Source organism: Rhodamnia argentea, chromosome 7 (assembly GCF_020921035.1).
Source record: "Rhodamnia argentea isolate NSW1041297 chromosome 7, ASM2092103v1, whole genome shotgun sequence".
NCBI lineage: Eukaryota > Viridiplantae > Streptophyta > Magnoliopsida > Myrtales > Myrtaceae > Rhodamnia > Rhodamnia argentea.
In genome coordinates this window covers 7,240,724-7,301,671 of record NC_063156.1, presented here as the reverse complement: position 1 = coordinate 7,301,671, position 60,948 = coordinate 7,240,724, and the positions used below count along the sequence as shown (strand labels likewise).

Here is a 60,948-nt window from a genome sequence, read left to right as displayed (position 1 = left end):
TTTTCCTATGGACATTGAAATTCCAGGACGTCACATGAATAATCAAGAAAAGTTAAAAAAAAAAAGTTTTAAATCAATTGCATTGGTATCAATATAATTTTAAATTTTTTAATTGGACCAATTTGATGTGGCACCCTTATTCAGGTACCACATGCAGAGCCGTGACGCGCCAGGCCATCACGTCTAATCCTTTTTGTTAATCTTGTTCAATTAGCAAGCGTTGAAAGGATTTCCAAATACAATTATAAAAACAAGACCAAAGTTTGATACTTAGATAAAACACACGCATATAGCACTAGATTAAGGCCACATGGTCTAAGCACCCCTACATAGTTCGGTTAACTATATTTACATAACACTGGGACTTTGGAAGCTCCCTACCCAACTACTATCTCCAAAATGCCGTGGTACTAGCGTCCGTTCTTCGCGGTCTTGACAAAAACAGCTTCATGTGACCTTGATCCGTCCCCAACCTAAGCTGCAGGCGCAGCCTGCCCTCCACCGAAGCCCCTCCATCAGCGTTACCGTCGCCTCCATCGTCAGTTGCCACCATCAAAGAGGTCGAAGGGAGTAGGCCCTTCCCTTTGGCCGTCGATCACCACAAACACGGACACCAAGCGGTACTCGACCGGAGCCAAACCAACCCCGACGTCGACCGTGAGGGTGGCAATCACCCGGGTGAAGGATATTCCTTCCTCATTTGGAATCTCAAAGTCCTGCTTCTCCGTCTCGAGCGAGAGTGGCAGGCCGTAACGAGAGCCCCGGGGGAATAGGAATAGAGGCCATCATGTCAGTCTAAAAATATAATATTACCACATGTGTACGATAGCTTAGCAAGCAAATAATACACTCTAACACTCACTTGATTCATCGTATCGCTCGAGACCACTTATACTCCCTATTATCAGTCAAACGAGAATAATACTAGGGATTCAATCCACAACAAGGAACACATATGCAATCAGAGAATGCAATGCACGAACGTATGCACTTCCGCAACTCATGTGCACTCGGTTTGCTCATATTTCATCGTCGAATGGTATAGCGTTCTTTTGCCCGGCCTCACTGCCGTCCTTCATGGCAAACTCCTATGCCCATGGAATCCCCTCATTCCGAGGTTTCGCATATCCACGCCGTCCTCCCGGCGCCACAACCGGGGTATCCCCAACTCCCACGAGGTTCGATTGATCTCACATTTCATTCGTGGCCACTCCCCGGTCGCCTATGCAAATGTATGCGATGCTAGATAATGCCACAAATCCAATTACAAATCATATCGCACATATTGGTTTCAAGCACAAACTTTTCATGCCCAACCGAACCATAGCTCAAATCATGAGGATGCATATACCTCTCGGCTCCCTCTCTATATGTTCGATTAGGCATTCTCGCGAGTCTATGCTATCACCGCTACATGCATTATGGTCATTTCTACGTCCGAGTACACACTCAGTCCAATTTGGACCCAGTTTCACCGTTCGTCCATCACTGCCAGGCCTCGGTTCCTCATGCCGTCCCACCCTCAAAGTCACAGACTACAACACAAAACGCACACCAACTATCATGCAATGAATGAACCAGACCCGGTTGTCTAGCTTAGCCTCGATTATTTCACATATAGGTCCGACCCTCAACCCTTGATAGTTTTCCTATTTTTCGGGTTTGCTTGTTTCCTTTGTTGCAGCAACCCTTGTGTACAAATGGCAGAATAATGGCAGCCGATCTGTCATGAAAAAATAAGAGAGTTTTCGCCCGAGGACGTAGGCACATCGCCGAACCTCGTAATTCTTGTGTTCTTCTTTGTGATTGCTTTACCAAAACTCATCAGACTTGAAAGGAAGTGATTACGTAAAAGACGTCGGAGGATGAGGAATCGCGAAGAATTTATTCTCATTTAAGTGCTTTAATAATACGCATCCAAGACTATCTTATAAGAATTCAAAAATGGGAGGAATTGCCAATGGAAATTGAAGAATGAAAAATGTAGTATCTTTTTGGCACACTTTCCACCACTGCCTTCGGTAGAGTTTATGCTAGAAGTGCTCTGAACGTTTGATTTACAGCTGCAAAAGAAGGAAGTTATCAAATAATCAATCATCCGAGGGCAGAAGTTTTACCGAAAGATTAGCAGGTCATTGATCCCAGAGTTGAAGGAAACACCAATGGATTCATTAAGAAGAGAAAAGAAAGTATACTCAGTTTGAAATAATATTCAATCTGCTTAGACTAGCAACGGGCTCCTTATAACTATGGTGGGGGAAAAGTATACTAGAAGTGCCATAACTTGTGTACGGCGTTCACTTGAGTGTCATAACTTTCAAAATGTTCACCTTAAGTGCCATTACTTTTAAAAATCGTTCACTTGAGTGCTACTTCGGAGCAAAATCGTTCACTCGAGTGCTACAGTAACTTTTCCGGCATGTCACGTCAGCTTTTCGGTATCTACAGTAACTTTCCCGTGCGTGCTACAGTAACTTTCCCGGCGTACCACGTCAGTTTTTCTTGTTGCCACGTCAACATGGCACTCAAGTGAACGATTTTTGAAAGTTATGGCACTTAAGTGAACATTTTGAAAGTTATGACACTCAAATGAACGCCGTACAAAAGATATGGCACTTCTAGTGTACTTTTTCCCTATGGGACTGTGTACAAGTTTAAGTTTTGCTTTGTCCCTTGCTGGACAACAGAAAGAGTTCAAAGGCCTCTTTCTTGAAGATTTATTCCCTTGCTAAGCTAAACATTTCATCTGAGAAATCCATCTTTGCAGATTATGAACTATTAAGAAGCTTTACCATGGAGGTGCATGCTCTTGAGACGCAGAATCACTCCCAGAATCTATGAAAAGTTCGACAGGTGTTGGGGAAAGTTCAGTAGGCATAGTTGGCTGAAGTTTCCTGATAGACGTATGAGGAAGCCATGAGTGAAACTTCGAACTTTCTGAATCTCCATTATTCGGTGGTGAAAACATGAACTTGTCCGTTGCTTTCCAAATTTCTGCAGGAGTCTCTGGTAAGGTTCCGCAAGCTTTAAGGAAATTAGCCTGCAAGATAGATCTGAGCTAATAGGAAGTCATCGAAATGGACGGACCAGAAGTAGCCAACCACTCCGATTAACCAAAACTCTACTTTTGCTACAACGAAATCTGAAAGCATAAACTACCTTAGTCAAACTCCTCATACATGTGACCTCTAAGCAGAAGGTTGTTGTCGCCAAGATAATCAAGCCTTCCATCCTCTAAACTCGTAGAACGTATACATGACTGACAGTTTATATCTTGGCATCTTGAGGCTTTGATCAATATCAAGAACAGGAATTGACAAAATGGGAGGAAAAAGAAACGAACTGAGAGGCTCTCCAGTATTACTGGAGGTTCCTTAAAGCCTATAAAAGTATTGTCAAGTAAGTTTTTAACTTATGCAAAGCAGAGAGCCTTCATCCTTGGTTCCTCTTGAGTCTTAATTATTGGAGCACGAGTACAAAATTCCTCAAAGCGCACGATTCAGTTAACCATTCAGTCACTTCATAACAAAATTAAAGAGGGCCATAGTTTCCTCCCTCCAATTTTCCCCAACAAATTATCCTGTGAGGCCGTCTTTATTCAGAGAATACACTCATACCTCTATAGGAGATATGTTTGAAAATTACTTATAGGTGTATGCCGAGTGACACGGTCCGGGAGAATGGAATCGCTCAAGAGGTTTTCTGTACGAAGGACCGTGACCTTTGAAGGTAGAATACCCTAGAGAATTCTAGAAGATCCAGAGGCGAGTGATATGGGAATTTCTCGTCCCTGTATTTATCGTGAGTAATTGGTAGTTGGGGAGATATAATCTCCACCGTTAGATCTAGGAGGGATCTACGGATGACATCTCACGAGAACTTATATATAAGGGGGACCTCCTCCCCTCATTGTAGCATCTCATTCTCACGAGTTATAGAATTCCAGAGCTTCTCTCTCTAGAAATCTTGTGAGTTGGAGCGGGTAAGGCTAACTTAGGGAGCGAAGTTCCTAAGGCTGCACGGGTTGAGAAAGGATCGAGCTTTGAATCGATCGGCCCGTGACACCAAGCACGTCATTCACCTGGGGATGAAAAAAATGAAATTAAGAGATGGATTTCAGAAGAGGGCAAAAAGGAAAATGCAATACTGAAAGCCCTATATATGCTAGACTATAGATCCTAACCGCAACTATTTTTACGCATAGCAGATCCAATCATCTGAAACAAAGTCAAGAAACGAACCAATCTTTTAAGGTGGTCTAGCAAGCAAACACCTAAACTTCAACTAAAAATAACATTGACAAAGCAAGCAAACACCTAAACTTCAACTAAAAATAACGTTGACAATCGATTCTGAGACATTAACGCCTCCTGCAAAAGACCAAAACGGCACGAAAGTCGAAACTCAGTGTCTTTGTGAATGCTTCAACCATAGCAGCTCAAGACTGGGGTCAGTCTCTTAGTTAGAATTAGCGGCTTGCAAGATAGAAACAGGTGAGTACATTAGGGCATGACGCAACAGAACAGAAGAAATGGGTTTATGTAAAATCCAAGCACAAAAAACAAAAAAAGGTAGCTCTTGCTGCAAGAAGAAATGGAAGAGTGTAAAGAACCTGGAGCAGGGAGTAGTGTGTTGATTTCATCCTTGCTATGCATATTGCTGCAAATGAGGGTTTCACAAATATCCAATTCAGTGGATGTGTCTATGATATCCTTTATGTGCGGCACTTTTTCCCTGAAGTCCGTTTGTAGTGCCCCTCCGTGTCTCTCCGTCTCCACTAAAGAGTCAAACCGGAGTTCAGAAAGTTCATCGAAATGGAAAACTAAGATCTACATGAGAAACTATGTCAGCCGCAGTGGTTGAAAAGGATTTACCTGAAATCCAAGCACAAAAGAAAAAGAAAAAGAAAAATGGGCGTCTCTTGCTGCAAGAAGAAATGGAAGAGTGTAAAGAACCTGGAGGAGAGAGTAGTAGGTCCATAGCATCGTCGTCATTCATATGTGTGCAAAAAAGGTCTTCGTAAATCTGCATATCCGTGCATGTGGGTATTATCTTCTTTATGCGCTCCGCTTTTTGACTCCTTCATCAGTAGTGCGACTCTGTTTTTCTCCATCAGTTCAGAAAGTTCATGGAAATGGAAAACCAAGATCTACATGAGAAACTATGTCAGGTGCACTGAGTGGAAAGGGTTTACGTGAAATCCAAGCACAACAACAACAGAAAAAAGGGAAAAAAAGAAATGGGTATTTCTTGCTGCAAGAGCTCTCACGACTGAACCAAGAAAAATGGAAGCGATCGTGTAAAGAACCTGCAATGAGCGCTTCGTATTATCTCCAGTTCAGGGGAAAGTGGGTAATCTCTCCTACTGGTGCCCCTCTGTTCTTTTCCTTCGTTCTTCTTTCTCCGTGGAAAAGATTCAACCAAAACGACCCAGGGCTACACTCTCTCGTTTTTCGAATTCAAATTTCTGAAGAAAGAGGATTGAAAATGGCTCAGAGGCGAGTGACGGAGGGTGGAGACTCTGCTTCTCGCATGAAGAAGTGCGTGCTTCGGAACTCACTCCTAACTTCCACAACGGTCACACGGTCAGCGAATCCCGTAAATTACCGTCTTGTCCTCGTTCGATATCCCCATTATCCCCAATGCGATGGGCCGAGCCAGCTTCACCCAGCATAAGGTTCCTCGTTTATTCTGTAGTCACTAATTAAGTAACCCCATTCGACCCCCAAATAATAATAATAATAATAATAATAATAATAATAATAATAATAATACTAATACTAATACTAATACTAAGGGGAAAATTAAATATATGCTTCAAGAAAATCCACATTGAATGGAAACCATTGTTGAATTTTTCTTTTTCTTTTTGCCTTGATTAAATGAATAATGTACGTAAATGAGCAACTTATACGATATATAAAATTAGATTTTTTATGATGTGCTGGATACTGCATGAACAGGTTGGGGAAACCTTATTGAGGCCATACCCTTTAGGCATCTTGCATGCCGTCTTTTTTTTTTTTTTTTTTTAACACGCGCTTGTATTTTAGGTATGGCCAACCGCTTGTTTTATGTTGAGCTTCCGCATACGCCCACTATTATATGTATTATCACATTGAAACAGAGCATGTAGTTAGTAAGCAAGGGGCTAGAAATCAAGATTACAACACTGAGCCTTAGCATGCTATTCTATGAAATGGTACTTGCATCTATCACAAACTCGCGCCTGTCTAGGCAACGAGAACTCCTTAAAGGACTCACTGTGTGAACAAAAAAGGATGTCTGATATCAGCATGGCTCATTGGCAAGCGACACCATTCCGAGCGACGGTCCCCAAAAAGCAAAGCAATTCATTCATATAGTAGACACAGAAGCACAAGAGAAAAATCAAACCCAAACAGTTAGTTTTTCCTTACGATGCCGGAAACTCTGGCCACAAGGATCGGCTAGTATACTATAACACGTCAGACTCGAAAAGTTTTGAATAACGGAAAACTTGTTTAGCCTTCCATAGAAACTACATGCTTTATTCCCTCCACCCCAACCCCCACCCCCCACAAAGACCCTGGACTGTACCATCATGAGTCGTATCAGTTCTTCCAGTGCCATCCTCAACACTTTCTCCTTTGTTTTGAGACGCTGTTGCTGTTGCTGCTGCCAAATTCGGGTTGACACACGGTCCTTTGGAATTTTATTTTGCTCAATGTATTAAGTAATCTTAAATGCTTAACCTGGTTCATTAACTTTCAGTTTGCTCAATCTAGTTACTCAACTTTCCATATCAAAGTCAAATTAGTCTTTCGGTACTATTTGCAAGGTTTTCATAATTATACTATTGCTCAAATTATAGGATAACTTTCCATTTCAACCCATTTCCTAAATCAACAAAACAAATGCTATCTTCTTGTCAGATTTTATTTTTTGCTTCTTTATATATGTTACAATAGATCCATATAAGTATAATAACTTAGGATCTCTATAATTGTAAAAGTAGCTTCATTTTAATGTCGAACGCAGGGCTATTTTAATTTCCTAATTAGCATATTTAACTAACTCTAATGAAGAAAACATGAAACACAAAAGCTTGAGCATTTTATCTATCTAATAGATTAGGAACTAGATTTCAATTAATATCAGTACGATTATCTATTGATTTTTTTTTTGTCAAAGATTTATCTATAGATGTTATTCTTATGAAAACACGTAACTCCTAAAATAATAGAAATATTAGTCCGATATAACTCTAAATGAGGTTTTACTTTCACTGTTGTAAAGCTCATAAGTTGAAATATACTTAAAAGGGAACTGTAATAATATGTGTAAGGACCAAAAGGTAAAAATATCAGAAAAAGAGCCAGCATATCTTTTATTGATGTAGGAAATGAATTGTAATAAAAAGATATATTAAAATTCGGGCTTCAATGCAGTTATGAAATATTCTGAATAGCACCCAAGAAGTAATTTGACTTTGTTATGAAAAGTTGATGGATTAGATTGAATAAATTGACAACTTAGGGACCAGCTTGGACATCTGTAATGTTCAAGGACTTCATTGAATTAATAAAAGACAGAGATGGGCATTGTATGCACATTGCAAGAGTGTCATACATCAAACGTAAAGTCAGAGAAAATGTTGGAGGAAAAAATTCAAGGCATATGCGAAATCAGATTCTACAAAGCTAATCAGTAGCATGCCAATGTTGACTGCAAAGGACTCGGGCCCGCGATGGGGAAAGTTGGGTGCAGTAACGTGTGCAACTTGGTTTCATCTTCTAATAACCAATAAGAGCGCTCTTTATAAACCCCGAAACAGAGTGAGGGAGCCAACGCTGAAACATTACTGGAGTTGACTGGTCCGTCAACGAGGGAGAAGAAGACAAAAAAAAAATGGTGGTGAAGGTGTTCGGGCCTGATTACGGAAACCCCAAGCGGGTGCTGGTGTGCTTGATTGAGAAGGGCGTCGAGTTCGAGACCGTCCCTCTCGATCTCTTCAAGGGCGAGAACAGAGCCCCTGAATTCCTCAAGCTCCAGGCGTGTCCCCTGTTCTTGAATCTCCCGTCTCGTTTCGATCGAACTCGAGTCTATATCGTCTCTTTCTTTCTTTATGGGTACTTGGCATTTTAAGCAGTTTGTCTGATTGATTCTGATTCGGATCGTGTGTATGTGTGTCTGTAGCCCTTCGGATCAGTCCCTGTGATTCAAGATGGAGACTATACTCTGTTCGGTAATGCTCTCAACTTTCAGATTTTCCCATCGCACTCCGGTGCTTGAACATAAACATGTGGATGTACGGATGATTTTTGGGCATGCTTCTGTAGTTGCCCGTGTAAGGAGAATAGATTCACTAGTGGAGATCGTCGGCTGAGGGTTTGGTTTCTGAAGTCTGAGAAGTTGTGCAATGAGTAGATACCAGAGGAAGTTGAAAAGTCAGAGTCCATTTCAGTTTACATTAGCTACTTTCCTGACCGATGTTGAGGAAGAAAGATCAATTCATAGACTTATAGTCATAAAAACATTCTGCTGCTTCTACACTGTTACTGTCGGTCTAATGTGGTTAGTGTAAGACTGCTAGTAAATTCAAAATCTCCGTGCAGGTCTCTTTTAGGTTGCATTCTAGATTATGGTGCGTTTCATGTGTGGGGATCAAGATTTGTCTGTCTACTTCCTATTTTATTGATACAGAATCGCGGGCCATAGCAAGATATTATGCCGAGAAATACAAGCACCAAGGGACCGACCTGCTGGGGAAGACGATAGAGGAAAGGGGGCTCGTCGAGCAGTGGCTTGAAGTCGAGGCCCATAGCTACAACCCGCCGATCAATGACCTCGCCCACGAAATCGTCGTGGGCCCATTAAGGGGACTTACCCCGGATCCGAAGCTGATCAAAGAGAACGAGGAGAAGCTCGGTAAGGTGCTGGACATCTACGAGGAGAGGCTGTCGAAGAGCAAGTACCTGGCGGGGGATTTTTTTAGCCTCGCCGACCTGAGCCACCTCCCGATGACGCAGTACTTGGTGGGGAAAATGGAAAAGGAGTACTTGATAAGGGACCGGAAGAATGTAAGTGCGTGGTGGGATGATATCTCGAGCAGGCCTTCCTGGAAGAAGGTCGTCGAGCTCTGGCCCGGTCTGTATTAGGACCATCTTGTAAGGCGTGCCGGATGCACCCGGGCCCTCGGTCCATGCCAAAGGAGGAGTCACCTTCCGCGGACTAGCGTGTCTCTCTGTGCCTAATTAATATGTTACTACTCCAACCCAGTCGGCAGATCTGGGGGATCGAATAAGCTTTTGTTGAGTCTGGTTTGCAAAGATTGGGTGTCAAGTGGGATCACTTCAGTAAATTTAGCATGTTGTTTGTTGACCTTTCTCGTGTTGTATTCTTCTCAGGTCTAGAACTAAGCACTCCCTGGACAGGTCTCGGTGGTGTTGGGCCATGTTCGCGGCTAATTAGCACCAAGCTAGTGGCTTTGGCGAAATAAGAAATTAGCCACCTGCTCATAACCTCTCAAGGATCTTTTAGGACGTAAGAAGAGTGTTCCAACAATAAAGTGAATTAAAATAATTAGAAATTAAAAATATACAGGCCAAAGTTGTTTGGATAGACTAAATTGGCACAAACATAAAAAATCTGGGACTCAATTGATAAAAAAAAGAGATTATGACTGAATTGATATAATTATAATAAATTAATGATTTTTTATTATTATAATTTTCTCTATGAATGATCGCACCCAACGTATAACGGTCAATTGCCCCTTTCTTCCTCATTTTCCTCTTAAGGTTAGGTGATTAATAGCTCGCTCAATTGAAATTCGGAGGTGCATAGGAAGTTGACAAAGAACACCATGTGGTAAATGATGCAAGGACACATCAAATGTGAATTCTCGATTGGCCAGACAAATCTTCATCTACTCCCTTGAATATTTCTACTAAAAATAGACCAATTATTAGGATCTATGGCTTGCGTACATGGGCCAATTTGGCCCGTCACCAACTACCCAATTCGAGCAAATTTGGCAATTGCCTTTCTAGGAGCAGGCAAGGCAATACGAACGGATGAGCACGATGCTTCTTGCCATTTCCGCTGACGATTATTGGCAACTTTAGGCCGACAGAAGCAACGTAAATTGAACGTTGAGCCTAGGTCCGACATTGATTTAGCGTAGAAGGTACCGACAAAAGACGCATCTTTGAAATTTCGAATTGCCCGATATAAGCAAGGGAAAATCTTGCAAAGAAATTCAAGGCATGGAAATAAATGCAAAGTTCGGACTACGAGGCTGACCGATTAGCTAACCTTGGATCCTTGAGATTGCGTTTGGATGTCCAGATTTCTAGTCGGGATAGACCGAATATGATACAATGTAAAATCTAGGGGTTTTGTTCTATCATGTTCACTGTTTGGTAAATCACAATAATAAAATCATATATTCTCATATCTTAAATGAATCCGAAAATGCAAAATGGACATGGTAAGGATTTCTCCTAATATCACTACCAAAGAAATTGCAAATACACAAACAAAGATAACTTCCATTGGTCAATTCGTAATTATTGTACGATCTACATGCTAAACATGTTCAACAATGATGAGAAATGTAATCGGGCATGTTCAGCAATGATGAGAAATGTAACCGTGCTACACCAACATTGATGAGGTAGACCAGCTAGTGAACGCCAAATCTAGTAATAGAATGAAAACATGATTATTCACCTTCGGGGTTTTGAAAAGTATAGTACTTTGATGCTCTCGTCACTTTTGCGAAACTTTAACATGAACCATGGAGCTACATAAAAGAGGAGTTTCGACTCTTTTGCCGCTTTCATGGACTTTTGACGTGGCCTAAATAGCTACGGAGCGAAGGAACTCCAACCTGTCTCCTTGTTTTCGTTAAACTTTGACGTGAATAAAGAATTACAGTGGGGTGGTATAATTTCAACATAAACCGTAGATATGGAAAGGGAAGAGACAAAGTGAATTAGAAAGATCCATTTGAAGTTTGAATTTGTTCATTTAAAATGGAGGGCCTTCTGCTTATAACCTCTCAAGGATCTTTTATGACGTAAGAAGAGTATTCCAATAATAAAGTGAATTAAAAATAATTAGAAATTAAAGATTTATTAAAATATTATTAAAAATTGCACTTAGCTCCGTCAAGCCAAAGTTAGATTGCTAGACTGAATTAGCATAAATTAAAAAAGTTTAGAACTCAATTGATTAAAAAAAAATTATGACTGGATTGACACAATTACAATAAATTTAGGACCTTAATCTTTTTTTTTTTATAATTTTCTCGATGAATGATTGCATCAGGTCAATTGCCTCTTTCTTCGTCATCTTCCTCTTAAGGTTAGGTGATTAATAGCTCGCTCAATTGGAGGTGCATAGAAAGTTGACAAAGAACACCATGTGGTAAATGATGCAAGGACACCTCAAATGTGAATTTTCAATTGGTCCAATATGTCATTTTCTTAAAGGAAAATTATGCAAGCATAATGAATTTCAAGATCCTACCGTCAAGATGTATCACAAAGCATGCACATTGCAAGAGTGTAATATATCAAACATACAATGTTGCAAAGAAATTCAAGGCAAACGTGAAATCGGATCATTCAAAGCTAATCAGTAGCATACCACCATCGATCGATTATCCAACCTCAGATCCGAAATTGGGTCGTGATTAGCGAGTTGGCCCGTGACGGTAACGTGTGCAGCTTGGTTTCATCTTCCGATTAGAGAACTGTTTATACCCGGACATAGAGTGAGGTAGTCAATGCTGATAGATTTTCGGAATTGATTGGTCCGTCGACAAGAGTGAAGGTGTTCGGGCCAGATTTTGCAGCCCGGGAAGCAAGTGCGGATATGATCGTGAACAAACTCGTCAATTCATTGAGTTAATTTGACTTTTATCAAACAAGTATGCGATTGTAAAATCTTCCTTTCATATGAAAACTTAGGCTCCGCTTATTTCGCAAAAAATAAAAGATTGAAAAATGTTTCTCAAAATGATCGATTGTATCGCTTGAAGTATTAGTCAAAGGTGTACAGACCCATCCGGATGCAAGAGTCAAGATGGCTCATCATATCTAGAATAGAATGAGTCATATTTGCTCATGATGTGAATCGAATTTGTGATCTTGTCAAAAAGAAAAAAAAATTATAGATGTTTTGTTGCGATTGAGTGTTGAAAAAAAAGTTGCAAAACGAAAGAAATCATACAACAAGCCGTTATGCTATAAAAGCCCCTCATCTTGTCAAGCACAATGAACGACTCTATTATCGAATTTTTGCAATCCATCTCGGACACCCGACTCCCTCAAACTTAGTCACCGAAACGACTGTCGTGATCTAAAGGAGAAGAGGTTCATCCAAAGAGAAAATCGGTGTCGGAACAAGCAGTTGCAGCATGGCAAAAATTTCTGCCCCCCGTAACCTAGTTTGAATGGTGGAGACCTTGAAGGTGTTTGTGATTAACCCCAACAAAAAAGCTCATCGACCTGACTCAAAATGCTGATCAATTCGTGATGCAAGTTTCTGAAGAGTAGGAAGCAAGAAATTTGAGTGAAACTTAGTGAATGTGACCTGCATTGCAGGGTGACACAATCATGGTTTACTTTTTCCGAATTAGGTTTGACAAATCGAATATGAAATTGTTTAGGTGAATGGATAGTCACGTAAGCAAAACTGTCGTTTTGCTTCTAAATTACTGTAGCCTCCTAGAGCGCTTCCATTTGTTACTGTCTTTTTCCTTTGTCTTGACAATGCTACTTTCGTTTGACTTTTGCTCCGCCTTCAACTGGCGGCTGCGGTGCTTTGATTTCTCATGTGATGGTGACCTACGGTCTCTGAAGAAGGCCGACGTACTCACCGTCAGTAGATTTGACTTGACAAAGAATTGCTGCTCAACTGAATTTGAGGAATTTCAACCGGTGTACATGCGAAACCCAAAACTGAAAATATCTGGTGACAAGAACCAGGCCGTACCTACGAGACCATAGCATGCCGATGCTGCAAGCCACCTCGCCAGATGTAATTGGACATGGCGATTTCCTAAATCCACCATTGAGTGTTGCTGATCCGGAGTGAATTTGCAAGATGGTTGATATCCCCTTGCCCGATAATCTCTCCTCCACCGCATAATGCTTTTGAATATTCAAAATCAAGTTGGCCCCATACAAGGCTTGCCCTTTTCTTGGACCCTTTGGATTTCCAAAATTCAAAAGCATGATGAGTTGAAAGAGAGATTATTGGCGAAGGAGAGCTCGGCCATCTTGCAAATTCCCAATCAGCAGAAGAGAAAAGAATCTCGGAATGGAAAGACTCAAGCCCTCATCGTGCTGGTACGAAACTCCTCATCGTAGTTAATTGCATCGATTTGTACTAGCTTGTAAGTGCGGGAAGAGCAGTCGAAGCCAAACCCGTAAACCGACTTATCCGGCTGAAGCTCGGGGCGCTCTTGGCAACTTCATGATCTCTTTAGTAAGAGGATTAATCGGGAGCTCGGGATTATTCTTCGCGTTCATCGAGTGCCCGAAAAAGAGGAAGCCATTGCACGCACCTTGTAGTTTGTAGCCTATCGGGTCCGGAAATTTTGCAATTTGGATCATCCTCATTAGCGCTTCCTCCTCTTGTATCTTGAGGAGATGGATCTCGTATCCGTTATACATACAGTATACAAGCATTGGTTCTTTTGGGCAGTGCAATGAGTTGCGGAAATAGGAATCATCGATGGCTTTTTGCTAGCGTTTACAGACGCACCGGCATCGCAGCGCCGATCGGCCCGAGAGCCTGGAGAGGATAAAATGCATAATCATACGATGCACAACACATCAACTTTGGAATTTTATTTTGCTCAATGTGTTAACTAATCTGAAATGCTTAATCTGGTTCATTAACTTTCAGTTTGCTCGATCTAGTTACTCAACTTTCCATATCAAAGTCAAATTAGTCTTTCGGTACTATTCGCAAGGTTTTCATAATTATACTATTGGTCAAATTTTAGGATAACTTTCCATTTCAACCCATTTCCTAAATCAACAAAACATATGCTATCTTCTTGTTACCTTCTATTTTTTTACTTCTTTATATATGTTACGATAGATCCATAAAAGTATAATAACTTATGATCTCTATAATTGTAAAAGTAGCTTCATTTTAATGTCGAACGAAGGGCTATTTTAATTTCCTAATTAGCATATTTAACTAACTCTAATGAAGAAAACATGAAACACAAAAGCTTGAACATTTTATCTATCTAAAAGATTAGGAACTAGATTTCAATTAATATCGGTACGATTATCTATTGATTTTTTTTTGTCAAAGATTTATCTATAGATGTTATTCTTATGAAAACATATAATTCCTAAAATAATAGAAATATTAATCCGATATAGCTCTTATGAAAACACGTAATTACTTTCACTGTTGTAAAGCTCATAAGTTAAAAATATACTTAAAAGGGAACTGTAATAATATGTGTAAGGACCAAAAGGTAAAAATATCAGAAAAAGAGCCAGCATATCTTTTATTGACGTAGGAAATGGATTGTAATAAAAAGATATATTAAAATCCGGGTATCAATGCAGTTATAAAATATTGTGAATAGCATCGAAGAAGTAATTTGACTTTGTTATGAAAAGTTAGTGGATTAGATTGAACAAATTGACAACTTAGGGACTAGCTTGAACATCTGTAATGTTCAAGGACTTTACTGAATTAATAAAAGGCAGAGATGGGCATTGTGTGCACATTGCAAGAGTGTAATACATCAAACATAAAGTCAGAGAAAATGTTGGAGGAAAAAATTCAAGGCATATGCGAAATCAGATTTTACAAAGCTAATTAGTAGCATGCCAATGTTGACTACAAAGGACTCGGGACCGCGATGGGGAAAGTTGGGTGCAGTAACGTTTGCAACTTGGTTTCATCTTCTAATAACCAATAAGAGCGCTCTTTATAAACCCCGAAACAGAGTGAGGGAGCCAACGCTGAAACATTACTGGAGTTGACTGGTCCGTCAACGAGGGAGAAGAAGAGAAAAAAAAATGGTGGTGAAGGTGTTCGGGCCTGATTACGGAAACCCCAAGCGGGTGCTGGTGTGCCTGATTGAGAAGGGCGTCGAGTTCGAGACCGTCCCTCTCGATATCTTAAAGGGCGAGAACAGAGCCCCTGAATTCCTCAAGCTCCAGGCGTGTCCCCTGTTCTTGAATCTCCCGTCTCGTTTCGATCGAACTCGAGTCTATATCGTCTCTTTCTTTCTTTGTGGGTACTTGACATTTTAAGCAGTTTGTCTGATTGATTCTGATTCGGATCGTGTGTATGTGTGTCTTTAGCCCTTCGGATCAGTCCCTGTGATTCAAGATGGAGACTATACTCTGTTCGGTAATTCTCTCAACTTTCAGATTTTCTCATCGCACTCCAGTGCTTAAACCAAAACATGTGGATGTACGGATGATTTTTCGGCATGCTTCTGTAGTTGCCTGTGTAAGGAGAATAGATTCACTAGTGGAGATCGTCGGCTAAGGGTTTGGTTTCTAAAGTCTGAGAAGTTGTGCAATGAGCAGCTACCAGTGGAAGTTGAAAAGTTCGAGTCCATTTCAGTTTACATTAGCTACTTTCCTGACCGATGTTGAGGAAGAAAGATCAATTCATCGACTCATAGTCATAAAAACATTCCGCTGCTTCTACACTGTTACTGTCGGTCTAATGTGATGAGTGTAAGACTGCTAGTAAATTCAAAATCTCGGTGCAGGTCTCTTTTAGGTTGCATTCTAGATTATGGTGCGTTTCATGTGTGGGGATCAAGATTTGTCTGTCTACCTCCTATTTTATTGATACAGAATCGCGGGCCATAGCAAGATATTATGCCGAGAAATACAAGCACCAAGGGACTGACCTGCTGGGGAAGACGATAGAGGAAAGGGGGCTCGTCGAGCAGTGGCTCGAAGTTGAGGCCCAGAGCTACAACCCACCGATCAATGACCTCATCCTTAAAATTGTTTTCGGCCCATTAAGGGGACTTACCCCGGATCCGAAGCTGATCGAAGAGAGCGAGGAGAAGCTCGGTAAGGTGCTGGACATCTACGAGGAGAGGCTGTCGAAGAGCAAGTACCTGGCGGGGGATTTTTTCAGCCTCGCCGACCTGAGCCACCTCCCGTTGACGCAGTACTTGGTGGGGAAAGTGGAAAAGGAGTACTTGATAAGGGACCGGAAGAATGCAAGTGCGTGGTGGGATGATATCTCGAGCAGGCCTTCCTGGAAGAAGGTCGTCGAGCTCTGGCCTGGTCTGTATTAGGACAGTCTTGTGAGGCGTGCCGGATGCACCCGGGCCCTTGGTCCATGCCGAAGGAGGAGTCACTTTCTGCGGACTAGCGAGTCTCTCTGTGCCTAATTAGTATGTTACTACTCGTACCCAGTCGGCAAATCCGGGGATCGGATAAGCTTTTGTCGACTTTGGTTTGCAAAGATCGTGTGTCAAGTGGGATCACTTCAGTAAATTTAGCCTGTTGTTTGTTGACCTTTCTCATGTTGTATCCTTCTCGGGTCTAGAACTAAGCACTCCCTGGACAGGTCCCGGTGGTGTCCGGCCATGTTCGCGGCTAATTAGTACCAAGCCAGTGGCTTTGGTGAAATCAGAAATTAGGCACTTGCTTATAACCTCTCAAGGATCTTTTACGATGTAAGAAGAGTGTTCCAATAATAAAGTGAATTAAAAATAATTAGAAATTAAATATATATTAAAATATTATTAAAAATTGCCACTTAGCTTTTACAGGTTAAAGTTGGTTCGATAGACTAAATTAGCACAAATACAAAAAATTTGGAACTCAATTAATTTTAAAAAAAGATTATGACTGAATTGATATAATTATAATAAATTTAAGGTTTTTTTAATTATAATATTATCGATGAATGATCGCATCCAATGTATAACGGTCAATTGCCCCTTTCTTCCTCATTTTCCTCTTAAGGTTAGGTGATTAAGAGCTCGCTCAATTGGAATTCGGAGGTGCATAGGAAGTTGATGCAAGGACACCACGTGGTAGGACACCACGTGGTAAATGATGCAAGGACACATCAAATGTGAATTCTCGATTGGCCAGACAAATCTTCATCTACTCCCTTGAATATATCGACTAAAAATAGACCAATTATTAGGATCTATGGCTTGCGTACATGGGCCAATTTGGCCCGTCACCTACTTACCCAATTCGAGCAAATTTGGCAATTGCCTTTCTAGGAGCAGGCAAGGCAATGCGAACGGATGAGCACGATGCTTCTTGCCATTTCTGCTGACGATTATTGGCAACTTTAGGCCGAAAGAAGCAACGTAAATTGACCGTTGAGCCTAGGTCCGACATTGATTTAGCGCAGAAGGTACCGACAAAAGACGGATCTTTGAAATTTTGAGTTGCCCGATATAAGCAAGGGAAAATCTTGCAAAGAAATTCAAAGGCATGGAAATAAATGCAAAGTTCAGACTGCGAGGCTGACCGATTAGCTAACCTTGGATCCTTGAGGTTGCATTTGGATGTTCGGATTTCTAGCCATGATAGACCGAATATGACAATGTAAATTCCAGGGGTTTTGTTCCATCATATTCATTGTTTGGTGAATTACAATAATAAAATCATATATTCTCATATCTTAATATCTCCATTGTTTGTTACGAATAGCTCATCGATGTAAATAAATCTGAAAATGCAAAACGGACATGGTAAGGATTTCTCTTGATATCACTACTAAAGAAATCGCAAATACACAAATGGAGATAACTTCCATCAGTCAATTCGTAATTATTGTATGATCTACATGCTAAACATGTTCAGCAATGATGAGAAATGTAATCGGGCTACACCATCATTGATGAGGTAGACCAGCCGATGAATGCCAAATCTAGTAATAGAAAGAAAACATGATTATTCACGTTTGGGGTTTTGAAAAGTATAGTACTTTGACGCCCTCGTCACTTTTGCGAAACTTCAACATGAACCATGGAGCTACATAAAAGAGGAGTTTCAACAGCGGTGGTCGGCGGGCGGCGATCGTCGGGTTCAATTTAGCCAATGAAGATAAACTACACAATTATCAGAAGATCCGGTCGACCATACAATCAAATCTTCTTGACAATAGTGTGGTTTTGAGTTACTTATATTAGGAAATAATCCCTCGTAGCAATTTGATCAAAAACCAATTTGCTTTCCTTTCTTATGTCTATTCCGAAGTTCCAAACCTGTGATTTGCTGTCAATATTTTTATGGGATTTAGATTGAAAGTTAAGGGAATGTCTAGGTCTTCATATAAGAATGCTCAAAAGTTCTTCGGTAATTTGCTGTCGGTGTTCTTGTGACTTAGATTGAAAGTCAAGGGAATGTCTAGGTCTTCAAATAAAATGCATAATTATACTATTGCTCAAATTACTGGATAACTTTCCATTTCAACCCATTTCCTAAATCAACAAAACAGATACTAGCTTCTCGTTACCTTTTTATTTTTTACTTCTTTATATATGTTACGATAGATCCATATAAGTATAATAACTTATGATCTCTATAATTGTAAAAGTAGCTTCATTTTAATGTCGAACGCAGGGCTATTTTAATTTCCTAATTAGCATATTTAACTAACTCTAATGAAGAAAACATGAAACACAAAAGCTTAAACATTTTATCTGTCTAAAAGATTAGGAACTAGATTTCAATTAATATCAGTACGATTATCTATTGATTTTTTTTTTTGTCAAAGATTTATCTATAGATGTTATTCTTATGAAAACACATAATTCCTAAAATAATAGAAATATTAATCCGATATAACTCTAAATGAGGTTTTACTTTCACTGTTGTAAAGCTCATAAGTTAAAATATACTTAAAAAGGGAATTGTAATAATATGTGTAAGGACCAAAAGGTAAAAATATAAGAAAAAGGGCCATCAAATCTTTGATTGGCGTAGGAAATGAATTGTAATAAAAAGATATATTAAAATCCGGGCATCAACGCAGTTATGAAATATTGTGAATAGCACTAAAGAAGTAATTTGACTTTGTTATGAAAAGTTGATGGATGAGATTGAACAAATTGACGACTTAGGGCCCAGCTTGAACATCTGTAATGTTCAAGGACTTCATTGAATTAATAAAAGGCAGAGATGGGCATTGTATGCACATTGCAAGAGTAGTACATCAAACATAAAGTCAGAGAAAATGTTGGAGGCAAAAATTCAAGGCATATGCGAAATCAGATTCTACAAAGCTAATTAGTAGCATGCCAATGTTGACTACAAAGGACTCGGGGCCGCGATGGGGAAAGTTGGTTGCAGTAACGTGTGCAACTTGGCTTCATCTTCTAATAAATAATAAGAGCGTTCTTTATAAACCCCGAAACAGAGGGAGGGAGCCAACGCTGAAACATTACTGGAGTTGACTGGTCCATCAACGAGGGAGAAGAAGAGGAAAAAAAATGGTGGTGAAGGTGTTCGGGCCTGATTGCGGAAACCCCAAGCGGGTGCTGGTGTGCCTGATTGAGAAGGGCGTCGAGTTCGAGACCGTCCCTCTCGATCTCTTCAAGGGCGAGAACAGAGCCCCTGAATTCCTCAAGCTCCAGGCGTGTCCCCTGTTCTTGAATCTCCCGTCTCTTTTCGATCGAACTCGAGTCTATATCGTCTCTTTCTTTCTTTGTGGGTGCTTGGCATTTCAAGTAGTTTGTCTGATTGATTCTGATTCGGATCGTGTGTATGTGTGTGTGTAGCCCTTCGGATCAGTCCCTGTGATTCAAGATGGAGACTATACTCTGTTCGGTAATTCTCTCAACTTTCAGATTTTCTCGTCGCACTCCGGTGCTTGAACCAAAACATGTGGAAGTACGGATGATTTTTCGGCATGCTTCTGTAGTTGCCTGTGTGAGGAGAATAGATTCACCAGTGGAGATCGTCGGCTAAGGGTTTGGTTTCTAAAGTCTGAGAAGTTGTGCAATGAGCAGCTACCAGTGGAAGTTGAAAAGTTCGAGTCCATTTCAGTTTACATTAGCTACTTTCCTGACCGATGTTGAGGAAGAAAGATCAATTCATAGACTCATAGTCATAAAAACATTCCGCTGCTTCTACACTGTTACTGTCGGTCTAATGTGATGAGTGTAAGACTGCTAGTAAATTCAAAATCTCGGTGCAGGTCTCTTTTAGGTTGCATTCTAGATTATGGTGCGTTTCATGTGTGGGGATCAAGATTTGTCTGTCTACTTCCTATTTTGTTGGTACAGAATCGCGGGCCATAGCAAGATATTATGCCGAGAAATACAAGCACCAAGGGACCGACCTGCTGGGGAGGACGATAGAGGAAAGGGGGCTCGTCGAGCAGTGGCTCGAAGTCGAGGCCCAGAGCTACAACCCGCCGATCAATGACCTCGCCCGCAAAATCGTTGTGGGCCCATTAAGGGGACTTACCCCAGATCCGAAGCTGATTAAAGAGAACGAGGAGAAGCTCGGTAAGGTGCTGGACGTCTACGAGGAGAGGCTGTCGAAGAGCAAGTACCTGGCGGGGGATTTTTTCAGCCTCGCCGACCTGAGCCACCTCCCGATGACGCAGTACTTGGTGGGGAAAATGGAAAAGGAGTACTTGATAAGGGACCGAAAGAATGTAAGTGCGTGGTGGAATGATATGTCGAGCAGGCCTTCTTGGAAGAAGGTCGTCGAGCTCTGGCCCGGTCTATATTAGGACCGTCTTGTAAGGCGTGCCGGATGCACCCAGGCCCTTGGTCCATGCCGAAGGAGGAGTCACTTTCCGTGGACTAGTGAGTCTCTCTGTGCCTAATTAGTATGTTACTACTCGAACCCGGTCGGCGAATCTAGAGGATCGAATAAGCTTTTGTCGGGCCATGCTCACGGCTAATTAGCACCAAGCCAGTTGCTTTGGCGAAATCAGAAATTGGCCACCTGCTTATAACCTCTCAAGGATCTTTTACGACATAAGAAGAGTGTTCCAACAATAAAGTGAATTAAAAATAATTAGAAATTAAAGATATATTAAAATATCATTAAAAATTTCGCTTAGCTCATATAGGCCAAAGTTGGTTAGATAGATTAAATTGGCACAAATACAAAAAATATGGAACTCAATTGATAAAAAAAGAAAGAGATTATAATTGAATTGATATAATTATAATAAATTTAGAGTTTTTTTTATTATTATAATTTTCTCTATGAATGATCGCATCCAATGTATAACGGTCAATTGCTTCTTTCTTCCTCATTTTCCTCTTAAGGTTAGATGATTAATAGCTCGCTCAATTGGAATTTGGAGGTGCATAGGAAGTGGACAAAGAACACCACGTGGTCAATGATGCAAGGACACATCAAATGTGAATTTTTGATTGGCCAGTGTTGACACCTAAAACAATCCAAGAAGGCTTGTGACAAGCACGTGAGGAGGCGACAATCGGCTACGGGAAAGAACATTGAGGCAAGGTGCGTGCCGATCAAAAAGGTGCTACGTGTCGGGGTAAGTTACGGCGCCATTTTCTTCCAGAGCAAGAAAAGCGCGCGGAGGAGGGCCACGATCGAAGCAATTGCTAAAAGATTGGCGGTAATCCCCACGAGGTAAAAAGAAAAGGCGCGAAGAATGGGAAACCGTCATCTATGTGGCTTATGGAAAAGGGCAAAGCGTGGGGCCAAGGGAAGAAACCGCTCGGCGGTTATCAAAGAGCCTGCCTATAAATACCTCGCAGAGGCAAGAGACACACACACAACAAACACAAAAACACCTATCTTTTCAACTTGCTCTTAGCCTTTAGCCTAGCCTAGCTATAGTTTTAGATTCCCGTCGTTGATTCAATTTCGGCGAGTTTCTTATCCAGAGTTAGGTGTCGTCGATTAAATTCCGACGTCCGCTTACTAGGTTCGGCATCGTCGATTCAATTCCGGTGTTGCACCCTTCATCCATCTTATCCGATGCCGTCGATTCAATTCCGGTATTGTGTCCTATAATCCCCCGTCCAGTCTTGTTGATTGAATTCCAGCATTGTGTCCTACATCATTGCCTCGATCCTGTCGATTTAATTCCAGAATCGTGTCGAAATTTGCTACATACCTCTACTAGTGCACATATTGGACTGTCGAAGTTGTTGAAAGTCCGTAACGCACCTCTTGTGTTAATCTACTGCATTTGACATTCTCTGTCCAAAATCGACCCAGAACTCCTTTTCGGAAAACGAACGGATTAAGTTCGATAAAAGATTCTCGCGTTAACAACCCTTTTTGGGCTATAGTCATTTTGGGTCCGTAACTCATAACCAAGAGAGCCCCGTCGAAGGATTTCGACGCGCAACAGCCAGACAAGTCTTCATCTACTCCCTTGAATATTTCTACTAAAAATAGACCAATTATTAGGATCTATGGCTTGCGTACATGGGCCAATTTGGCCCGTCACCTACTACCCAATTCGAGCAAATTTGGCAATTGCCTTTCTAGGAGCAGGCAAGGCAATGCGAACGGATGAGCACGATGCTTCTTGCCATTTCTGCTGACGATTATTGGCAACTTTTGGTCGAAAGAAGCAACATAAATTGATCGTTGAGCCTAGGTCCGACATTAATTTAGCGCAAAAGGTACCGACAAAAGGCGGATCTTTGAAATTTCGAATTGCCCGATATAAGCAAGGGAAAATCTTGCAAGGAAATTCAAGGCATGGAAATAAATGCAAAGTTCAGACTGTGAGGCTGGCCGATTAGCTAACTTTGGATCCTTGAGGTTGCATTTGGATGTCCAGATTTCTAGTCAAGATAGACCGAATATGATACAATGTAAAATCCAAGGGTTTTGTTCTATCATGTTCACTGTTTGGTGAATCACAATAATAAAATCATATATTCTCATATCTTAACATCTCCATTGTTTGTTACGAATAGCTCGTCGATGTAAATGAATCCGAAAATGCAAAACGGACATGGTAAGGATTTCTCATGCTGTCACTACTAAAGAAATTGCAAATACACAAACAGAGATAACTTCCTTCGGTCAATTCATAATTATTGTACGACCTACATGCTAAATATGTTCAACAATGGTGAGAAATGTAACTGTGCTACACCAACATTGATGAGGTAGACCAGCCAGTGAATGCCAAATCTAGTAATAGAAAGAAACATGATTATTCAACTTTGGGGTTTTGAAAAGTATAGTACTTTGACGCTCTTGTCACTTTTGCGAAACTTCAATATGAATCATGGAGCTACATAAAAGAGGAGTTTCGACTCTTTTGACGCTTTCATGGACTTTTGACGTGACCTAGAGAGCTACGGAGCATAAGGAACTCCAACTGTCTCCTTGTTTTCGTTGAACTTTGATGTGAATAAAGAATTATAGTGGGGCGGTATGACTTTAACATAAACCGGAGATATGGAAAGGGAAGAGACAAAGTGAATTAGAAAGATCCATTTGAAGTTTGAATTTGTTCATTTAAAATCAAGGACCTTCTACTTATAACCTCTCAAGGATCTTTTACGACATAAGAAGAGTATTCCAGCAATAAAGTGAATTAAAAATAATTAAAAATTAAAGATTTATTAAAATATTATTAAAAAATTGCCCCTTAGCTCCGTTAGGCCAAAGTTGGCTGAATAGACTGAATTGACATAAATACAAAAGGTTCAAGACTCAATTCATTAAAAAAAAATATGACTAAATTGACATAATTATAATAAATTTAGGACCTTAATTTTTTTTTTTTTATAATTTTCTTGATGAATGATTGCATCCGGTCAATTGCCCCTTTCTTCGTCATCTTCCTCTTAAGGTTAGGTGATTAATAGCTCGCTCAATTGGAGGTGCATAGAAAGTTGACAAAGAACACCGTGTGGTAAATGATGCAAGGACACCTCAAATGTGAATTTTTGAGTGGTCCGATATGTCATTTTCTTAAAGGAAAATTATGCAAGCATAATGAATTTCAAGATCCTACCGTCAAGATGTATCACAAAGCATGCACATTGCAAGAGTGTAATATATCAAACATCTAATGCCGCAAAGAAATTCGAGGCAAAAGTGAAATCAGATCATTCAAATCTAATCAGTAGCATACCAATGTCGACCGATTATCCAACCTTGGAACCGGAATTGGGTCGCGATTAGCGAGTTGGCCCGCGACGGTAGCGTGTGCAGCTTGGTTTCATCTTCTAATTAGAGAACTGTTTATACCCGGGCATAGAGTGAGGTAGTCAATGCTGAAAGATTTTCGGAATTGACTGGTCCGTCGACAAGAGTGAAGGTAGTCGGGCCTGATTTTGCAGCCCCGGGAAGCAAGTGCGGACATGCCTTTTTCGGAAGGTCCTCGAACTTTGGCCCGGTCTGTATTAGGACAGTTTTTACTAGGTGCGCCGGATGCACTCGAATCCTTGGTCCATTCGAAGGAACAGCCACTTTCCATGGACTAGCGAGTCTCTTTCTTCCCGATTAGTATGTCACTAATCGTTTAGTATTATGATAAACAGTTGCGATGTGTGTATCGCGCTTTATTTAAAAGCGGGGCATGTTAGAAATTTTTTGGACTTACATAATAGTTCGGTTAGAGCCTGGTTAAAGCGGTATTGGAGGTGCTAAGATCGATTCACCAAATGACACGTTACGTGACGAGCTAATAAAAAGAACTTTTGCATAAGACGCCCATTCACTCGAAGAATTATGATCGTAAACAAACTTGTTAATTCATCGAGTTAATTTGACTTTTATCAAACAAGTATGCGATTGTAAAATGTTCCTTTCATATGGAAACTTAAGCTCTGCTTATTTCGCAAAAAATAAAAGATCGAAAAATGTTTCTCTTAAATGATTGATCGTATCGCTTGAAGTATTAGTCAAAGGTGTACAAATGTCTCATCATATGTAGAATAGAGCGAGTCGTATTTGCTCATGATGTGAATCCGAATTCGCGATCTTGTTAAAAAGAAAAAAAAATTATAGACGTTTTGATGCGATTGAGTGTTGAAAAGAAGTCGCGAAACGACAGAGATCATACAGCAAGCCGCTACGTCATAAAAGCCCCACATCTTGTCAAGCACAATGAACGACCCTATTATTGAATTTTCGCAATTGATCTTAGACACCCGACCCTCAGACTTAGTCACCGAAACGGCTGTCGTGATCAAAAGGAGAACAAGTTCATCCAAAGAGAAAATCGGTGTTGGAACAAGCAATTGCAGCATGGCAAAATTTTCTTCTCCCTGTAGCCTAGTTTGAATGGTGGAGACCTTGAAGGTGTTTGCGATTAACCCCAACAAAAAAGCCCATCGACCTGACCCAAAAAGCTGATCAATTCGAGATGCAAGTTTCTGAAGAGTAGGCAGCAAGCAAGAAAATTGAGGAAAACTTAGTGAATGTGACCTGCATTGCAGGGTGATACAATCATGGTTTACTTTTTCCGAATTAGGTTTGACAAATCGAATATGAAATTGTTTTGGTGAATGAATAGTCACGTAAGCTTTTTTTTTTTTTTTCCTTTGCAAGAACAGCTCCCTTCCAACCCTACAAACCGACTTGCCCATCGGAGGAGGAGTTCAAACCATTTTCAGACGACGGTGATTTTGCCCGTCGGAATCACGAAAAAATGTCATTGGATGTCTTATCTTTTCCGCTGTTGATTTGAGCGAACAACAACGTCGAACGTGTGATAGGCAATTCCACTTTCTTCCTCCCTAGGTGAACAATAGTTTACTTCACTCATCTGTCCTTCTTGCGAAGGGATTTGACAATGAAAACTAATTGGTCAATGACGCAAGGACGCCTGGTGCGCGCACGTCCCATTGGCCAAATATCTTCCTACTCCCTTGGATGTATTAGTTAAAAAAAGAGGCGCACTATTGACTAATTATGCTTGCGGAGAACATGGGCCAATTTGGGCCGTCACCTACCACCCAATTCGAGCAAATTGGTATTGATTGCCTTTCTAGAAGCAGGCAGGCGATAGGAACGGATGACAACAATGCCCTCTCGCCATTTTTACTGACTTGCTTATCGGGAACTCTTTCCGAGACGAAATTTGGTGCTAAAGATATTGACAAAAAGACAGATCTTTTGAATTTCGAATGTCCCACAGAGCATGATGAATGTCGATAATTCTACTGTCCAAATATTTTTACCCAAATAGTACACACATTCAAAAGAGTGCAGTATACCCAGATAAATTCAGAGAAACGGAAGCGAAATCGGATTGTGAGGTTGACTGATGATCTAACCTTGGATCCCCCCCATACGAATCGGGTCGTGATCTGTCGGTTGGTGCATGCCGCTAGCGTGTGCAACTTTGTCTGATGCTCTCTGATAAGAAAGTTCTTTATAAGCCCGGACGCGGAGTGGGAAAGAGTCATCCACTGGTCCATCAAGAAGAGAGAGAGAGAGAGTGAGAGGATGGTGGTGAAAGTGTATGGTCCTGATTACGGGTCACCAAAGCGAGTGCTGGTGTGCCTGATCGAGAAGGGTGTCAAGTTCGAGACCGCCGGTATCGATCTCTTCAAGGGCGAGCACAGAGCCCCTGACTACCTCAAGCTCCAGGTCTGCCCCTGTTCTTGGAAACTCGCTTCCCTTTCGATCAGATTCTCGAAAGCTCGACTTTTTGATGTGTCTCCTTTTGTGGGTACTTAGCATTTGGAAGTGTTTTTGTCTGATTGATTCTGATACGGATCTCGTTTTTGTGTGTGCGTGTGTATGAGTAGCCCTTCGGATCAGTTCCTGTGGTTCAAGATGGCGACTACACACTTTTCGGTAATGCTCCCAACTCATCTTGCGTCTTTCTTTTTTGGGACTTCGGATTTTCGCATCCTTGTCGGGCGGTCTCGAGATGAAAACACGTGGATATACGGATGGCTCTTCAGACAGCGATGTTTGTTTTTTCAATCGGCCAGAGGAAGTTGAAAAGTTCGAGTCCGTGCAATGTTCAGTACATACCAGCTACTGCTACTTTTAGCTTTACATACATCCACCGTTTTATCTTCGCAACTCATTACAAGGATTTGTTAGGTTAAAGTTAGGTTGTCCTTTTCATTCACCAAATTTTCTGGGAGTCGGTTCACTTTCAGTCTCGAGTCGAATCATTCGCTTGATTAGCAGATGATTTGAAATCAAAGCTCTAAGGCCAGGCTCATAGCTTGGATGTCTGTTGCGGAGTCGGTCATGATCTGTTTCTTGTCGCATGTCAGGCCAAAAGCCATTGATTATCTGTTTGAACCTGCATTTTCATCTGATTATGTTCCTGGCCGGTGCTTAAGCAGAATGATCAGTGCATAGACATCGAAATATCCCGATGCATCTACACTAATACTGTTGGGTCATGAGAGTAAGACTGATGGTAAATTTAAAAGCACAGCGCATGTCTCTTTTGGGTTGCATTCTACTTTTATGATGCATTTCATATGTGGGGATAAAGATTGGTCTGTCTACTCCCTGTAACGTTTCCGTTTTAATTCGTACAGAATCACGGGCCATCATAAGGTATTATGCCGAGAAGTACAAGCACCAAGGGACCGACCTGCTGGGGAAGACGATAGAGGAGAGGGGGCTCGTCGAGCAGTGGCTCGAAGTTGAGGCCCAGAACTACCACCCCCCGATCTATGATCTCGTCCTCAAAATTGTTTTTGGCCCACTTATGGGAGATACCCCGGATCCGAAGCTGATCAAAGAGAGCGAGGACAAGCTCAGTAAGGTGCTGGATGTCTATGAGGAGAGGCTGTCGAAGAGCAAGTACCTGGCCGGGGATTTTGTGAGCCTCGCCGACCTGAGCCACCTACCGTTCACCCAGTACTTGGTCGGCAAGGTGGGGAAGGAGTACCTGATAAGGGACCGGAAGCATGTGAGTTCGTGGTGGGATGATATCTCGAGCAGGCCTTCTTGGAAGAAGGTCGTCGAGCTCTGGCCCGGTCTGTATTAGGACCGTTTTATTAGGTGTGCCGGGTGCACCCAAGTCCTAGGTCTATGGGAAGGACTAGTTAATTTCCGTAGACTAGCGACTCTCTATGCCGAGTTAGCATGTTTCTGCTCGATCTGAATCGGCAGATTCAGGCGATCCAATAAGCTATGTCGAGTCTGGTTCCCAGTAAATCATCCTGTTGGGGACCCTTTTGCTGTTGTGTCGGCGGTATCGTGCATTGTCGTGCCGTGTATGTGGGCAATTAGTACCAGGCCAGTGACTTTCGTGAAATGTAACATTAACCACCTACTTATCAACTTGAGAGGATCTTTTACTACTTGAATGGAGTGAATAAACGTTCGTCCATATGTCCAGTACTCACTGAATTGGTGTTAGATCAGCTGTTGAGACTCATTGTAGGTGATAGTGAACTCTTCATAAACATGGATACCAACCACATCAGGTTTTATATATTGCACGCTTGGGCATGAAGAAGACCAAGGTTTGCCGACTCTTCTGCGTATAATTTCAGTCGGAAGAAAGGCAAGAATTGCTGCGGAAACCAAAGTAGCATCACACGAGTTCTTCGCCAAAAAGATTAACTGAGGTGTGCCAGAGAAGTTCATATCGTCTCATGAATATCAATACTTGAGCTTTTAAGTGAGCTCCGTGTCGTGTTGCGCAAACCATTTGAATAGTTATTTATGCAAACATAATGAAGTTCCAATGATTTTACTGTCCAACTCTATCCAGCAGGGTCTAATATCCTAAAAAACTGACAACTTTAGATTTGTGACTCAACTTAAACTTTTAGGTGCAGTTCCAATTCTCCCTTAAACTTTTTATCGTCTTATAAAAAATCGCCAACTTTAGATTTAATCCCAATTCTACTCTAATTTTTTTGTCTCATAAAAAACCCCTAACTACAAGTCAAGTACCAATTATACCCTTAATTTTTTTTGTCTCATAAAAAAATCTCAACTTTAGGTCTAGTTTCAATTTCACTATAATTTTTTTTTGTCTCATAAAACATCACTAACTTTTACTTGAGTATTAAATTTGCATCCATTAAGCCTCCGTCAAAATCGCCCTCAGTGATTTATGCTCATTTTTCGATATCTCATACTTGGGATTGTTCCATCTCTCATGATTAGAGAGCTCGTGCTCGGGACACTCCAATAGCTCGTGTTTGGGAGTTTTTCATTTTTCAGTTGAGGAGAAATTTTGGACAAATGGTTAATGAAGACAGATTTGTGACTCAAGTAATAATTTGTAAGTTTTTATGTGGCTGTAAAAATGTTAGAATAAAATTGGGAATGGATGGTACAATTGAAACAAGACTTAAAGTTTGAGAGTTTTTATAAGACAAAAAAGTTTATGATAAAATTGGGACATGACCTAAAGTTGAGGATTTTTTATGGAAAAAAAAGTTTAGGATATAATTTGAACAGACTCTAAAGTTAAAGGTTTTTTATAAGATAAATGAAATAATAATTGTGACAAAAGTTAAGATTTGAGGTTTTTTCGGATAATAGGCCCATAGGAAGGAAGGTATGCACGTAGCAAGAGCATAATATATCAAAGAAAATGCTGTAAAGCAATTCAAGGCATATGCGAAATCAGATTCTGCAAAGCTGATACTGACAACCTGGGATCCCGGTCGTGATGGGTAAGTTGGCGCAATGACGGTAATGTGGGCAACTTAGTTTAATGCTCTGATAAGAGCTTTGTTTATGAACCCAGACACAAGAGTGAGACATTTTTGGAATTGACTGGTCCATCAAGAAGAGAGAGAGAGAGAGAGAGAGAGAGAGAGAGAGAAATGGTGGTGAAGTTGTACGGGCCTGATTCTGCAGCGTCGAATCGAGTGCTGGTGTGCCTGATCGAGAAGGGCGTCGAGTTTGAAACCGTCCCTGTCGATCTCTTCAAGGGCGAGCAGAGAGCCCCTGAGTTCCTCAAGCTCCAGGTCTGCCCCTGTTCTTGGAAACTCGCTTCACTTTCGGTCAAACTCTCTGAAAACTCGACTTTTTAACGTGTCTCCTCTTGTGGGTACTTAGCATTTGAAGTGTTTTGTCTGACTGAGTCTGATTCGGATCGTGTTTGTGTATATGTGTGTATGAGTAGCCCTTCGGAGCAGTTCCTGTGGTTCAAGATGGCGACTGCACTCTGTTCGGTAGCGCTCCCAACTCTTGACTTGCATCATTCCTCTTTTGCTGTTGTTTTGAGCCTTCAGATTTTCATATCGTAGTCCGGCGCTTGGACTTTTTCTTGCGGTCTTGAGATGGAAACGCATAGATATACGGATGGTTCTTCAGCATGTAGATGCCCGTAATTTACCAGCAATGTTTGTTTTCCAATCGGCCCGAGGAAGTTGAAAAGTTCGAGTCCATTGTCATGTTCTGTAGATATCAGCTGCTCATATTAGGTTAAAGTTAGGTTGTCCATTTCATTTTCTAGGAGTCGTTTACTCTCAATCTCAAGTCGAATCATTCGACTGAGGAACAGATGATTTGAATCAAAGTTGATGTCTGTTGGAGTTGCTCATGATCTGTTTCTTTTAGTATGCCGGCCAAAGGCCGTTGATTATCTGTCTGAACCTGCATTTTCATCCGTTTATGTTCCTGACGGGTGTCTGAGCAGAATGACCAGTGCATAGACATTGAAATGTCCCGCTGCGTCTACACTAATACTGTGGGGTCTAGTTCATGAGAGTAAGACTTTGCTGGTAAATTCAAAAGCACAGAGCATGTCTCTTTTGGGTTGCATTCTAGTTTCATGATGCTTCTCATATGTTGGGGTACAGATTGGTCTGTCTACTCTCTATAACATTTCCCTTTTAATTCATATAGAATCGCGAGCGATCATAAGGTATTTTGCCGAGAAATACAAGCACCAAGGGACCGACCTGCTGGGGAAGACGATAGAGGAGAGGGGGCTTGTCGAGCAGTGGCTCGAAGTTGAGGCCCAGAACTACCACCCCCCGATCTTAGACCTCGTCCTCAAAATTGTTTTCGGCCCATTTAGGGGACTTACCCCGGATCCGAAGCTGATCAAAGAGAGCGAGGACAAGCTCAGCAAGGTGCTGGATGTCTATGAGGAGAGGCTGTCAAAGGGCAAGTACCTGGCAGGGGATTTTGTCAGCCTTGCCGACCTGAGCCACCTCCCGTTCACCCAATACTTGGTGGGCAAGATAGGGAAGGGGTACATGATAAGGGACCGGAAGAATTTGAGTGCCTGGTGGGATGATATCTCCGGTAGGCCTTCTTGGAAGAAGGTCCTCGAGCTCTGGCCTGGTCAGTATTAGGACCGTATTATTAGGTGTGCCGGGTGCACCGAAGTCCCAAGTCTATGGGAAGGACTAGTCAATTTCCGTAGACTAGTGTGCCAAGTTAGTATGTTTCTGCTCGATCTGAATTGGCGAATTCGGGCAATCTAATAAGCTTTGTTGCGTCTAGTTTGTGAAGATCATGTGTCAAGTTGGATTTTTCCAGTAGACTATCCTGTCGGGGACCCTTTTGCTGCTGTATCCTTCATGGCAGTGTCGTGTGTTGTCGGACTGTGTACGCGACTAATTAGAGTACTTTATCTGGTTGATTCTGATTCGTACTGTGTGTGTATGCGTAGCCCTTTGGATTGGTTCCTGTGCTTCGAGACGGTGACTACACTCTGTTCGCTAATGCACTCAACTCTTGGATTTTCACAACGTGGTCCGGAGCGATCTTGGGATCAAACATGTGCATATACAGATTGTTCTTCAGCATGCTACTGCATATACTTGTGCAAGGAAAGTAAATTCACCACCGGTGTTTTGTCAGATAAATGGTTTGGTCTTTTAAGCAGTCAGCAAAGCGCCGCAAAAGTCTCGAAAGTTCGGCAATGAGTTGATATCAAATACTCGTTTCGGCTTACATACGTCCAGTGTTTTATCTTTGCAACTCATTACTCGCTCGTGCGTTGATCCTCTCACTCAGCACCTTCCGGGATTTGTGAGTTTAAAAGTGTAGGTTGTCTTTTTGTAATTTGAACTCTCCTAAACTTCCTAGGAGCTGTTCACTCTGAATCTCAAATCAAATCATTTGCCGGCTCTCTGTACTATATCCTATTTAATTCATACGAGAATCGCGAGCCGTATCAAGTTTATCATAATGGACCGACCTGTTGGGGAAGACGATAGAGGAGAGGGGGGCTCGTCTAGCAGTGGCTCGAAGTGGTGGCTCAGAGCTACCAACCCCCCCGATACGCGACCTAGTCCACAAAATCATTTTGGGCTCGATTGGGGGACTTACCTCAGATCTGAAGCTGATCAAAGAGAGTGAGGACGATCTCTGTAAGGTGCTGCTGTCTACAAGGGGGAGGCTGTCGAAGAGTAAGTACCGCGAAGCCGACCTGTGCCACCTCCCGAGTACCTGATAAGGGACCGGAAGAATGTGAGTGCGTGGTGGAACAATATCTCGAGTCAGCCTTCTTGGAAGAAGGTCGTAGAGCTCCGGCTGGGTCCGTATTAGGACCATTTTATTGGGCATGCCGGGTGCACCAGAGTCCTTGGTCTATGTGAAGGACTAGTCAATTTCCACAGCTGAGTTTCTCCGTGCCTCATTAGTACGTTTCCACTCGATCTGAATAGGCGGATTCGGGCAACCTAATAAGCTCCGTTGAGTCTGGTTTCTGCAAAATCAATGTCAAAAAGTGGAATCACTCTCTAGTGAATTGTCCTGTTGTGAACCCTTTCGGTGTGGTATCCTTCTTGGGTCTATGAAACTAGACGCTCTCGACCTGTCTTTTATCTTGTTTATCGGTGAACATTACCGTCCCAGCGTCACAAACTTCTTTTGTTTTCACTCAGAAAACATCTCGCAATATTTATGTTGCTTTGCCTTTACCCTTACGAGTTTTCTTCTTCTGGTGGTGTTGTGTGGTGTCGGGCGGCGTTCGCGGCTAATTAGTACAAAGCAGAACTGCTAAGTAGCATCGCATGATGAGTTTATCAGCCAAAGAATATTTGCGTCTGTGTACGAGAAAAGCTCGTATTGTTGAATGAATATCGATACTTGAACATTCTTCCTAAACTTTAAAAACGGCTTGCCGTGCCGGGCTAAATTCGAGCTTAAATTGAGAAAGATCGTATCACAGAATCAATTTCGACCACGAAAAAAATATGGAGTGGTAATTTACATTGTCTAGGATGTGATATATGCGAAAAAAAAAATACTAAACTATTATTAAAAATTTGACATGTCAGTATCAGCCGGACAAATAGATTGAATTGGCATAATTGTAATAATTTTATAACTTCTTTTTGGTAATTTTCCAATCATAAATACATTGGCAATCATCAACCAGGCCATGGCGATCTCACTGGCCATCTCCAAGGAGCCCTCGACCCTTCCTGAATGGTAGGGCAGGGGCCCCGCCCCACCGGTTAGGCCTCATCTATTTTTTCCCTATCCTTTTCCTTTTTTCCTTATCTAAACACTTTTGGTCTTTTTATATTTTTCAATCTAATTTAAGTAATGATTTGGGTTTAAAATTTTGAGATTTGGACAAGAACAACAGAGTTAACAGAAGGAGTTGATTGCACATTTTAAAAAATTTTGAACCCCAATAGCACTTTCGCAATAAATTTGCGGATTTTTAATGCACTTATCTTTTTTTTTTTTGTCCGAATTCTTAATTAATTTGTCCAAGAAAATACTCATTCCTTGAATTTCGAAGTAGCTCACGTATGAATTTATTATCTTAGTAATCTACGGCTACTTCTGACACTACCACATGGTTTTCCCCCGTTGGACGCCTAAATAACTAACTTGTGGTTTTGTTTCCATTTAGAAGGTTCTAAAATTCTAACGACTTGACCGGATCCAATTGACCCGTCTCAAGTCAAACCATGGACCGTGGACTTTTTCCACTATCTCGCGTTTTAACAAATAGTTTTGAATATTCTCTTCCTAAGATGCTTGACTTGGAACTTACTCACACATTTGACCATCTCTCTCTCTCTCCAATTCCCTAGCGCCAATATCGGAAGTACCGAATTCATTAAATCATACGGGTCTCAAGCGGACTATGATAAACGGTTATTGATATGTGTAACGCGCTTATTTAAAAGCAGTGAATGTTAGAAATTTCTGGATTACATAATAGTTCGGATAGAGTCCAGCTAAAAGTAGAGCTAAGCCACGCAATGGACGGGTGCAATCGGGTATTCATGCAAAGAAGCCATCTCAAGCATGTCTAACTAGACTCCGCCGGATTGTCTTTGTTCATCGTGAATTGTCTTAGTATTTGTAGCACTTAGAATGGGTACGGTATTTTAGGTGATCGTTATGGTTACATCGTATGACGATGACACATGGAGTCGCAAATTAATCGAATGTGTTCTGTCCTACATGAGGGCGGGCACTCATTTACCCGAGGAATTATGATCGTCAACAAGCTCATGCTGAAAATGACTCGCATGATATCCTCATTGGAATACTTGGTAGTCGTGAGTTAATTTGACTTTGATTGTGAAATAATTGTAATTCCAAAATTGTGTAGAATCTGTTCACTTATTTTCTACAAGGCAGGACCAAGTCAATATATTCCTTTCATACATCAAAATGGAGATTATGAAATCTCCCTGCACTCCTTGACCATGTAAATTGTGAAGGGACTAACTACTGGGGGATTGCCCTAATGACCGCTCTTTTCTTTTGGAAAGAGAGAGGTGGGGGGTTCGAATCCCCACTTTCGGGGAAAGTGGGGTAGGGACGCGTGAGGAGGGAGCAGAGTTTCGCAACCGACGGCGAATCAAAAGGGCTAGGATGGAGCTTGGCATGGCCGTTGCCTTTATTAGAATGTCAAATCCAAAAGCTTAAATCGATAGGAAAAGAGAATGCTCATGTATACAAGGCATGTTGAAATTCTATAGGCAAGCGATGCGGGATAATTAGCAGCCCCTTGACTGCTCGGTGACAGCGCAACTTGTATACAATATTTCATTCATAACAATTCGAAATTCACATGGAATGTCGATATCTCGGCCCCTTTTCCTTGAGTTAGGTATTGAAAGTTCATCCTTCAATAAGTCGGGTTTTCTATGTATGCTATTGGAAAATTATGTTGGTAAAAGTAAGCATCACATGTTCGAGTAAAAGCTATTGAGGATAAGACTACTGTTTGATTATCAAGTATGAGTGTTGGAAACGTTGCAGTGACTTCGGGGTCAGAATGCAGAATTTCCAAAGTCCATAGTGGGTGGAGATGGCTAAGCAACGCATCATCTGGCAGGCTTCGTTACTCTAGTTGGTCAATTTTAGAGCGTCCAAACATTCTCCAAACCTCACACTACACGTGCAACGACGACGTCTCGTGTGTTATGCTGACACGATATGACCCTCGCAATTTAGAATTACATTTTCTTCAATCGCCAATGCAATTTCCTTCGGCTATCGTCTTATTTTCTACTTTTTTGAGATAAATTCTTGGTATAGATGTCATCCTGATGTCATCCTAGGATTTGAATTGTAATTTGTGGTTAACAAGTCAAACGTCATGGGCCGCTAAGGTGGACTTCCAACCTTCACAGAGGAATCTGACTTTGTCGGTTCTCAGCTGCTTTTTCACCTGACAAAATTGAACCTCTAAAAATGAAGACGGACGTCTCCCATCAACTTCACAGTAATGTCATACGTTTACTTGGTCGTGTGGACTGAGCAGCAAAGGGGTGACACTCTCGCACTACTGCCCCCTATAAGAAGCTTCTACTTCCAGAATATAACTTCAGACACATTGTCCGAACTCAGAAGATCAACAACACAACAGAGAGAAGAGAGAGGGAGGGAGGGAGAGAGAGAGAGATGGAACAGCAAGATCGGAGTAATACGAGGTTAAATGACAAGAAGAAGAACAAGGATGACAAGGAAGAAGCGACGCTTCCCGGGTTCCGGTTCTACCCGACCGATGAAGAGCTTGTCGGGTTTTATCTTCGCCGGAAGGTGGAGAAGAAGCCTCCGAAGATCGAGTTCATCAAGCAGGTCGATATCTACAAGTACGATCCCTGGGATCTCCAAGGTAAGTAGACATAACAAGTTCGCAGGTTGTTCGGTTTCTTTCTTCGCATGTCCCTCGGTTTCCCTAGACGATGGCTCTTCGCCTTGGGAAAGAGATGAGAGGTTGCGAGATCTATTCGAAGGCGAAACCAAGTCAATTTACTTGCCTAGGATTTCAATAGCTTCACAGCAACTCTTATTATTATTCAGCTGGACTAGTCTTTCATAGTTTAGAACTGAGACTCTAAACTAAGGTGAATCAACATATGCTTGTGTAGTATTGCACCGGTTATTGTTTTTTTTTTTTCTCAACATCAGTATAAGATTTCTTTCTCAGTCACCGTATGTTCATAATCATCATCGTGACTAAACAGATGTTAGCAAGGTGGGAGAGAAAGAAGGCTACTTCTTCTGCATCAGAGGGAGGAAGTACAAAAACAGCATAAGGCCAAATAGAGTGACCGGGTCCGGATTTTGGAAGGCCACCGGCATCGACAAGCCTGTATACTCCAGTAAGTACCCCCACGATTGCATCGGCCTCAAGAAGTCTCTTGTCTACTACCGAGGCTCCGCCGGCAAAGGCACCAAAACCGACTGGATGATGCACGAGTTCCGGCTGCCGCCTGCTGGGAAAGGCGGCGCTATATCCTTTGCAAATGACACCATCACCGAAGAAGCAGTAAGATGCTAAAGACTCAGTTCTATGGCCGCATCGGCTCTCTTTAATTCATTTTCCAGCTGCTTTCAAACTTTCAATCAAAAACAAGTATTTGCCGGTTCTAGCTTGAGTTTCATCTATGTTCAACGTTAGTTACTATCTTACTAGCAGTTTATTTATATCCTGTTTTCAACTTGAATCAGCAAGTGGGTAGCCAACCTGAGATAATCAATGTCAAAAGAGGACCAATCATTTATGTCTAGGAGGGGATTTAGCGTGTAATTACATGCTCAGAATTTGGCTCTAGAACTGAAGGGTTTTCTATTTCCTCTTTGGGTTTCGGCAGGAAGTATGGACGCTTTGCAGGATTTTCAAACGCATACCCTCTTGCAGAAAATACGTTACGACACCAGAATGCAGTGAGGCCACCTTCAAGCAGAGCCCCATCGATTCGTGCTCTAAATCGAGCAGCTTCGAATCTGAATATGGAGACCAATGCGTGAGTTTCGGATCGGATCATTCGGCCGTATCCGTCCAACCGAGCAAAAGAAAGCCAGCGATCCGCCATGTTGACCAAGCACAGTCCTCATTGCTCAGCCATTGCAACTCCATCCCTCAGGCCCCCCCTATGGCGACGCCGTGCTCGACCTTTTGGACTCTAAATGGGGAGGATATCTTCGCAAACGGAATAAACTGGGATGAACTGAGATCGATAGTTCATGGAGAGTGACTCCTCGCGGAATTTTGTAAGACGGGGTGGGAATGGAGATTTGTGGATCCGAGAGCGAACAAGAAGGATTTGAATCAAGGGATGAACATGATGCAGCACAAGTTTTCTTTTCCCGGGATTTATTACTAGGAAACGAGGACACATATAGGCATAGTTGTTCACAATCAAAAGTATGAATCTCCTGTCTTAGTTTGGGATGGAAGTAAACTTGGACTGAGAAGTTTGACAATACCAGATTTTTTTGCCTAGTGAACTTCACGTCCAATGGAGGGGCAACGTCGTGTCGTTTTGCGAATGTTCACGGCCATTGGGTCAAAGTGTTGACTTTGACTCGCTCTCTCTCTCTCTCTCTCTCTCTCTCTGACATACGAACATTTGTTTTGAAGAAGTAAAACACACTTTTCCTTCCCCGATTGTTTTTTCTTTTTTGGGTCTTCTAATATATATTTTTTCTTCATTTAACTTTCCCTATAACAACATTCTCTTTGAAGCCTTTCAACCAATCGATACCGCTTCGAAGAAAAGCCTTGGCTAAAACTCGAACGGTTTCTTAAAAACTCGCTTTCGATATAAAGCTTTTGAGTATTCAAAGATACCCTTGTTATTCCCAATAGGATGGCTCGGTAACAGTTTAATTCTTCCAAAGTGCGCACGGTTCGCACCGCTCGCAACAATCCAATTAGCTCTCTAGGTTAAAAAACCATTAGATATTCCATCCTCTGAAACCAACGCTTTTGATATTATTTGATAGATAATAATTTCTATATGCCTATTATGGATTTGCATCCCCCAGGATCGATAAACCTTTTGAATCTTATTAACCAATGATATATGACTTTGCATTATAGTTAGCCCACCCCCAATCAAGGATACCAAGGAATTTCAAGAGTTTTTTTTATATGCTCGTTTCAACTCTCAATTCTTTTTTCCAGGTTCATCGATATTTCAGGAGGCCATTTTCGGATTAACTCTCGTATCAGATGTTGGCCGTACCAAAGTATAACATGAATCAATTTTTAAATGAGAGCGAATAATTTTTCAGCTAAATCCTTATGGCCGAAGCGTGTCTTCTAACATCGAGTTTTTTCTCCCCTCTCTAAACATGCAGTTACTTTCCAGCTCTTGAACCAACCTTACGGCAACAAAAATCTTTACTGTTAGAAGTTACAGAACGCAATAAAAGTGACCCAAAGAACAAAAAGAAAAAAGACAGGACAGGACAGGACTTCTGATCAAAGATGAAATTCGTTACGAGAAGAATCAGCTGCTGTACAGTAACACTATTGAGCAGTTTAGCAAAGGCCGCAACATACATCGATGTAACAGGAAATCAAGCTGACTGAATGTACAATCGAATGCGTGAACTTGCTTATCCTAGAGAATACTAACCGCATTGTGGAAGTCTAGGGTGTACGTCCAGCTCATTTAACTTCACAAAGGAAAACGAATTGAATCACGAAGTTCATGCCCGAACTTCTAACCAGAGTGCGCAGAGTCCAATTTTTGTGCTTGTAGCTGCCAAATGCCAATGTAACACTACTTTAGAAGGTTGATGCTCTTGTGCATCTCCCACCGAGATTGGATTCACCACTTCCTAATGACTGTTGTCAACTGGCTGACTATCGACGGGAATGTCCAAACTGCCTCCCATCTCCAGAGCAATTTCCCTAACATCAGCTATTCTTGCTTCCGTTGCCTGAATGTCGCTCCATTCCCCATCTCTACTTGACCGAAGGCTGACTTCATCAACAGGCACACTCTCTTCAGAAACTGGTATTGCTTTAGAAACACTGAGACATGCTTTATCCACATTCTCCTCAGTCTCTGTCTTCTCCTCAAAGACTTTCCTTGAATCAACGTGCTGTCTGTCAAGCATGATGTAGGACATAGGCAAAAAACATATTTATTTCCCACGAAATTTCACAAAAAAATTAAACGTTCTCAAGAACAGAATAATGGTCCAGGATTCACGGAACTTTAAGACCCATAGGCAGTAATGATAAATTTGTTGGTCATAATACATAAAAATAACCAAAGTAGACCAAATTTATTTTGTCAAGAGTAATCATTGTATAATTCATAGTGACATTGTATTTGCAACTATGGTTGGTAACAAAGAAACAACAAATTAACTTTTGCTAACTGAATGACATGCTTCATCAAAGACAACTTCTAATTGAGAAGAAATGTCCTGCAATTTGAGAAAGTTGAGACATTCGGCACTTTCAAATCTATCTGCTTCCTCAACAAACTCCCCCACAGTTCTGTTTCTTTTTCGGACGTCACACTTAAGTGGCATCTAATGTCACTGTCAGCGCAGTAACTGTGTCCACTTTCCCTGTCCAAACAAATGAAAGTCATCCACACGACAACTTTCCTTGTCCAATCAAAGGAGAGTCATCCACACTGCCAGTAGGATTGACCACCAAGAGTTCATGCCGAGTAGAAATCGAGCTCGAGATCTCACAATTCTTGTGGAACAAAGTCTCATTTGCATTATTAACTTTGTTTAAACCCTTCGGCTTATCTCTCCCCCATGTCTTCATATGTTGTGCTTAACATAATTATGTTCGATTAACCAATAACTAAACTTGCTAAAACGTTTAGAGCACAATTACCACGTGACAGTGTTTCCTTGTGCAATATAACTATGAAAGCCAAGAATCACAGCAACAACAGCTTCATAAAAATGGATTGCACCATTCGAACAAAAATTAAAAAAAAAAAGGCTTGCACAGATATTAAAGTTTGTCAGATAGCAAACCTTTGGAGTTGTGCTTGCAACATATTCACATATGCCAGAAGCTCTTGCTTCTCCTTTGCAGCAGCTGACTCTTTTTCTTGAACTTCCTTTTTTCTTGAATCAGCATCTGCCTCAGCAACTCTGGCCTTCTCTTCCGCCCTGACAACAGCTGCTTCTAATATGACACAACGCTCTCGAGCTTTGCCAAGCTCAGAACGCAACAACTGTGCCTCCTGAAGAGCAGAGTCTCGCTGTTTAATTATTTCTTCTCTTTCTCCACTTAGAGCTGCAACTTTATCTTCAGACTCTTTCAGCTACATATACAGGAAAAAGAGTTAAACTGAAAGCTGTAGAAGATATAAGCAGAATAAGTCTTAAGCATTCCCTGAATTTTCTCCATTTGAACAATTAAACATATTTTTTTACTTTTCCTTCGAATCATCTACTATCAGAGAGAACAGGAATAATGTTAACCACAATTTTTTCCTTGTCCTTTTAGTCATCTAGCCTTTGAACAATGAGCTGTCAACATCATATTAACTGAAAGACCAAAAAGCTGATAATAACTTGAGGACCATATCGGAGAATATGATGAACAAGGACAAAAGCTGTCAAGAAAATTTGTAACAACCTTCATCTTTAGTGACTCCAACTTCTTCTCACAATCTACAGTCAAGCGCTCAATTTCAGCAGAAGCTATTCTCCTTTGTTCATCCATCATATGGGCTGCAGAAGCTGCGGCGTCAGCAGCATCAGCAGTCTCTGATAGCTTCTCTGCTAAATCCTTTATAGTTGAATCTCGTGAACGAATGTCCCTCGCTAAATTTTGGAGTTCCTCATCCTTAACTCGTAGTGTCTCCTGCAAATATACTTTTCAGTTTAACAGATCAAAGATGGATGACAATGAATTACTATAAGGAGTTGATATATAACTAGTAGAAGAAAAATTCTACAAAAGAACAACCAGCACCACTTCCAGCCAAAAGCAAAGAGACAAATTTCAGAAATGAAAATTAATTAATGAAAATATGCAAAAGAACAAACCAGATAATATGTAGTCACCAACCGTACATATTGTGCCCCACCACTTATTCCCCCATGCCTTCTTCAACCTCTGTCTCTCTTTGTAAGAGATTCATATCATTTGCAGAAGATTATGCGAATGCCCCTCATCAGTCATCATCCATAATTATGCTCATTTTAGCAGCTAACCCTTTTATCCCCATAATTCGCCACTAGCTAAGTTAGCTAACACATTCTGCTCAGTTGTGCAGTCTCCCATCGTGTTTCTTGGCCAGTCATTACTTCCCTCATTGAGATTTTTATCCATCCAACCTCCGCACAGCAGCATACACCTCAAAACACATGGTTCTTCTACATCTGCTTCAGTGTAGCCTCAAGTAATATTTTATTTGGTCCAATTTTTACTTCCCCACGCCTTACCCAACCATGCTCTGTAACAGCCAGCATTTGATATGATAAAGATCAGCATATAAAAGAGGGACCAGTCCTCCATTAATTTAAGTCCAGAGTTGCCTCCTAACATTTATTCACCATTCTAATTGGTGCATCGAGTTTCGACCAAATAATAATAATAATAATTGGTGCATCGAGTGCACATCTTAAATTAGCCAACCATCTTTGTCATCTTATTCGCTGCGAGAGCTACTTACATTTTGCCATGCATTCTCGTCTTATCCTAATTTTATCCATGTCTTTTACTACTCAGTGGTATTTCAAACATCTTGTCGTCTGGAAAAAAGAGACATGATATGGGCCGGAGATGTATCTCATTCTTGTAAAATAATTTAGGGCCCCTTATTTAACTTCCCAAATCTATTGCCAATGTAAAATAATCGGTGCCCATTGTATTCTCTTTTTTGTGGATGTATTTACAGGACAAATGACAATCTTCATCTGCTACATCCAAGCATTAATGTATAGAAGGAAATCATTCCCTCTTTCCCCAGCCCTAAAGGCTAACCTCAAATTATTTGGACATAAGTCCTGAGACCATTAAGAAAAGATGCAAGTGAGGCCCTTTTCAGAGTGACTATTGCACAAACAGCCAGCAGTTGCCACCTTTAATCTAAGTAACAAATTATCTAGAAATTGAGAAACTGAGAGTTCAGCTTAATAGAGTGCTGGGATGCCCGTAGTGACAACTTCTATATGTTATATCTTCTCTAAATTCCCATTTCCTATTAACATAGCGTTATCACTCTCAATTCTCCATATCCTACAAGTTTCTTACTGATCCTACTACATCTACAACAAACTACGAGCTAATTTGGTGAACACAGACCAAGCAATGTTTTTGAATGCTTTACATATTCTCCATTAGTTGTGTGGATAAGGCCTATGTGACACTACAGGTCAAACTAAAATAAAATATTTTTCTTACATCTCCCCCTCTTGGAGAGGTATGATATACACCTCCAACTTGCAAACCACAAGTAATATCACAGCATAGCACTGCAAAAGTTTCAAAAAAGTTACAGAAGATATGGACATTCAGAAGACTTTGACCACAGACAGTACCTTCATTATCGTGAAATCGTCCAATGGTCCATCCATAATTCTATTCGTGATCATTCCAAGAGCATTTCTCATCGAAATCTGCATTGCTGCTTCAATTTCCTTAGAGGATTCCAGAGCTGTTGAGTTAGCTGCAGCCACCGCAGCAGCCACTGTCCCCAATTTCGCAGAACCATTTTCACTCAGAGAATTAACAGCCTCTTTATGAGCCTTTAAGACCAGTTGTGCAACTCTGATTTGGAAGAGAGAACAATGGAAAAGGTGAGTACCGTGGACAGTTAAAAAGAAAAACAAAATTCGATAGTGACTAGTATGATCTTTGAAGCATAATTATGCCAACCCAGGCGTACCAAAAATAGAGAATGTCCCTAGTGGTCCACAGTTTAGAACACATTCCATTTCACAGTACACCAGCAGTTAGGAACGCTAAAATCAGCATTTCCCATTATTCTATGTTTTTCATGGCCAACAACAATATGTCATCTTCATATGATGTATTTTCCATGATAATATTTTGTGACTTTGTTTAAGCATATACTATTAATACATCAATGTTAACTTTAAAACAACTTAACAATCATGTTGAATTAATTCATATGACCAAAGGAAGCCTACCGATCCCATAACACATTTTTACGAGTGACCTTTCACATTCCATTTCATTCAGCGTACCAGAGAAAAGTCAACAAACCATAGCATGTGCTAGTGACTCAAAAATATATATCATATTCCTGTCTTGATTTTGATAGCAAATGTCCCAAAAACTTACTGTAGTGTTGATACCCAAGCTCTAGCAGCACCAGGAGTTTCAGCGCAGAAAAAGTATTCTCTCCTCGATGGAGTCCCAATATCTAGAGAGGAAAGTTAAGAATCACGATGCTACAGAAAATTAACTCCATATCCTGATTTACAATAAAAGGAAAGGGAAAGCAAGCCTAAGATAGTTCAATAGTAATGCAGATGGATGAGGATACAGAAACAGCAGCCATCGTACTTCGGCAATCCACTGAAACATAATTAGAAGGTGATAAGAAACTATCTTTTGAACTCAACCAGATAATACTAACTGTCTAAGCACTAAGGGAGCACACTTCTCGAATATCATTCTTACTGGAAGTTCACTGGAGATAAAGTTATAGTGCTATTAGCATCGAACACTATGGTTCCCTTGACAGCTGGCTCATTTCTCCTGACCCTGGAAAAAATTATAATTAAGAAATGAGATATTTCTTTTCCCAAGTACTTGGCTTTACATAACTACTAAAAAAATTTACCTACTTGTACTCCATCCTCCCTGTAGTCGGATCTAAGATCACCCATCGCTCATTCCACTTCCTTAGCTATACAAAGCATGAACATATCTGTGAGTGCAATGAATGACGAGATGGAAAGAGCTTCCAGCAAAGAGGGGAAAATAATATTTTTACAATAACCAACTATACTCTAAAGTGCATAAGAAAATAATTCCAATACAAGAGAGACCAGTCCATTATTTTCTAAGCAAGCGTACATGTGCTATCAAAGAAAAGCTAAATTGAATTTACCCCTAGGCTACAGGTCCCTGTGTCTCATCATCTATGCCATATCCATTTGAACAAATCTTTCACTGTTGCCACTACCTTATGTGGGATAGGACATTGCCTGAACCCATCAATGGATTAGATAGCACGCAACCACTAGAAAGTGCTGAACTCACTTTCCTGAGGCTGAACACGTGACACAAAAGAATCTAATCTTCACCAATTAGGCATTCTTAGTTAATCTTACTTGCACTCAATAATATACGAAATCCATACAAATAGCCTATCCGTTGAAGATTCTGGAGAGCACTAAAAACTGACTGAGTTTTGCGTAGAATGAGAACCACATGAATGTACAAATCACAACCTGAACTGAAAAATAGCCTCGAATTTTCAAACAAATTAATCCATCCTTCTTAAAGTTGCTAACACAAGGAACGCAGTTTCATCAGTTAAATCTCCACATCCCCTGCCTATCCAACAACTTCGATTAATCCGCATAGGAACCAACCATCAAACGACGCAATCCACCAAGTCCACATCTTCTTGAAACAGCAACACGATGCAAACCGTATAATCCGACAAAGTATCTACAGAACTCAAGCTAATCCAAACCTAGCCAAGTAAAGTGAATAGGACTGCAATGTCAAAACTATCTACTGCGAGAGAGAGAGAGAGTTACAGTCTCGGATCGCTTGAGAAGAGGTCCTTGCAACAAGGTCTTCCCGGAACCGGAGGCCAATTGACGCTTGATCCTCTCCAAGCTGCTCTGGGCATCGCCGGCTCTCTGCTGACCACGGGCAATCGCTAGTCAAACGAGCTCCCATCGCATGACAATCTCGTCATCTCCGGCCATCCCAGACGCAGTAACAGAACAAAAAGGAGCAGGAGAGATAGAGAAACTCACCGTCGAAGCACCATTGGACGCCATCGAGGACGCGAGCGAGAGCGAGAGAGATGGACGGGATTTTCCCAGCAGAAGAGGAAAATCGAGTGATTTGGAGGATTGTGATCGTCTTCTTCTCTTCGTCGGTTATTTACTCTCAGGTCACGGCCAGCCAGAGACTTTAAAAAAATAGCAAAGAAATCCACATGGAAATGAGAAATTAAAATTTAAAAAAAATTCACTAAGGAAGATTGGTCAGAAATGGTACTCAAATGATCGATTTTACTCCCTGTGGCATTTAAGTAAGGGATAAAAAAAGTTATGACACTCAGATAAGTATCATAGGAAAGTTATGACTCGCCTGCTATACTTAGCCCATCATCGATCCGAAAGAAAACATAATTACTTTACTTAATAAATTGAGGCCTATGGTTCACTTATTTGAATTTCCTTAATTACATGCCACATCAATTATTGATTCAATTTCACCGGTCGGACTTCACACAATTTCCCCATTTTTACATGTGAGATCTTCGTTTATTCATTTTAGTTTATTAGATTTGTGCACGCAGAATCGATGTATGCACTTAGCTCGTGTAAGCTCGATGAGCTTGACGCTTGTGCGCCTAATCATGCAGATCGGGGCTATTCAATAATGAAATGACTCGAGTATCATCTTCATAATTAAGGGATGCGCTTCAAGATTTGAATCTTGATACAAATCCAAAAGTAACTTGTGACTACCCACTTCGTACTTAGCTACTCAATCATCGAAATGATGAAATCTCAACCAGCATATCTTGATTTTGATCTTGCCTTTTGGTGCTTTACACCTAGTGTTCATGTAGAGGATAATCATGGATATTTATCGATTCCCATCTTGAGATTAATCACTTAACTCCGTGGGGCTTCCAAATCATAAATCGAGAAACGAGCGCAACCCGAAATACTCGATTATCATGACATGGATTACTAGATACTCGAAGACGAACTTTCGTTTCTATATCTTTGCTCTGAGGTTCAAAACCGTGCCACACTAGCTCCTATGTGACCAAGGACTTGTTTCGAGTCATATTACTTACTATGAGGGAGGGAATTGTGTCGTGACAATTCAAGGTTCAAAAGCGTATTCCTTGCTTCGCCTCACCAGGGCATAATTTGTTCTTGCTCCTAGACGGTCCCGAGAGACTATTTGGTACGATAATCCATACTCGGATCTCGATGTGAGTAAGAAAGATAAAAACATGTTTACGACTCGAACGGGTACGACGCAACCCACGTGGCAACTTGCATTTACTTGGTTTTGGTAGAATGTTTATTAAGATAGCTCTTCTAGGTTAACAAGAAAGAGGCATGGCCAATGGTAAGATGCTATGTATTTTGTTTTTAAATAGGGGTAGTTGCTAAAGAAGATTGGCACTTTGGAAGAATTTTTTCATACCATTGACCATGCCCTTTCTTGTGCTTGTGTGATGTGCATGTCCTTTCATGCATATAATGATGGTGGTAGGTGTGGAATGACAAGTGATTGTCCCTCGGCCCATTACCTATTATATATTTTTGCAACATTGTCGAACATTGCCTGCCAACGTGCCTTACATATTGTTTATATTAGCGTAGTCTCTCTTTATTTGTCAGTTTAAATTTTTGAGTTGAACTTTCTAATATGGGTGAACAGAAATTCCACTTGTTGTGGTCTAATTGAGTGAACGGGACCATACATGCTCTTTATATTCATGTCTTCTTCCTTCGTCCATCAATTCAAATTTTTGGGTTGGACTTTTCCAACCTATATACTACAAGACTAACGTGGAAATGCTTCCCAATCACTTTTCGACGGACGGAATTAATATGGAGCAGACTATTCTCCATTTAGATTTCCAAGAACTCTCTATTTTAATTGCCCTTCTTCTTCGACAGATAATATACTTTATCATGGACAAGAACATAGTCAGCATCTACATTTGTTTTTACATTAGACTAAACCGATGAGCATTCACCCACCCACTTATTTTTGCACGTGTCATGTTTCAGCTAAAAAGTTCTTCCTCCATCTTCTCCTTGGAGCCGCTTGGGTTGATGGATTTATCTTCATCTTCTCTACCAACAAGAAATGGTCAGATTTTCCACATACGGATGCACTTTATAGGCCTCGAAGAGGAAGTTGAACGCACACAATGATTCCAAATTTGAAAACGGAGGAGTCCCATTATGACACATTTATCATAGATATCTTTTTGTGATAAAAAAAAATGCCAAACTTTTACCCATGTGAAAAACTTGTACTATTGCGATACATTTATCCTAAATTTTTTCTTGCGACATCGAAAATCCTAAATTTGTATCCGTGTGACATATTTACCTCAAATTTTGAGGTAAATATGTCACATACCTACAAGTTTCGCAACTCGACAAAATAAATAAAATACTATGTCACCAACAAGAGGAAGAAAAAGAAGAGAAAGTAAAAAAAATAAAATAAAAAAAATATTAAAAATGCTAAAACATTATGTCACCGGAAGGCCGGTGCCAGCCGACTTCCACGTCATTGCCGGTAGGCTAAATTTAGCCAGATGGACTGAATTAACATAATTACAAAAAATTTATAATTGAATTGGCAAAAAAAAAAGTTTGGGACTTAATCGGCCAAAAAAAGTTTATGACTGAATTAGGTTTAGGACTTTTTTGGTAATTTTCCCCACAAGTTTCGGGATTTTTTATGTCACAAAAAAAAAGCTTAGGGTAAATGTGTCACCATGGATATAATTTAAAATTTTTAGTGGTGTTTTTCTAAGCTTTTTATAAGCAAGGAACACATGTCACTCTCGTGAAGAATCAACGAAGGATGCTCGGATATTTTCTCTTAGGAGGTTTGAAGTCAATCCTATAATTATTCACTAAATAGCCTATTGTCTTCTTTTTCCGACCAAAAAAAAAAAAAACTATTCTCTTGACTCGTGACCTAAGTTATATCGCAGAAAAAGTGGACAAAACCTTGATCTTTGAAATTTTGTGCTTCATGAAAAGAAAATCGTTCAGATATAAGCTGAGGCCTACGCGGGAGATATTATATATACGTTCATGCGAGGTTCGGAAAAGTGGCGGGATCGCGCTGCTGCGAAACGAACCACCAGAAGTTCCTTGGCACGCCATGGTAAAGGAAAGTGACGGTTCGTTGTGTCCGGCTCTGTACGTGAGATTAAGAGGAGATTGTTCAGAGAGTCATGTTCGGAAGGGTTATGTTCCGGTGTTGGTCGGGAAGGACGCGGCGATGATGGAGAGATTGGACGTACCGACCAAGTTGATGGATCATCCTTTCGTTGTGGCCCTGCTTGAGCTCTCGGCAAACGAGCTCAGGTACGAGCAGAAATGAGTCTTTAAAATTTCGATGTCAACATCCTTAGGACTTCTTTAACAAGCCAACTTGTTTGGAATAGAGGCACGGCTCACAAAATCTATGCAATGCAGAATGTCTTTCAATTTATGAGAAAATTCTTACAAGTCAATAATAATATTTAACCAGAATCAATTTCACGGGCTTTTAAGAATAACAGAAATCTTCACTTTTGTAATTATGGATAATGTGAGAATTGTCGTCACCCAAAATTGCCTAAATCCTTGACCATCGACTCGAACTAGATAAGACCGAGCAAGACATGGCTAAGGTAAAATTTTGTTAAGTCCTTTTGGTCGACGATTAAAGATCACCGGCAAAAGAGATGAAGTATTATCGACAAGTAATATAAGAGAGAATCACTAAGTATTGAGCCATGAGATGTTGATAAGTAAAACTTGATTCAATCGACAAAAGAAATGAAGTTGAAACGAAAATCAACAAATCAAGAGCAAGATAAATGCTCGATTCACGAGGTCAATTATTTCGGTCGGCATGACCACAGGTTCGTAGAAATATGGGTTGTTGTAAATGACAGGAAGAAGGGTTGCAAGAGGGGGAAGAACAGGTTGACATAGAGCAAGTGATGAGGCCATGATCATTGGCAAGTGGATCTTTTGGTAATCGTTTGTAAGTGCATGTTGTCGAATTCTAGGAGTCACGTAGGATGCTACTTGCATTTTTTGTAGTTGTTGTTAACTGTCGCCAATAGCTATAAATATTATTGTTGTGGTTCGACCAAAAGTCTGCCAATCAATCAATGGACGCCAAAAATATTTTTGGCTTGAATTTTTGTTTAATTGGAGTATGAGTGTTACTACTAATTAGTCCTAAATATTTCCAAACTTAGAAATGTTCCCATGTACCACTATTCCATAATTGACAAAGACCGTAAGTAGCATGGTTGTTCTGCCTTTTTCTTTTTTCATATTGAATTTTTTTCCCTTTTTTTTTTAGTTCAATTGTCTTATCTCCCAAACAACTTTTTATAATTTAGATTCTTTTTGGCCTAATTTTTTTTTTTTGTGGGCTTCTAATTTTTGTAAACAAAAACTTTCCAAATTTCTTTTGTTAAAAGAAATATTTTTGGCTTAAATATTTCAAAAAACCTATTAATAGATAACAACACATTCCACTTCCTGAGTCAATAGGTGGGTCAATTCCTTACCTCTACTTGAGTTCCAGTGTCCCATTTTAACCAAAAGCAAAAGATTAATTCCATGAGTTTCATTTAATTTTTATTACTAAAAAGAAATCCGTTTTTCTTTTAGTTTTATCTTTTCTCCCACCTTCCAAAGAATAAAGCATAGGCATTTCCACTATTCCACTATTGCTAGAATTTTTTCAAGGCAACTATTTTGAATGATTTAAATAAGAAACGTTTAGCTTAGTTTATTTATGGTCTTTCTTATATTCTATTTTCTATTAATTTAGATTCACTTTTTAATCGAAAATGAAAACAGAGTGAATATAAAATTATTCAAAGAATATTAATATTCTCTAAATAAAAAAATGAATATGTTATTAATTAAGCTGCCATTGTCTCATCCTTCCTTATGCTCATAATAAATGCTCCTAATAGCCAACGACTGTCATTTAGAATGAATCATGAATATTTAATAGAAAATCTATGTACGGATCCAAAATCTTTTTCAAAAAAACCAAAAAACGGCAACAATACACTCTTGGACCATTATTAATGATTTTTAGGATATTTGTGATTTTTTGCTTGTATGAGTTTTTCAATACTTCCCATGTTATTATTCTAATTTGCTTGAATGGTCATTTCATTACTAAGGAAATATTAGTAGTTAGTTTTAATAGCAGAAAAAGAAATATATATTATTCTTTGACTGACCAATGAAGCTAACAAACAATTCAATATAAAGAAATTCAATATAATAATAAAAAAGTTCTTATTACCGTGCTATATGGCTTGTTTCCAATACTACTTCCTTTGTTGAAGTAAAGTACAAATGGTCTAATTCAGAGAAAAAGGAATGAACCCTTTTCTTACTTTCGAATGATTGATTAGCCAAATATTTCAGAATCTATCTTTTTTCCATTTTTAACGGATATCAATTATCAATAACAATAACTCAATCAAAATACAATTATTTCCAAGTAGAACAAAAAAAAATGTTTGCTATGCTTAATATCTTTAGCTTGATCTTTCACTTCTGTTCAATTTAGGGCTTGACAAGTGATTTGCTTCAACTTGGGGCCGAGAAGAAATGACACCCTTTTGGAGTAGGGAATGCTCTAAACCGTCTCGTTTTGCACACATGGAGCTCACCAGTTAAGTTACTTGTCACGTAGGAGAAAGAAATGAATAAAGAAAGTCATGTCAGCATTTTTCGTTAGTCAAATTGGACGGAGTTAACGAAAAGACTTGATTGTACCAACTTGACAAGCTTTATGACTTGATTGCACTTTTTATAAGTTTTAAGACTCAATTGCACTTTTACCACAAGTTTTAGAACTTCTAATGCATTTATCCCTTAACATTTTTTCCAATAGATTGGTCTTGAGCAAAGATTTTGTCAACATAGCTAGATCGTTGAGGTGCACCATGGCCTCTCCCTCCCATTGAATTGATAGGCCTTTTTAGTGCTTGCTCCCAAGTTCGCACTCATTGGTTTGCCACTGCTTCAACTCACATCTCATTTCATGTAGTGTATTTCCCAGGTTAGAATCACCCATGTATAAGCGAAATCTTCTTCCTGATCAACACAGTAACCTGTCATTCTTCAGTACTCTCTCCCATGGAGATCGACCCTGAGATCTGTGGGTGGATCCTCGAGTTCCTTCTCTGTCAGCCCCTCATCAACTACAACACCGCCAAGCTTGCCCTCTCTCTCCTCCCCTTCTCCAACTCCGACCTCCGTCTCAAGAAAACCGTTCTCGTGAGGCTACTATAACTTTGAAGAACATTGGCCAAAATATATTTTCAACTTTACGATGACACTGGCGAGAGGATTACTGCCAAATTCCTATGAATCACACAATATTTTCTATAGTCGAAAGTGGAGTCCGACTTGTGTGCGGTAAACGACTAATGGCCTGTTTCACTAGTCAAATACCCAACCCAAAAAGCACAAGCATGACATTCACTTCCATCTTGTGAGTAAATTAGTTTATCTTCTTCCCCTTTCTCGTTGGGAAATAATTTTGTCGCCCATTATGGAACTCCTTGTAACTTCATTTTTTGTACTTCCTTCTTTTAATATTTTCCCCATGAACTCATCCATTCAGGTTTTCCAACAGACTGATCTTGAGCAAAGATTTCGACAACATGGTTAGATCGTTGTGGTGCACCACGGCCTCTCCCTCCCGTTAAATTAATAGGCCTTTCTAATGCTTGCCCACAAGTTCATGTTTCAAACGAGCTCCCATTGCATAATAATCTCGTCGTCTCCGGCCCTCTCAAAGCAGAACAAAACAAACAGGAGCAAGAGAGAGAGAAACTCATTGTCGAAGCACCATTGGACTCCATCACGGATGCGAGTGCAAGCGAGAGCTAGAGAGAGATCGACAAGACTTTCCCAGCAGAAGGGGAAAATTGAGTAATTTGAAGGATTGTGATCGTCTTCTTCTCGTTGTCGGTTATTTACTGTTAGGTCGCAGCCAGCCACAGACTTGGACTTAAGAGTTGGTGCCGGTAGCGGTGCTTCATTTATGTTTTTCTTTTCCAATTGACATTTACACGAGGCAACCATAATTAAATCATGGCAGCTCTTTTTCCACTCCTAATTTAACTTAGAGACTCCCTTTTACAATGTACTGACAATGTTACTCTCACTTTTTCCTACTTTACAATGTTATACCCGCAAACAGTCAAATGAGGGGCTCATTTAGGATTTTTGTTTATTAGTTTCCTCTTTTTTCTTCCACTTTCATTTTTCTTCTTGGTGATTTTGTTGATTAGGGACTCGTGGATCTTAGGATGGTGCCACCTCCCGCGATGATTCCTTGATAAGAATGTCGAGCTTCTTATCCTCTCGGATGGCCAGTTGTAGATGCATTAGGGTTATCCTCTTCACGTTTAAGTCTTTGCTCGCATTGCCCTCTGTTTCGATTCTCGAAAATCGTTGCGAGAATCAAATGATCGCCGGAGAGAATTACAAGCTATTGAGAAAAACCCTTAACTGATTTTGAAGTTGACAAAACAACCTATAATACCTTAATCCGAGTTAATGGAATGAAATACTTGTTTTGTAAATTATCCATAGGTGTGGGTTACATAAGATTGAATTTGGTAGAAAAGGCTCGGACATTGTTCGGAGGGACTCAGATGCTGTATTGAGCTCAAACTACATTGAGTGGGGAGATTAGACGTTGGAATGATACTCAAGCTCTGAGAGGAGAATTTCACGCGCAACGACCAGATTATAAAGAGATACAATTAAGATGATTTAATCGATATATTACATCATCACAACGGCTAGTGATCAAACTGGATTCGTACTTGGAGATTCTCAATTATGTAGATCAATGAAGGATGTAGATTAACGGAGACGAGGATGGCTCACCTAATGAAGTAATCTATCTATGTAAATTCGGGAGCACAATTGTATAGGTGATTTGATCCAAAGAATTGGTGGAGGATAAATGCTCAGGTGTCGGCTAGGACAACAAGTGCTCATTCACGGGACATAGACACGGTAATATGTATCTTCCGGACACATCATCTGAAGATGTGAAATGTCTAGTTTCATTCAAAGACAACTCAGAACTTTGGCATAAGAAACTGGGACACATAAGCTTCAAACAAATCTCAAAGTTTTCCTCAAAAAGGCTTATGAGAGGAGTTCCATACGCTAAATTTGAGCAAGTAAAGCTTTGTGATGCTTGCACTTTTGGGAAACAAGTAAGAAACTCTTGCAAATCAATAAATCAAATTTTCACTAACCGTGCTTTGCAGCTCTTACACATGGATGTCTTCGGACGTACTCGAATCCAAAGTACCGAAGGTATAAAGAATTGACTGGTAATAGTAGATGATCATACTAGATTCACTTGGGTTTTCTTTCTTACTCATAAGAATGATGCATTCTCATATTTTGAAAGTTTTTCAAAGCAAGTTCAAAACGAAAAGGGTTATTCAATTTTCAGCATTAAAACTGATCATGGGGGAGAATTTAAAAATCAAATCTTTGCGGACTTTTGTGACCAAAATGGTTTCCAACATAATTTCTCTTCTCCTTATACTCCACAATAAAATGGAGTAGTTGAAAGAAAAAATCATTTATTACAAGCAATAGTGTGAACTCTCTTAATAGAAAGCAAAGCTTCTTCTCATTTACGGGCAGAAGCTGTTTCTACTACTTATTACAGCATAAATCATGTCTACCTAAGATCTTTGCTTGAGAAAACTCCCTATGAGCTTTACAAAGTCAAAATACCAAACATAACATATTTTCATGTATTTGGCTGTAAATGTTTTATCCTTAAGAACTCAAGTGATCGTCCGAAAAAATTTGATGAAAAATCAGACGAAGGTGTATTTCTTGGTTATTCCACCTCAAGCAAAGCATAAAGAGTTTTCAACAAGAGCTCAAGAACAGTTGAAGAATCAATGAACGTGAGGTTTGAAGATGGAAATGACACCTATAAGATAGATGCTGAAATCACCACATCATCTTAGAGGAATCCATCATCCGAGCAAACTTCGATATCCGAAGTCACAAGATCATGAAACACCACTCAGAACATGGAAGACACTCAAATGGTTACATCTTCTGAAGATGAAAATTTAGATAAATCTCCAGAAGATGAAGATGACAAATCCAAAAAGAATTGAAAATAAAAATCCAATCATCCTACAAATCTTGTTATTGGAGACATAAAAGAAGGAATCAAAACTAGATCCAAACTCAAGAATGCTATAAATGCATTTGTACTCATTTCAAAAGTCAAACCCAAAGGAATTGAGGAAACTCTTCTAGACGAAAGCTGGATAGAAGCAATGCAATAAGAGCTACATTAATTAAAACTCAATGAAGTTTGGAAACTTGTACCAAAACCCAAAAATCATCCAATTATTGGAACCAAATGGGTTTCCAGAAACAAGCTGGATGATAAGGGCAAAGTTACAAGAAACAAGGCAATACTCGTAACAAAGGGATATTCTCAAGAAGAGGGTATTAACTACGATGAAACGTATGCTCCAGTAGCAAGATTAGAATTTATCAGATTACCATTCGTCTATACCTGCTACAACTTCATGTTATATCAAATGAATGTCAAAAGTGTATTGCTAAATGGCTACATTAAAGAAGAAGTATACGCGGAACAACCTCTAGGCTTTGAAGATCTAAAGAGCTTGGATCATCTGTATAAACTCAAAAAAGCTCTTTATAGACTCAAGAAAGCGCCGTGCGCTTGGTATGAAAGGTTAAATAATTTCCTTATTAAAAAAAGGTTTCAAAAAAGGTAATGTCGATACAACTTTATTTATCAAAATGGAAGGTGAAGATGTTTTGCTTATCCAAATATATGTTAATGACATCATATTTGGTTCTTCCAACGAAAAAATTTGCAAGAATTTCTCTCAGATCATGTAGAGCAAATTTGAAATGAGCATGATGGGAGAACTCATCTTCTTTCTTAGACTACAAGTGAATCAAACTGAATAAGTAACTTTCATACATCAAGAGAAGTTGCAAATTAGACAGAAAAAGCACCTCAAGAACATGTCAACTTCTAGGATTACTATGATACAAGGTATACAGATTCAAGAATGAGCAATTTGCCTTGAAAAAAGAAGAAGACTGTTCATACTTGAGATACTCTGATATAAGTCACATCCGCTCTATCATAGAATTTAAATTTTTCTATGATTAATACTCTAAACCTATGCAGATTCCGTTTCAAATATTTTGATACGGGTTCTATAAGTTCCGGAAGTTAAAAGGAATCACTTCTTGAGAAAGAATTCAAAAATCTTGAATTCATCATTTTGCTAGAACTTATATTTTGCTAAAGCGTTAAATGATATATTCTTATTTAGCAAAACTTCAATGAGTGGCAAAATCATTATGTTCTTGACCTCTTTTACATAAAATTGGTATATTTATATGGATAGTTTTGTCATCATAAAAAAGGGGGAGATTGTTGAAAAAAAAAATCCTAACTAATTTTGAAGTTGACAAAACAATCAATAATCTCTTAATCTGAGTTAGTGCAATGAAATACTTATTTTGCAGATTATCCATAGGTGAAGGTTACATAAGACTGAATCTTGTAGAAAAGGCTCATACGTTGTTATGAGGGACTCAGATGCTGTATCGAACTCGGGTGTTGGATTGACGCTCAAGCTCTTAGAGGAGTATTTCACACGCAACAATCGGATTATAAAGAGAAGCATTCAAGATGATTTAATTGATATATTACAACATCACAACGGTAGTGATCAAGCTGGATTCATACTTGGAGATTCTCAATCATGAAGATCAAGCTAGATTCATCACGGAGGTTCAATGCATTCGAGGAGGAATACTAGAAGCATATCTCGGGGATTGGGCCGGACTAGAAGCTAAGCGACCAGATTAGGCTATCCATCTCACAGAAGCTCGTGGCGACATAGAGTGGTTCTACCGGATGTGCTAAGGGTTAGCGACGGGCGACGAGGTAGAGAGGAAGCTCGTGAGAATCTTAGAGGGGCTCAGTTAGTGTGCATGGAGGTCTCGGAGGAGGAAGATGAAGAAGCGTCGCCATACGCTTCAACACAAGTGAGAACAAGAAGAAGGAAAGTGGAAGAAAAAAAAAAACAAATAAAAAAAGATCCCAAATGGGCCCTCTTCTGCTCGCACGAACAGCAGAAGGAAAGAAGAAGAAGAAGTAGAAAAAGAAAAAGAGAGGAGTGGGGTCACGTCGTGGGGGGGAAAGCTAAGAGGGAGAGAAAGAGAAAAAAAAAACGTGGGGAGGGGGAAACTTGGGCAGCAAGAGGGGGAGAAAAGTCAAAAAAATAAAACTTGGGGAAGGCGTTGACTAACGTAGGGGGAAGGTGATGTCAGCAAAAGAAAACGGCAGGGGGGCCCGGCGAACAAAAGAAAAAAGGTGGGGTTCACAATAGAATTCAAAATTCAATTTTTATGTTTTACACAAATAAAACATAGAGGCAAAAAGATAATTTGACAAATGGGCATCGGATGGTCATTTGGCTCGATCGTCTGAGGGCAAAAATGATAATTTGGCATTTCGGGTTCAGATAATTGAATTTGCGCTCGACGAGTACGTGGTATTACGAATCAAAGTTTGACTATTCAAACTTGACTTTTTCTGACGGACGTTTCGGAACGACCAATCATCGTCTCTTAAATCCTCAAAATCCAAATTTATTTTCCACGTTGGAATTTATAATTTCCTTACAAAGGTCGAAATTTCAGGACGTCACACATCCTACCTTTGTTTTCTGCGGAATCTACTTGCATTAACAACTTGAATTCTTATCGGACTCAACAAAGCAATGTATAAGTGCCTAATACCACCATCACATTGTAAATCATGTGGCATCTGCAATACTAGTGTTTTGTAAAACCCTGGCAGACTAGCCGGCTTCATCACGGTTATTCAGCAGATTCGACGAGTTTGATCAGGCACCGAACACGTCCTCCTTCCATCTCCGGTACGATTTTGAAAACACTCCGGAGCATAATTACGGAATATGCTTACCCAATCATGACAAGCAAACATAAAATGATCGGTGACTTTGCTTCCGTTCCAATACTCATGTCTATCCACCACAACACGAACGTAATCTCGCCCAAACCTCTGTAATCTATACGGCCTGTAGTCATGGACGCAGAGGATTGGTTCGTACACGTAATTGATGATGCATAACACGTTGAAAGGGAGGAAGAAGGCATGCGCCTCGTTGGTATGGCGAGCCCTGAACGGGTTCCGCTTGTCCCCCATCTCGTCAACGAACTGTCCTTCGACGACGTGCAGGTCGTCCATCGGCCGACCATGAACCAAAGGACGGTCTCCATCTCTGTATGTTCATATCTTGAAACTCTTCAGCATCTTCTTGTGGCTCCTGCCCAGAAGGAGGAGACAAATTGCTGGAGAGAAAGAAGGTGAATAAGGGAAGTCGATGGATGCCATCTCTCCTCAACATGAGCAATCAAGAGAAGGTAAGATCACATGTACATTTACGTATGTCATTAAGTAATCAAGTTTGAGAAATTTCAAAAATTTCTACTTTTCATTAAATGGTTATTAAATGTTGGTGGTATAGGAAGATCCTACTTGACTTTCAAGTGCAACACCAAGGTGTGACTTGAACTTAGGTGTTATATTTTTCTCCTATTTTTCTCGACGATGCCTCTTATTGACGGGTTACAAGGTATCGACACTACCTACATGCAAACTTAACTCAATATAAATATGAGTGATATCCATATTTTGCAACCCACAGATCAGAAGAGGGAGTTAACGAAGCATGTATTTTAGTATCATCCGATCAAGGCGTTATATGACGAGCTATGCGGCCACAATGTAGAGCAAGGCCCTCTGTTGCTGCCCAAGGTGGCGGCCGGGCGACGATCAACGAAGGCGGCAAGGCCGTATCTCCAGAGGTTCAATGCATTCGAGGAGGAATACTAGAAGCAGATCTCATGGATTGGGCCGGACCGGAAGCTAAGCGACCGGATTAGGCTATCCATCTCACAGAAGCTTGTGGCGACATAGAGTGGTTCTACCGGATGTGCTAAGGGTTAGCGAGGGGCGACGAGGTAGAGAGGAAGCTCGTGAGAATCTTAGAGGGGCTCAGTTAGTGTGCATGGAGGTCTCGGAGGAGGAAGATGAAGAAGCGTCGCCATACGCTTCAACACAAGTGAGAACAAGAAGAAGGAAAGTGGAAGAAAAAAAAACAAATAAAAAAAGACCCCAAATGGGCCTTAAATCGAGGGATAATATGATTAGTACACTGTGAAATGGAGTGTTTGAGCCATGTGAAGAGTGAAAATAGCGTCGCCCTTAATCATCAATCCAAAAACGAAAAAAAAAATGATTAATTTACTTAATTAATTGAGACCTAGGGTTCACTTATTTGAATACCCCTAATTACGATATTATATCACGTCGATAATCAATTCACCTTCATCGGTCAGACTTCACAAAAAATTCCCCATCTTTACACGTGAGATCTTCATTTTTTTTTTTTTTGGTCATAACGTGAGATCTTCATTTATTCACCTCAGTTGTTGGATTTTGAATGCGGAAGCAGTACATGCACTTGGCTCGTGTAAAGGCGGTGGGCTCGACACATGTAAGCCGAGTCATGCGGTTCGGAGTTATTCAATAGTGAAGCGACTTTAGTATCATCTTCATAATCAAGGGATGCACATCAAGATTCAAATCTTAATCCAAATTCAAAACAATTGTGATTGCCCACTTCGTACGTTGCTGCTTACTCAATTCGAATGATGAAGTCTCGACGAGCATGTCTTGATTTTAATCTTGCCTTCTTTTGGTGCTTTAGACCTATCGTTCATGTAGAGTATGATTATGGGTATTTAGCGATTCTCACTTCGAGATCAATCACTTAACCCCATAGGGCTTTCGAATCATAGAATGAACGAGAGCGACCTGAAGTATCCGATCAGCATGACATGGATTAATGATAATTTAAAGAAGAATTTTCGATTTATATCTTTGCTCTAAGATTAAAAACCGTGCCACATTCCCTCCTATATGTCCAAGGACTTGTTTCGATTCATGTCACTATGAGAGAGTAAATTGTGTCATGACGATTCTAAGGTTTATAATTGTGTTGCTCATTTATCTTGTCGGAGTATCGTTTGTGCTTGCTCCTGGATGGCCCCAAGAGACTATATAAGGCTAGGTATGACGTTTCAAACCTAGGAAAAGTATAAAAAAAGTCTTAAACTTATTACATTAATACATATTCATTCTTAAACCTTTTAATTAGATTAATTTATTTCTAAATATTTTGCACTTATTGGTTCGGTTCATCCGGTCAATTTTGGCTAGAAATTGATGACACGGATCTTTGGTCGTCCTACGTAATACGATCGGCACCGACTTGGATACTTTTTTAATTTTTCTAATTTTTATTGCATGTTTTCCTTTTACTTTTTCTTTTCATGTTTTCTCTTTTCTTTCCTTCCTTTATTTCCCAATTGTGGCTGGTGAGCCAACAACCTCGCCTGGTCACGCTTGGTCTTGGGGGGGCCACAATGCCTTCTTCGGCCATAGTTGGGGAAAAAATAAAGAAAAAAAAAAAATTGAACTGTTCAGAAAAAGATATAAAATTTAGAAAAAATAAAGGATATGTAATGTTTATCCACGTCGGTACCAATCATACCAAATAGGCCGATCGTCGTCCATGTCAACAATTTCCTTCCAAAATTGACCAAATAGATCGAATTGGCATGAATGCAGAAGGTTTATAATGAAATTGATCAAATTTAAAAGTTTAGTATTGAATTGGCACAAACATAATAGGTTTAGAATTTTTTTGGTACTTTTCCTGTCCATACTCAGATCTCAACGTGAGTAAGAAAGACAAAACATGTTTATGACTCGAACTTTACAACTCGAACGGTAATGCGCAATCCGTGTGGCAACGTTGCATTTACTTGGTTTCGGTAGAATGATTATTAAGATATAGTCCTTCTAGTTTAAGAAGATCCTGTCTAGAAATTCTTCCAAAGTGCCAATCTTTTAACAACTTCCCCTAATTAAAAACAAAATGCATGGCATTTCTTGCTGTCCATCCCCGCCATTAGTCATGCATCTTACCGCCTTCGCAGCATGAAACGTGTAGTATAATGATGCCATCCCTAAGTAACTCACTTCATAGACCATGCCTCTTTCTTGTGTTTGTGTGATGTTCATGTCCTTTCGTGCATATAATGAAAGTGATAGGTGTGGAACCACAAGTGCATTTCCCTGGGCCCATTACCTATTATATATTGATACATTATCCAACACTGTTTAACAACAGGTCTTGCATGCTCTTTGTATTTATGGGTCTCCCTCTACCTATTAGTTTAAACTTTTGAATTGGGCTATCTAACATGAGTGAACGGAAATTTCACGTGTTGTGGCCAAGTGCCGTGGTCAAATGGGATGAATGAGTTGTACATGCTTTTCTTTATGTTCATATGGTCTTCCTTCACCTATTAATGTAAATTCTTGCATAGGGCTTTTCTGACCTAATACACTACACGACTAACGAAGAAATGCTTCCCAATCACTTGTCCATTGGAAGGAATTATCATGGAGGACACTATTCTGCGTTTAACTTTCCAAGAACTCTATATTTTAATAGCCCTTCTTCTTCAACACGTAATATACTTTATCCTTGACAAAAAACTTATCATCTACATTTGTTCAGATTAGACTAAACCAACAAGCATTCACTCACACGCTTTCTTTTGCACGTGTCATGCTTCAGCTATAAGCATTAAGGCCCTGTTTGGTTCAGCATTGCAAATGAGCATTGGGGCTCTAAAATCCCTTGGCCAAATGCAAATGGTGTTTGGTTCATTTTTTGACTCACTTTGGGAAGATGCAATTGCATCTCAAATG

At 40.2% G+C, this 60,948-nt stretch overlaps 7 protein-coding genes across 12 annotated transcripts; 6 read left to right on the top strand and 1 right to left on the bottom strand.

The window, feature by feature from the left end:
• Positions 1 to 7,867: 7,867 nt before the first annotated feature.
• LOC115732596 (glutathione S-transferase F9-like) lies at positions 7,868 to 20,868 on the top strand. Of its 3 annotated transcripts, none has more exons than XM_048282026.1 (4): positions 7,868 to 8,034; positions 8,179 to 8,227; positions 8,686 to 9,158; positions 20,750 to 20,868. In XM_048282026.1, exons 1-3 carry the CDS (start codon positions 7,891 to 7,893, stop codon positions 9,138 to 9,140), a joined length of 648 nt encoding a protein of 215 aa, XP_048137983.1. In that variant the 5' UTR covers positions 7,868 to 7,890; the 3' UTR covers positions 9,141 to 9,158; positions 20,750 to 20,868. The 3 variants fall into 3 exon arrangements, with proteins under 3 accessions (XP_048137983.1, XP_048137982.1, XP_048137984.1); XM_048282025.1 differs by lacking the exon at positions 20,750 to 20,868 and adding an exon at positions 16,335 to 16,514; XM_048282027.1 differs by lacking the exons at positions 7,868 to 8,034; positions 8,179 to 8,227; positions 20,750 to 20,868 and adding exons at positions 8,253 to 8,473; positions 16,335 to 16,514 and having other exon boundaries at positions 8,592 to 9,158.
• LOC115733393 (glutathione S-transferase F9-like) lies at positions 14,968 to 16,322 on the top strand. Its single transcript, XM_048282028.1, has 3 exons — positions 14,968 to 15,191; positions 15,336 to 15,384; positions 15,843 to 16,322. Exons 1-3 carry the CDS (start codon positions 15,048 to 15,050, stop codon positions 16,295 to 16,297), a joined length of 648 nt encoding a protein of 215 aa, XP_048137985.1. The 5' UTR covers positions 14,968 to 15,047; the 3' UTR covers positions 16,298 to 16,322.
• Positions 19,336 to 20,868, top strand: LOC115746804 (glutathione S-transferase F9-like). The gene is made up of 3 exons (XM_048282030.1): positions 19,336 to 19,606; positions 19,751 to 19,799; positions 20,258 to 20,868. Exons 1-3 carry the CDS (start codon positions 19,463 to 19,465, stop codon positions 20,710 to 20,712), a joined length of 648 nt encoding a protein of 215 aa, XP_048137987.1. The 5' UTR covers positions 19,336 to 19,462; the 3' UTR covers positions 20,713 to 20,868.
• A 5,449-nt stretch (positions 20,869 to 26,317) lies between these two features.
• LOC115746834 (glutathione S-transferase F9-like) lies at positions 26,318 to 31,463 on the top strand. Of its 3 annotated transcripts, none has more exons than XM_048282024.1 (4): positions 26,318 to 26,537; positions 26,699 to 26,747; positions 27,455 to 27,953; positions 28,008 to 28,059. In XM_048282024.1, the coding sequence occupies exons 1-3, from the start codon at positions 26,394 to 26,396 to the stop codon at positions 27,907 to 27,909; spliced, it is 648 nt and encodes a 215-aa protein (XP_048137981.1). In that variant the 5' UTR covers positions 26,318 to 26,393; the 3' UTR covers positions 27,910 to 27,953; positions 28,008 to 28,059. The 3 variants fall into 3 exon arrangements, 2 of the variants coding, with proteins under 2 accessions (XP_048137981.1, XP_030538614.1); XR_004016082.2 differs by lacking the exon at positions 28,008 to 28,059 and adding an exon at positions 31,293 to 31,463 and having other exon boundaries at positions 26,319 to 26,537; positions 27,455 to 27,987; XM_030682754.2 differs by having other exon boundaries at positions 26,319 to 26,537; positions 27,455 to 28,059.
• Positions 29,659 to 31,207, top strand: LOC115746835 (glutathione S-transferase F10-like). The gene is made up of 3 exons (XM_030682756.2): positions 29,659 to 29,854; positions 30,013 to 30,061; positions 30,738 to 31,207. Exons 1-3 carry the CDS (start codon positions 29,711 to 29,713, stop codon positions 31,190 to 31,192), a joined length of 648 nt encoding a protein of 215 aa, XP_030538616.1. The 5' UTR covers positions 29,659 to 29,710; the 3' UTR covers positions 31,193 to 31,207.
• A 4,232-nt stretch (positions 31,464 to 35,695) lies between the features above and the next one.
• Positions 35,696 to 37,632, top strand: LOC115746870 (transcription factor JUNGBRUNNEN 1-like). The gene is made up of 3 exons (XM_030682809.2): positions 35,696 to 35,940; positions 36,293 to 36,597; positions 36,923 to 37,632. The coding sequence occupies exons 1-3, from the start codon at positions 35,727 to 35,729 to the stop codon at positions 37,304 to 37,306; spliced, it is 903 nt and encodes a 300-aa protein (XP_030538669.1). The 5' UTR covers positions 35,696 to 35,726; the 3' UTR covers positions 37,307 to 37,632.
• Positions 37,633 to 38,534: 902 nt separating this feature from the next.
• On the bottom strand, positions 38,535 to 45,166 carry LOC115746885 (switch-associated protein 70-like). 2 transcript variants are annotated; one of them, XM_030682836.2, is made up of 10 exons: positions 45,015 to 45,166; positions 44,790 to 44,894; positions 43,866 to 43,927; positions 43,699 to 43,782; positions 43,562 to 43,593; positions 43,357 to 43,438; positions 42,591 to 42,819; positions 40,681 to 40,908; positions 40,071 to 40,363; positions 38,535 to 39,171 (listed from the first exon to the last, which is right to left on the bottom strand). In XM_030682836.2, the coding sequence occupies exons 1-10, from the start codon at positions 45,036 to 45,038 to the stop codon at positions 38,901 to 38,903; spliced, it is 1,410 nt and encodes a 469-aa protein (XP_030538696.1). In that variant the 5' UTR covers positions 45,039 to 45,166; the 3' UTR covers positions 38,535 to 38,900. The 2 variants fall into 2 exon arrangements, with proteins under 2 accessions (XP_030538696.1, XP_030538695.1); XM_030682835.2 differs by having other exon boundaries at positions 44,790 to 44,897; positions 45,015 to 45,160.
• Between the last annotated feature and the right edge of the window lie 15,782 nt (positions 45,167 to 60,948).

Excerpts from the sequence above, each read along its gene's own strand:
- LOC115732596 (XM_048282026.1), top strand. The coding sequence starts at position 7,891 with ATGGTGGTGAAGGTGTTCGGGCCTGATTACGGAAACCCCAAGCGGGTG. Across the intron at positions 8,035-8,178 it reads CTGAATTCCTCAAGCTCCAG|CCCTTCGGATCAGTCCCTGT; the intron begins GCGTGTCCCCTG and ends GTGTGTCTGTAG. Across the intron at positions 8,228-8,685 it reads TGGAGACTATACTCTGTTCG|AATCGCGGGCCATAGCAAGA; the intron begins GTAATGCTCTCA and ends TTATTGATACAG.
- LOC115733393 (XM_048282028.1), top strand. The coding sequence starts at position 15,048 with ATGGTGGTGAAGGTGTTCGGGCCTGATTACGGAAACCCCAAGCGGGTG. Across the intron at positions 15,192-15,335 it reads CTGAATTCCTCAAGCTCCAG|CCCTTCGGATCAGTCCCTGT; the intron begins GCGTGTCCCCTG and ends GTGTGTCTTTAG. Across the intron at positions 15,385-15,842 it reads TGGAGACTATACTCTGTTCG|AATCGCGGGCCATAGCAAGA; the intron begins GTAATTCTCTCA and ends TTATTGATACAG.
- LOC115746804 (XM_048282030.1), top strand. The coding sequence starts at position 19,463 with ATGGTGGTGAAGGTGTTCGGGCCTGATTGCGGAAACCCCAAGCGGGTG. Across the intron at positions 19,607-19,750 it reads CTGAATTCCTCAAGCTCCAG|CCCTTCGGATCAGTCCCTGT; the intron begins GCGTGTCCCCTG and ends GTGTGTGTGTAG. Across the intron at positions 19,800-20,257 it reads TGGAGACTATACTCTGTTCG|AATCGCGGGCCATAGCAAGA; the intron begins GTAATTCTCTCA and ends TTGTTGGTACAG.
- LOC115746834 (XM_048282024.1), top strand. The coding sequence starts at position 26,394 with ATGGTGGTGAAAGTGTATGGTCCTGATTACGGGTCACCAAAGCGAGTG. Across the intron at positions 26,538-26,698 it reads CTGACTACCTCAAGCTCCAG|CCCTTCGGATCAGTTCCTGT; the intron begins GTCTGCCCCTGT and ends GTGTATGAGTAG. Across the intron at positions 26,748-27,454 it reads TGGCGACTACACACTTTTCG|AATCACGGGCCATCATAAGG; the intron begins GTAATGCTCCCA and ends TAATTCGTACAG.
- LOC115746835 (XM_030682756.2), top strand. The coding sequence starts at position 29,711 with ATGGTGGTGAAGTTGTACGGGCCTGATTCTGCAGCGTCGAATCGAGTG. Across the intron at positions 29,855-30,012 it reads CTGAGTTCCTCAAGCTCCAG|CCCTTCGGAGCAGTTCCTGT; the intron begins GTCTGCCCCTGT and ends GTGTATGAGTAG. Across the intron at positions 30,062-30,737 it reads TGGCGACTGCACTCTGTTCG|AATCGCGAGCGATCATAAGG; the intron begins GTAGCGCTCCCA and ends TAATTCATATAG.
- LOC115746870 (XM_030682809.2), top strand. The coding sequence starts at position 35,727 with ATGGAACAGCAAGATCGGAGTAATACGAGGTTAAATGACAAGAAGAAG. Across the intron at positions 35,941-36,292 it reads CGATCCCTGGGATCTCCAAG|ATGTTAGCAAGGTGGGAGAG; the intron begins GTAAGTAGACAT and ends GTGACTAAACAG. Across the intron at positions 36,598-36,922 it reads ACACCATCACCGAAGAAGCA|GAAGTATGGACGCTTTGCAG; the intron begins GTAAGATGCTAA and ends GGGTTTCGGCAG.
- LOC115746885 (XM_030682835.2), bottom strand. The coding sequence starts at position 45,038 with ATGGCGTCCAATGGTGCTTCGACG. Across the intron at positions 43,928-44,789 it reads TTCTCAAGCGATCCGAGACT|CTAAGGAAGTGGAATGAGCG; the intron begins GTAACTCTCTCT and ends TGCTTTGTATAG. Across the intron at positions 39,172-40,070 it reads TTGCAAGCACAACTCCAAAG|ACAGCACGTTGATTCAAGGA; the intron begins GTTTGCTATCTG and ends CATGCTTGACAG.